At 33.8% G+C, this 72,089-nt stretch overlaps 4 protein-coding genes across 4 annotated transcripts in view; 3 read left to right on the top strand and 1 right to left on the bottom strand.

The window, feature by feature from the left end:
* Positions 1–1,364, top strand: part of LOC114182070 (putative protein S-acyltransferase 7) — a 7,881-nt gene extending 6,517 nt beyond the window's left edge. The window contains exon 6 of the mRNA XM_028068818.2: positions 700–1,364. Within this exon, the coding sequence (XP_027924619.1) occupies positions 700–1,086 (387 nt within the window). The 3' untranslated portion in view covers positions 1,087–1,364. The remainder of the gene's footprint in view (positions 1–699) is intronic.
* Positions 1,365–8,632: 7,268 nt separating this feature from the next.
* Positions 8,633–10,470, bottom strand: LHCA1 (chlorophyll a-b binding protein 6). Its single transcript, XM_028069516.2, has 4 exons — positions 10,194–10,470; positions 9,727–9,829; positions 9,090–9,378; positions 8,633–8,865 (listed from the first exon to the last, which is right to left on the bottom strand). The coding sequence occupies exons 1-4, from the start codon at positions 10,382–10,384 to the stop codon at positions 8,714–8,716; spliced, it is 735 nt and encodes a 244-aa protein (XP_027925317.1). The 5' UTR covers positions 10,385–10,470; the 3' UTR covers positions 8,633–8,713.
* A 35,038-nt stretch (positions 10,471–45,508) lies between these two features.
* On the top strand, positions 45,509–52,569 carry LOC114182391 (rhomboid protein-like protein). The gene is made up of 8 exons (XM_028069264.2): positions 45,509–45,712; positions 45,813–45,937; positions 50,769–50,829; positions 50,915–51,081; positions 51,410–51,515; positions 51,603–51,805; positions 51,914–52,051; positions 52,314–52,569. Exons 1-8 carry the CDS (start codon positions 45,689–45,691, stop codon positions 52,408–52,410), a joined length of 921 nt encoding a protein of 306 aa, XP_027925065.1. The 5' UTR covers positions 45,509–45,688; the 3' UTR covers positions 52,411–52,569.
* Positions 52,570–55,855: 3,286 nt separating this feature from the next.
* Positions 55,856–57,467, top strand: LOC114182414 (ribonuclease 1-like). The gene is made up of 3 exons (XM_028069284.2): positions 55,856–56,167; positions 56,579–56,774; positions 57,043–57,467. Exons 1-3 carry the CDS (start codon positions 55,922–55,924, stop codon positions 57,288–57,290), a joined length of 690 nt encoding a protein of 229 aa, XP_027925085.1. The 5' UTR covers positions 55,856–55,921; the 3' UTR covers positions 57,291–57,467.
* Positions 57,468–72,089: the final 14,622 nt, after the last annotated feature.

Below are 72,089 nucleotides of genomic sequence, written 5' to 3'. Positions count from 1 at the left end.
AGCACGAACACGTCTCATAAATGGTGTATCCCATGTCAGACACATATAGGACACCAACACGCGTACGAGATGCTCGTACGACACACGTATCAGTGAAGTGTCTAATTTGAAAGATATATTTCTGTCTTTGACATGATTTTGACATGGCTCCAACATAATGTTAATAACCACAAATATAATAATTTTCTAAAAAAACCTATCAACTTATAAACTTATTGCACAAGTTTCTATTATAATTATAGAAATAAGGAACAAATCTTATATGATCATTACTTTTTGTAATTTGGATATTAGATTGTTAGATATATCGTTAGATATCTTATCTCTATCTTTAGTTTCTTTGTTATTATTCTTTATGTGTATTTTGGGCCTATATTATAAATACAGTACTCTATGTATATTTTCTATACAAGGGAAATTAATTCCAAACCTATTTTTGTGGTAACTGACAATGTGTTTGGATTATTCTATCTGACTATTTCCTGCTTATAGATTTTTGAGGAAGTAAATATACAATGATCTAATATATAGATCCATGTCCCTGTGTCTTAAATTTTGGAGACTACATATATTGAAGTGTCGGATGTCCATGTCGGTATCCATGCTACATAAGTTATAGGTTTTACGATAACATCATTGCCATGTTACATTGAGGTAATATTGAGTGTGGTTTTGTCTTTATACCTATAATTTGAACAGGTGCCACTGGAACCAGTATTACCTGTTCGATCAGTTGGTGGTGGGTTTATGAGCCCGAGTATGGGAAAAGCCGTGGATGACATAGAGATGGGCAGAAAAACTGTGTGGGCCGACATGGGTACTGCTCTTGATCCTTCTGAAGGACAATTAAACGAGCGTTTGGCTATTAAAGATGGTGAATTCGGTGAGTTGTCCCCAGAAATCAGAACCACAGTAGATGAAACGAGTGATCGTGGTGGAATACATCCCAGGAGATCAAGCTGGGGAAGAAAAAGTGGAAGCTGGGAAATGTCCCCAGAAGTTCTTGCCTTGGCATCAAGGGTTGGTGAATCAAATCGAATGGGTGGAGGTAGCAGCAGTTTGACCAGTGAAAACAGGCATACATAGCCACTCAAATTAATACTCTGGCAAAGGATTTTATTTGTTGTAATTAAATTAAAATATATTACATTTCTGATGCGGTAAATCAACAGCAAAAATTAATTGTATTTGCAATGTGGTGTTGGTTGAGGGCTTTGGAGGGTGTTTGTTAGTGTTGTTTTAGCCATTGTGGCTCTAGGAAGAAGGAATTGTTGTGTTGCTGTGAGTGAAGCTTTTCCTTTGCCTTGGGTTGTATCATACTTACCAATTAACTAGTAGCCTTTGTCTTACCATTTACCAATTAACTCTAGTGTTGAGTCTGGATTCTTTACTCAGTTTTTATACTGTCATTTTCAGCTGAGCATTATAGATATACTGATATTAGTATATTAAAATTCTTTTTTAATATATTTTAAAAGCACTGCAAAACAATATAAAAAAAAATAGAGAATTTAAATTCTAAATGTCATTTAGGTCATAGTCGGTTTGCTCATAGGATTTTTCAATCCTAAGTATTAGTGATTTCTTTACAAAAATAATTAATAAAATGTCATTTTAGTCTATTTTAACATCTGTATTGAAAGTACATTCATGCCATGATTAGAAGTTTGTAACGTGCTTTTACGTCATTAAAAAGATAGTAAAAACATCTTGGTATATTTTAATAATGGTTAATTTAGCTCTCTTTTATGAATTGTCAAGGGTTCTATCCTCGATCCTGGACTCTGTTTTTGTCATTAGAAACTATATTATTCACAATACAAAATATAAGGACTAAAATTAATTTTTTTCATTTGTTTTCGTTTTTACATGTGCTTGCTTGAGGAAGTACTCATCAAATGATGTATCTGATGGGCAATATATTTGCCAAATGGACTTGCTAGAAAAGTCTTCCACACAAGAGCACTAGACGATAGTTTTACCGAAAGAGTCAACTCACGTTGGATGAATAATAATTGTTGTCGATGCTATCAAATAAATGTCACTCTTCTACAGCAATGTTGCACAAAATAGTGAACAAATGAATATAGATAGTGTTAAGCTAACCTCAATCTTTTCCCAATGAATTTGATATGAAGAAATGTGTAGGAGGTATAAACAATAAAAAAAAAAGAGGTTGACAAATAGTAGACAGTATAAAAGATTTAAAACAAATAAGACAAAATAGGTTGATTCTTTAGCTTTCTCATAATCAAATAATTCATTGGTTATGATATGATTATCATTCATTAATTTATAAACAAAGATTTCAAATTATGTTCAACAAACTAATATTAAATTGTTTAGACCCTTAACTGATCAAACAAATGTAATTCAAACTCTATTTAAACTTCACTTGTTCAAATGAATGTAGGTGAGATCCTTCTCTATTCATTTACCTTTATAACTATGTAATGTAGTATAGAATTAACCAAGCTAGCATTTAATTAACTCATGCAGTTTATCACCAGTTCAAATGAATGTCAACAAAAGGCCTATTACAACATGTACGTGCTTTAAAGTATTGCTTATTCACACAAACAAAAGGTTATTAGAAATAAGATTTCAAACTAAAGCTATAAGATTGATAAACATACATAATAATAAGAAATCAGAATTAATAAAGAATAGAGGAAAAGCGTACTTTGTATTGACCAAACTAATGAATAATTCATTGTTTGCACATAACCTATAAATCAACTAAGATTACAAGAGAATCAAACCAAGGCACTTAGCCCTCCACATGAAAGGTACTAAAATAACGAATAAGAAAGTAAAAAAAAAAAAAGTGAAGTGGTGATGGAAAAGATTATTGATGTGGTGAGTGAGATTATGTGGAAGCTTGCTTGCTAATCTCTATTTATAATGGTTATGGTTGGATCTTAACTATTGTTCCAGCTATATGTAGGAGATCAAAAGTGTTGACTTCACTTACAACTTTGGTTCATGTTTTTCACTAGTAGCAACTACTTCTATTATAAAGGTCGAAAATATCAGTACTAGATGCTTGTATCCATGTTAGAAAATTTACCCTAGATTTCTTGCCAAAATTCAAGGGAATAAACACAATTTTTATTTGTTGAATATTCAGTATGAATAACATTTTATTGAATCAAAGAGTCTCACGAATCTCTCTTAAGAAATAACCAAAGCAACAACTTTCACGTGCAGAAATCCTAAGCCCAACGCATCAAATGAAAAGGTGCAGACGAGGTGCTCTAGACTATATAGGCCAAACAATACCTCATCAGACAACACTTCAACAAATGAGTCATTTAAGAGCATTGGGTGACAACTAAGCTCACTGGTCGAACTAAGCAATGTACTGACTAGACAAGTGCCTCAGTCTATACATGCATCAGACGATTCATTGTCTCTAGATGACTTATATTTTGCGCAAATGAATTGATAAAAAGATACACTGTATTTCGTGTAGTTATACGATTTATTGAATGTGGTTAAGTAGAGAATTAACTAAAAACGTAATATAGGTGATATGACCAAAAGTGGGGTGTTACACATAAAAGCAAACTAACCTCGTACTAAAATAAAAATGATTCATTACACAACTAACAAGCCACATCAAAAAGGATCTTTCGAACAAAGAGCTAAATTGTTTTCCTCACCAATTCCTTGAACTAAGCATTGCCAACTTTGTTGGCACTAATAACCTGGATGATTTGGTGCTTGAAGATTTGATGAAGGTACTTTAAGCCATTGCGTTGGAACATGTTGGAACATACTTACATTGATGAAGATATGAAAATTTGATGTTTCACGTGTTGATCAAGCCTTGTATGCGTGCTCTCTATCTGGATTGTTGATGGAGAAAACAAGCATGAAGATTGTAATTCATGTTGTAGATCATTTTGCATTAACTAAATGTATAGGGTCTTAGTTGTGTCTTTTAATTTGTTGAAATGTTTTTCAATATGTTAAATCGTGTCTTTTAATTTGTTGAATGAATTTTTAACATATTAAAAGGGTTGTTGGAGTAGTCTTAACTGGTACTTATTCAATTAGTTGATTTTATTTTGTAATCGACTAATTTCACTTAAGTTAAGTGAAATCAACCAATTGATTTAAGAATGAACCTGTTGAATTTGGTTATATTTTGACCATTAAAGTTGTATTTTTCAAAAGAGAGCTAGAAAGACCATTTTTTAGGCAATTTTTTTTGGAAACTGTTAAATTCTCTCTCTTTTGTGATCATACAGTTTACAGTTGTTGAAGATTGATCTTGGATCATTCTTGGAGCATTTTGCTCTGTGTTTGAAGCTTGGAGAAGGTGGTTTTGATAGGCAAGGATGTGCTACAAGTGAGGTTTGGTCTTTCTCAAGCTTTTAGGTTGTGCTTGGTGGTTTTCCAGGTCTGCAAGAGGTGTCTTGCTCTGCTGGTGTGATTCGTGTGTGATTCAAGAGTCATTATGTGGTGTTCTTGCATATTTTGAAAGTGTAATGTTGTGAACTTTGTAAATCTTTTGAAATAGTGCAAAGTTAGGCTCATGTTGCCTTGACTAACTAGATGTAGCTCAGGTTTGAGTGAACCAGTACAAAAATCTTGTGCATTGCTCTTTTCTCTAACCCTTCTCTCTTGTATTACACTTTAAAGTTTAAACAATTTTGATTTGAATCATCTTATTGACATTCTTGTGTGATCTGGCATTATCTGTACCATTACTCATGTTTTTCTAACTCATTTGAACATATCTTGATTGATCTTTCATATTATTCCTAACTTAAATCACAAATTCGCATTTATGCATTTTTCCCAGTTTTTCAGTTGATTGTTTTTGTGATGTAATCTGTTGATTTTATCATTATTGTATCTATGTAATGAAATCAATCGACTAACTCTATTTTTGATCAATTGAAAGTGTCGAATCCAAGAGTGCTTTCATTCATATTTGGTGGTTGATTTGATTGAATTGAAAACTATTTTAGACTTTTAAAAGTCACCTTAATTTTTAACTAGCCAATACAACTCCCTCCCCCTTCTTGGCATTTCAACCATTTCAATTCTTACAAACTCTAGAAGAATTATATACTTCATATAACACTATAGTTCAAAATGATTCAAGGAAATTAACACTATCCTAAAAGAAGATAAGTACATCATGCTATTGAGATGTTGCATAAATAAGAAATAAGCATTTATTGTTGCATAAAGTTCTTTTAATGCATACATTAATAGACAAAGGGAAGGCTTTAAAAAAAGACAAAGTTGCCCAACAACCAAAACAATTTCATAACGAATACTTTCTTTAAAGCCTATTTAAAGAAACTCAATAAGAAGTAGAAAGAGGTAAACCACATTGTATTGTGCAAAAAGGTTGCATAAATTTTCTAGGCCAACAAAAGTTTAAGGAAAAGCATTTCTAGTGTTTAAATCAACAAACTAGAGGGCAACATCAAATTCTACATACGTCATTAGACAATCAACTTCCCTAATGAGAAAAAGTGTGATCAATGAATACCTTGTTATTAGCCATAAGTGGTTGTTGATAAAAAGAAAAAGTACTCATCTAAGTTAGGAGTGGTTTGTTCAAAGAATACATGAACGAGGTCAACTAGGAGTGGTTGGGAGGCAAAAGAATACTCATGTTGAGTCAATAGTGACTTGGAATAGAATACTTGGTTGAGCCAAGAGTGACTCATTGAAAGAGTGCTCAAGGGGCTATCTAGGAATGACTACGATATACTTATAGGGTTAGCCATGAAGGACTATGAGCCCAAAGAATACTCATATTGTACTTCACGATGTTAGCCTACTTAGTGGAACTCAATTAGTTGATTGAGAAATAGTTATAGTCTATGTGGTCAAACAAACCAATATGAAAACACGGTGTGTAATCTTTCTTTCTGTATCCCTTTAATTTGCATATGTTATTTTTATTAGCATTAACAGAAAAAAATTGTTGTGTGAACATGTATAATTGAAACATTTAAACAAGTAATTAAGCTAAGTGCTAATAAGACAAAAAACTATTAACTAATTACCTGACAAATATAAAATCATTTTATGAATACCATTAATAAGATGCCATTTTCCAAATGTGCCAAAAAGTTTTAAGAACACAATTCAATCTTCTCTTCTCATGTTTTTCCCTATTTTCACACTAATGCTAGAAGTACAAACAAGTATTTTGCGCTAACAACACATCTTAGATAACCAATTGAGTATTGCTTGAGCTTGTAGCTAGTCTTGGTTAATTCCTTGATTATTATTTGGAGCTCGTAGCCGCTCCTAGTTAATCCTTTAACCTCATATGACTATTCTTTTGGATTGCAACCACTTTTGGTTGACCTTGTTCATGTATTCTTTCAACAAGCTACTTTCGACATATCTAATTATTCTTTCAACAAGTCACTTTTGATTGAACCAAATATTCTTTTAACAAGTCGCTTGTGACTTAACAAAATATTCCTTCAACAACCTACTTTAGGCTTAATGAGCCATCTATTCAACAAGTCACTCCGAGCTTAACTAATTATTCTTTCAACAAGTCATTTCTGAATTAAACAAGCATTCTTTGAAGAACAACCACTCTTGGTTGATAACTAAGTCTCTTTTCCAAAAAACAACCCTTGGCTAAAATGTATAGTTGATTTGAATAATTATCAATACAAAAAAAAAATTGCTCACTAGAGTATGCAAGGTTTATGTACTCTCATCTAGTTTGCTAAGTAAACACAAACAAGGTTATTTGTGAAGCTTTATATGGGTGCAAAATTTGAGTAGGGTTTTAGCACTATGCAATGTTATCTCCCTTTTCTTCTTCTTGTTAAGATTTATATAGCTAAAGAATATAGTTGTTGCAAATCTATTTTTGGTCGTTTGAGTAACTTTAACTCTTTTAAAATTCATTCTTACATATATCGAGCTTGATTGTGAAGAATTCATTAAATGCATTCCATATAACATTACGTGCTCTTTTATTCTTTACATAATATCTTAATGGTTGGATGTACTCATTTATTCTTGGATAGTGTGTTTTTACTTAAATTTGACTAAAAAGCAGGCTCATACGAAGCAAATAGTTTTTCCAACGTTGACATTGTTTGTGTCAAAGAGTTGTTGAGGAAAACAGTTTTAACTCATAACCTAAGAGATCTTGATGTAGACTAATCTTGAGTACAAATAAGCTTGAGTGTACCTTATAACACACACACACACACACATAAGGATAGCAAAAATACCCGTGTCCGCAGATATCCGCGGTGGATAGTTAGTACCCACATGTATTTATTACCCGCGGGTAGCGAGTAACGGGTATTTTAATACCCGCTTATAAACGGGTCAGGTGCAGGTATCATATTATCCGTACCCGCGGGTACCCGTTATTTGCAAAAAATTAAAATTAAAATTTAATTTATATTTTATTAAGTTAAATTTAATTAAAATTAATATTAACAATATATTTTATTATGTCAAATTTAATTATAATTATAATTTAATTTAATTTATTTTTATTTATATAATTTTATATTAAAAATTTTATAAAATATATATATTTTTTTAAATATTTGTGGGTATCGGGTATCCACGGGTACCTGTGGTTTTAAAAATATTCGCAGGTATTTTTTAATCGGATACCCGACGGGTAAACGGGCAAGTAGATGGCAGATTTTTTTTAATGGGTCAGGTTGCGGGTAAGCACTATCCGTACCCGACCCGACTCGTTGCCATCCCTACACACACACACACATAAATACATACACAAACACAAAAAAAAAAAAACATAGACACAGACGCACACACGTACACAAACATGAACACACAAACACAAACACACATAGACATAGACACACATAAAGACACATACACAGACATACACACACACACAAATATAGATACAGACACACATACACATACACACGCATAGACACACAAACATGAACACACACACACACATACACACACACGCACACACACACACATAAAACATATAAATGCATTGAAGTAACCCATCATTTGGTTGGAAATTGTTAGAGATTCCACATCGACTAAAGATAAGGTAATTTTATAGTATATAAGTGGGTGCAAACCTCACCTTACAAACCGATTTTTTAAAATTAATTTAATTTTTAAGTCAACTTTTTAACCTGATATCAGAGTCATGATTTTATAATATATAAATGTATACAAATCTAATCTTACAAACTAATCTTATAAAACTAACTTAAACTTAAAAGTTCATTTCTTAACATAAATATCTAAAGTTTTTGACAAATTTTGGAACATTGAAAAGGATATTAAAATTCGATATTGGAAAATTTTGTTAAAAATCAATCTACTTTAGTTTTATTGTTTCAGAATGTGTTTATTTTCTCAGGTATGATATTCGGAAACTAATAGTTATAACTTTTCCATCCTAAATTGGTTTTCTTTATATTCTCAACATGTTTCCACACATGCTATATACACTCCCTCAGCTTAGTTTGAAGCATATTTTATTAATTGTTGGACATAAACGTAATGCAAATTATCAACTTGGCTTGGACGTTCTCTAATCTTTCGTTTTATACTAACTGAGTTGTCAAAGTATGAGTTCCGAAACATACTAATCAGAAGTATAATTACTGCACAGGAATACCAACATAGCCATATCTGATTCATTACAAATTGTTACATGGAGTTATACAAGTAGCTATTAGAACAAATATTGGATTTTTCAAGGCAAAATCGATTGTGGAATAATGATGTTTCCGATGTTGTTGTGCCATGGGTCAGCCAAGTGAGTTGCCAAGTTCTCCAAAGGTCCAGTTCCAGGATAAGCTGATTGTTGAACACAGAATCCCACAAAAGCCAACAAAGCAAGACGTCCTAAACATTGGACATGTAACAAATTAGCCAATTTTATATGTAACAATAAAAGATGTTCTTTCAAACCAGTGTATCTCAAGGACTAATTGTTAATTAAGGACAATAAGATTCTTTTAGGAGTTAACTTCAACTTCTAAATGTTTATCAACACACATATCAGATGCTTAAGAAACTTTAGTAACACCAAATAATTGATATGTTATGATACGGCTTAGGGTTCTTACCATTCTTAAGTTCTTTGACTTTGTATTCATGGAATGCTTTAGGGTCCTTGGAGTATCCCAAAGGATCAAAAGCACCACCAGGGTATTTCTTCTTCTCTGGGTCTTTCTCCATGCTCCTTTGGTGCTCCACAAAGGAAATAGCAAGGAATTCAATGACAAGAATCGTGGGTAGTGTGCCCCATGGAACTGGGTTGCCTAGGTAGGTAGCTTGGCCCCCAGGAACTGCAGCCCATTCCTGAGCCTTTACCCAGTTTCCTAAGCCCAATGCCTCTGGAACCAAAATCCCTGGCTGCACCAATATACATACGAAATTTCAGCAAACAAAGTTCTGGACATAATTATGAATATTATTTGAAGAACATTTTTAAGAGTGATATTTTGGTCTTTATTTAGTTGAGTGTACATGTATATATATATCAATGCCCTGGCCTATGAATAAAAGAGACTATAATGTTTTGAAATTAACTGAAAGTATAAGTACATGTATATTTACTCATTTAGTTCTATATATCCTCACTGGAGTGAACCACTTGTAAAACATTTAGGATAGTAAGCAATTATACAAGACTAAATGCATGTTTCTGGTAGTATATTACGACAGAGAAAACAAAACTGTTATTTCAAAAGAGACACTTACAACAGCAAGCATGGCCCATCTGCAGTGAATGAGTTCTGATTCTTTGAACCTCTCAAGATTCTCTGGCACTTCACCAAGACGAAGAGGGTCGAATCCAAAATCACTGAAACAAAAGAAAGAGCATATAACGTGTATTATGCACAGATCAACATCAAAACAAAACCAACAAAGCATTCAAAGTCACTAATATGCTGCTATTGGCACACCAAAGTGAGTTTTTTCACCACAAATCTGCATTTAATTTTCTTACTTTCAACTTTTAAATTTAATAAAATCAATGCACTTGTAAACCTTTTACTTAAAAGTGTAAGACTATTTTTTCTAAACTCTGAGAAACTGAACCATGTTGATCTAAAGTTTCAGAGTAAAAGTATAGTTCTAACAACAAGATAACATCTTTAAGAACATAAAACATGTTTAAAGTTAAGATTATTGGACTAAACAAAAGGAGAGACTCTGAGGCATACCCTGGTGCTGAACCATCAAGATAAGGGGGTCTAGGCTGGCCAGGCATCCAATCAGCAGTCATGGAAAACCTAGAAGAGGCATTGGTGGCAAAGCTGGAAATGGGAACTGCAGAGGCAAACCTTGATTTTGAGGAAGAAAGGAGAGAAGGGAAGGCTGTGATAGCAGAGCTCATCAATGTGTTGGCAGCCATTGTTTGGCTCTGAAGAGTTGTGAGAATTGGTGAAGAGTGTGTGAATTGGGGGAAAGACAATGTTGGAATGAACACAAGAGTGGTGAATATAGGAGAGTGGTGTGGATATAGGCAAATCCAAAAGTGGATTGCCATTGGACGATGATGTTGGGAAAAACATGCGATTGGTCCACGTTGGTGTTTGTCCATCCGTTCTGATTCATGAGGTGGAACCACTTGTGGATATTAGGGAGGGGTGTGTGTGGTGGAGGTTACATGTCAGATACGCAAAAATCAGTGAGATTGGCTATGCTAGAAATGGATTTGTGCAGGATGATTTGAAGTTGAAGAAATAAAACTTGTGGTTAGTTGTGTTGGGTGCGTAAATTTAAGTTAGATGATAACATAATTTAATTTTGAGTTAATTAAATAAAATGTAGATGTGAATATAAATGTATAAATATAAACAGTACAACAATTTATAGTTTAGACCACACTAAAATAGACAACGGCTAAATAACATATAATAAACAACATTTTTATAAATGATATATAAATATCATGAAAGTCCATGATTATGTAATTGTTGCTTTAAACTATGTGGACAAAACTAGTAAAAATGTAGTCTAAAAACATAGGTAAGATATAAAATCAACATGTAAAATTGTTGTTTATTGTGAGAATTTTAAGCAACGGTTTTAAAAATATTGTCATACTAAAAACCGTTGTCTATTACATATAGTTACACTCACCTATACCACGCCTAAAAGATTGTGGTTTTATCTTTAGACCACGGTTTTTATAATTTATATCATAATATTATGTTGTTGTTTAAAGTGGTTTTTGTTGTAGTGAAAATAATATTTTTTATTTTTATTACCATATTTATCAAAAATTATAAAATATACAAGTGATTTTAATTAATATTTGAGTTAAATATCTAAACTGGAGATAACATTGAAGTTCTTCTTTATCAGATTTTGATATATCTTAATTTTTAAACTTTAAAATATATATGAATATAATTATTTTAAACTAACTTATTTAAAAAGAATTCATATAAATACATTTTAAGATAATATTTGAGTTGATTTTACAGTTTTGACATGTTCTAACTCAAAATAAAAAAAATAAAACATTAAAACAAATTAAAAATTTTACTAATTGACACGTAACATTTACCAAATGCCAAATTAAATGGAAGAACCAAATTGATTCTTTTAAACAAATTAGAATACTAAATTGAATAAAAAAAATAATAAAATAATCAAAATAATCAAATCAATAAATTAGAGAACCAAATTACTAATTAAACCTTAAATGATAACATAATTGAATTTTGAGTTACTCAAATAAAATGTAGACGTGAACATAAATATAAAATAAATTTATATATTTTTATTATCATATATATTAAAAATTATAAAATAGACGATTAAAGTTATGTAATTAATATTTTAAAATTTTGAATATTACAAAAGTTGTATAACATCTTTTGCAACGAGCAAATTTATTTTTTGAAAGCATAAAGAAACAGTAAATCGAATATAAACCATAAGGAGAACAAATCCTATAAACATTTCATTTTATAAAATTCAACAATATTATATATTTTTATTTATGTGAAACTCATGTTATTACTCTTTAAATGAAGTGCATTCTATCATGTAATTGTATTATACAACATCCTCTTATTTTATTAAGTAAAAATTAAGAATGTAAATATAAACAATAATTAATAATTGCACAAACACTATAGTGTTATGAAATAAAGCGGATAACAGAGAGAATAATAGATAATAGAGATAATAAAGAAGAAAAGAAACAATAGAGAATAGATAGAGAATAAAGAATGAGAGAATATGGAGCAACTCATTTGTGTATTATTATTGATAGGAAGAGTCATATTTATAGATACAATATGTAATCCATAAAGGAAACAAATCAACTAATTAATCCAAATATTTACATAAAAAGTAATGAATCATATGAGCATCAATCATATGAGTAGATTTATCAAATCAATGGACAATCATTAATTCATAACACTCTCCCTTTGAGTGTCCATTGATAAAAGAATGTGTCTCGTTAAAACCTTACTAGGAAAAATCCATAGTGAAGGAAAAAGAGTACAACATTATGTATTCTTTAATACAATATTGTTCATCACATATTCTATTTCTCCTCCTCATGTAAACTTACATCATTAAGGTGATGGAGTCCGAACTTGTGAATCATTTGCTCAAAAGTTTTTCTTGGCAAAAACTACATAAATAGACCTGTCATATTTTCACATGAATGAATTTTTGGATATCTATATGTTTTACTCCAAACCATTTTCTTCTTGGAAAAAACTTGTAGTACCCTTAAAGTAACGAAATATATGTTTTACTCCAAACCATTTTCGTCTTGTAGTTGAAGAACTATATCTTGCTTAACAAATTTATAGCAAATGCAATATTAGATTGAGTATAATTAGCAAGATACATTATTGTTTTTATGACACTAAGATATGGTGCTTCTGGACCAAGAAGATCTTCATCATTTTCTTGATGTCTAAGAAGATTCTTTATCAACATCTAATGACCTTACAACTATTGGAGTGCATAATGGACATGACTTGTCCATTTAGAACATTTTAAGCACCTTAATTATATAAGCCTCTTGATGTATAAAAACACCTTTATTTAAATACTCAATTTCTAATTTCAAATAAGACTTTTCCCTTCAAAGATCATTCATCTTAAATTATTTTTTGAGTAATCAATTGGCTTTGTAAGCTCATTAGGAGTTCCAACGACGTTTATGTCATCTACATAAACAATAATCATGGAAAATTATTTTTTGGATCTTTTCATATAAATACAAGAACAAATAAGATCATTTCTATATCCTTCTTTTAATAAGTACTCAATAAGACAATTATGCCACATACGTCCTGATTGCTTTAATCAATAAAAGAGCATGTTCAATTTTATTGAATAACCCTTTTTAGAATTTGTCTTGTTAGGCAAATAAAATCCTTCAGGAATTTTCATATAAATATGATTCTCAAAAGAACCGTACAAATAGGTTGTAACATCATCCATTAGATGTAAATGCAAACTTTGTTGTGCAACTAGGATAATCGAATATTGCAATGTTGTTGCATCCAATACTAGTGAATATTTTTTTTTTCACAAATTAATACAAGGTTTTGTGAACAACCTTGAGCAACCAATTATGCTTTGTATCTAACAATTTTATCATTCTTAATTTGATTTTTGTGCAAAAATCCATATTTACCCAACGGGTTTCATAACTTCAGGTGTGCAAACTATATGTCCAAAAACCTTTCGTTTAGCAAACAAATATAATTATGCTTCTTTGCATATTTTCATTTTGGCCAATCTTTTCTTTGTCGACAATCTTCAATGATCATTGCTTATTGATCCTCATTGTCATTCATAACATTCATCGCTATGTTATAAGTAAAAGTTTCGTCAATGTTAACTTCATTTCGGTTCCATATTATATGATTCATGACATAATTTATTGAGATCTCATCATTTTCAACAATTTCAAGTACTTGAGGTTCTTGTAGAACCAAACCATTAATTATGTCAAATGAATCTTTTGGGATTTCAACCTTTTCGATTAGGCCATTTTTTATTTTAGCTCCCTTTCTCATTCAAGAGTTTTTATCTTTGGAACCAATAGGCCTACCACGCTTCAAATGTGTCTTTGGAACTAACAAGCCTACCATGCTTTAGGCGTGTTATGAAATAATATCAAATATACTCGGAGCATTAACAATTGGTATATATAATTTGATAACCCTTTTTGTTAATAAGAATATTTGGTAATTGATAGACTAATTTTGTAAATGAATTATCATTTGAACTTCTAGTCCACATTCTTTTATACGAGGATCAAAGTAAGATAATGATAATTCATTGCAACCAATATTCTTTTCAAATTGTTTTCTTTCTCCCCCTAATGTTGGAACAACTTATTCATCAAAGTGACAATCGAAAAGTCGAACTGTAAATAAGTCTCTTGTTAGTAATTCAAGATATTTTATTATTGAGGTAGGATTATATCCAACATATATTCTCAATCATCTTTAAGGGCCCATCATAGTCCTTTTTGGTGGGGAAATTGAAACATATACACCACACTCAAAAATTCTTACATGACAATATTAGGTCACTGACCAAAAACCAACTGCATAATAGTGTATTTGTGATAACTTATTGGCTTGATGCGAATCAATAATGCAACATGCGAAATTGCATATTTCCAAGTAGACATTGGAAGATTAGCTCTCGTAAGTAATGGTCTTGCAATCAATTTTAGACGTTTTAGTAATGATTTCGCAAGTCTAGTTTAAGTATCAACATGTGCTACTAGATGCTTAACTTCAATTCCAATTTATATACGATACTCATGAAAAACATGAGATGTAATTTCACCAATATTATCAAAACAGATTTTCTAAATCGGATAATCTGGGAAGTAAGCTCTTAACTGTACTAATAACTTTGCAATTACTTGATTGCAAGTTGATAATAAACAAATGTGACCATCTAGTTGATGCATCAATTAAAACCATGAAATATATAAAAGTTCCACATGGTGGGTGTATTGGACCACAAATATCACCATGTATTTGTTCTGAAAATGAGATTGACTCATTTTTAATTTTTCTGGTGATGGTCTAATTATCAACTTCTATGAACATATAGTACATGAGAACTTATTGGTCTGAAGAAGTTTCTTGACTCTTAAGTGGGTGTCAACATGAGTTTTTGAACCCCTTTTTTTGCATCATAATAGATCCGGGATGACCTAACTGATCATACCAAACAAGGAATTCATTTTGATTCATAAATTTATGGTTTACTATGACATGCCTTTTAATTGTACTAATATTTGTGTAGTACAAATCATCCAACTGATCATGTCAAACAAGACATTCATTTTGATTCGTAAACTTCTAGTTTACCATGACATGCATTTCAATTGTACTAATATACGTGTAGTATAAACCATAAGAGAATGTTGATAATTTCTCCAATATACTTTTGTTTTTCAACTCAATCGTAGACATATAAAGATATTTCATATCTTTTTCATTGTTTGTCTTAATATATTATCCATTTAGACAAATATCCTTGAAACTTAATAAGTTTCTATTCAACTTTTTGGTAGAAGTATAATAGCTCTTCTAGAGTCTTCAAATATATTTGTAGTACTATAAATAATATTAACATTGATGTCTCGCATTATCAAACAAGAGAAAAATTTGTTACTCTTGAGAATTGTATAAGTTGTTGCATTATCAATAAGACATATATCCTTTGGTACTAGTGCAAACATTCGTTTTTCATATAAACGTAAATATCAATATGAGATTTTTTTTTAACACTCTCATAATCAATGAGGTAATCAATGTTTTTATTTGCTTTAGCAAAGAAAATGTAATATCAAGATGAGTAGCATCCATATGGCCATAATCAGAATCACTATCTTCATAAGCAAAGTGTTTTTCTACGTTTTTCTCATTATTTGAAAATGCTTTGGTGTATAATAAGTACAACTCAAATGGCCTTTACCACCGTAATGATAATATATACTTTCATCTTTTTGTCAATATTTTCACATTTTCCTTTTCCCTTTTTCACATTATTGTGCCACTTCTGGTGACAAAATCTATCTTTGAAATTTTCTTTATAACCATGTCCATAATCAATATCACGATCACGATCATGAAAATATAAATCAAGTGGTGCTGCATTCACTCTTGAGAATGGAACATAACCAATTTGGACAGGTTTCATGATTTTCTATCAAAAGCTTATTGCTTTGTTCAACCATACAAAGGCATGAAATAAATTCATAATATTTATTGCTGCATTCACTTCTGGGAATGGAGTAGATTAGGTGAATCTCATGATTTTTCATCAAAAGCTTTATTTCTTTGTCCAGCCATACATAGGCATCATAATATTAGTGAAATCTCTTTTCATAATATTTTAGTCGCATGAGCAAATTAGTTGCTTAGATGCTTTATTTCTTTCTTTAATGGTATCCCAATATTCATTGCATCTAAATGTATTTCAACATTTAAATTCCAATATAAGGAATTCTTCCTTGTAATATCAAGGGTCACAAATCCAAATTTTGCAACGTTTCGCGTGTTTAGAACTAGCACATAAAATAATAATATTAATAATAATCATCATCATCAAAATAATAATAATAATCACTGTCATAATAAAAATAAAAATAATAAGACGGAGATGAAAATTGATAAAGTCAAATAATTCTTATCACAAGAGGAGGAAGAATATAAGGTAAATTTATAAATTGAGAAAGGATTAGGAAGAGCTTAGATTGCGACATGCAGAGTCGTTAGAGAGAAAAAGCTTCCACTAGTCCTCATATGTGTATTATTACTGTGTATTATTATTGATATGAAGAGTCTTATTTATAGATACAACATGTAATCCATAAAGGAAACAAATAAACTAATTAATACAAATATTTACACGAAAAGTAATGAATCATATAAACATCAGTCATATGAGTAGATTTATCAAATCAATGGACAATCATTAATTCATAACATACAGTTCATTATGAAATCAAAACAAATAAGTTGGAGAAACTTAAAATAAATTTAATAATAAATTAAAAAAACACTATTTAAATATTTAGTTTATTATTTTTAATACTAGTTATCTTTTTAGTGTCATTATGAAATGACTTTAATTATTATCATCCTTATTCTTTAGAAAAAGGATGGAAAATAAATTTTAATTATAATTAAATAAACTATACACATTTTATAGAATTGATTCTCATCTCACTTTCATAATTTAAAATCATCTCACTCAAACATACATTACCGGAACTTCATCGTGACAAAGGGAATCATGACTCCCAAATTTTTTTAAATTTTACTTTTATATATTTTAAAAATATATTATATCTTATTACATTATTTATATTAAATTTAGGAAAATTTCTCTCTATTTTATTTATATATTTTTATTATTTAAAAAATAAAATAAAAATTAATTTGATGGATGTTGATTAATAAAAAAATAGAGTTTCATCTTTAGTCATAAAGCTATTTGTCAATAAGTCATTAAGAAAAAAGTAAGTTAAAAATATAAATCAGAAAACATAAAGATTGAAGAATACATTATCACACTATTTCTCATGAATCAATATTTTATGTATCTTAGATTTATGATTCTCCTAATAGGATTTTCTTATATTAAGTTTTCTCCAAATTAGTAAGAACCCTAATTATGATTTTATGAATTCTTTTATGAAATTGGCATGATTCTAACTTATATTTTTTCTTAAATTAGTATAACCTTAAATTACGAAATTTAGGGATTTTGTGTTTTACACTACATGTGGTAAAATTTATAAAATTTTATGGATGTATTACGAATTCCGATGCATGTAATGAATTAGTTGAATATCTTTGAATTGGAATATAAATTAGAATAACCTTGCTATGTGAATTCAATGAATTAGAAAGATTAGAAATTAAAAAAAATGCATACGTGAATCATTGTGTGAAAATGGTTTAAACAAAGAAAATGGAGAGTGTTTTTATTTAACTAGAAAAGATAAATTACATATAAAAAATCTAATTTGACACTTGAATCTTTTGCCCAAGTTCCGTCAGTACAAACATGAATTTAGTTTTTTAACCTGTTTAAATAATTTTTCCTGAATATAAATATAAATATGTAAATATAAAATAAATTTATATATATTTTTATCTTATCTGTACTATCTTCTCGGATACATTTTGGTTACTGTTTTATGTAAGATCCAATGTTTAAGGATTGCCCTAATCTGTTGGGCCTAAGGTTGGCCCATAGGGTGTCCAAAACTCCTAAACCAGCCTAACACTCTCATTGCTGCCACTTTTCAGAAATCAACTTCCTCACTCTCTCTTAGAGCTGCAACAACAAACTCTGCTAGGGTTTGGTCCCAATCTTGGTCAAGCTAGTTCAATCCTTTTTTGCTCCACCTCACAAAACTGTTCTTGGAGCTGTGTGCTTTCTGCTTGTGCCTACACCCTTCGTAGTAGCTTCCATTGAGGTAAGGGAAGTTAGGGACTGTCATATTTTTTGTAAATTTGACTATTTTAAGCTCTGTTTCATATTTGTATGGCTTATGTGCTACTGTGAACGTATGGAATGTCTTTATATGCTATTTGGTATGAATGGTCTGTTGATGCGTGCTTGAATAGTGGCGAGATATGATTTTTTTGCCCAAATGAGCTTGTCTTGCCTAGTCGAGAATAGCAGAAGATGGCTCAGGTTCCCGCTCAAGCTCTCGCTCAGGTAGAGAGCTTTCATTTTGAGCGAGGTGTCATCTCACTCAGGCGAGAGGGGCTCGCCTCAGTGAGAACTCGTGAGAGACTATTTGTGTTTTGCTTGGTTATAGCTCTGGCGAGAGACCTTACCTTTGGGCGAAGAGTAGTCTCGCTCAGGCGAGGAGGTCTTGCCCAAGCGAGAGCTCGCGAACACTGCAGTGTTCTCTGTTGGCAGACTCGCCTAAGCAAGGATCTGTAGCTTGAGCGAAAGTTGCTTGAGCGAGGGCCCCTAGCTTGAGTGAGACTGGTGCAAGAATTTGTGTTCTTTTCCATGTTCTTGGTTGTTGGTTGTCTGATTGGTTGGAATACCTTATTTAAAGTATGATGTGTGTGAATATGCATGAAATATCTGACTGTATGGCCTGAAATTGATGAATTGGTATGATCTTTGTATGGAACTTGATTCGATGTTTGGTTATAAATGTTGGCATGGAAATTGGGATGCATGATAACTTTATGCTTAGTTGGTGAGACATGATTTTGGTATGGTTTAGGACGTAATTTCATGAATCTCTAGGTGAGATCTCATAGTGGTGCCTCATGGTCAGGACGTAATTCCATGACCTTTGTTAGTGGGAGCTCATGTTGGTACCTCATGGTCAGGACGTAATTCCACAGAGTTTTGTGGTGGTGCCTCATTATATAATTTAGTAAGGATTCAAGTAAGGATTACATCCTGACACTCTAAATAGTCAGTTAGTCTCACATAGAGTGTACTGTCTCAAGTGGTGAGAGTAGCAAGAGGCCCTAGTCTTTGGTAGGATAATGACCTTAGATGTTTGAAGACTAACCTTGTGCGTGGTAGGGTAAAACCCATTGGCAATGGCTCTGCAGAGCAGTAGAGGCCACCATAAGTGCAAGCATCCAGTGAATCCGACTGATTATATGTATCTAGATAACTGAGTCTTAATGTCTTGCTTGTCGGTCATTACATGCTTGGCTGATTTATGTACTCTTGACTTTTAAATTGTATGTTCAATTGCATGATAAAAACCTTTTTACTTTAGCTTACCCTTTCTATTTGCTTGTATGTTATATGTGTGGTTTTCTTCTTTTGCGATGATCATCAATTTATTGTTGTGAGCAGTTGTGGGAACTCCTCGTGGTCGTCAGGGTGATGAAGATTTTGCTGCATAGTTATTCTTGGGTTGGATTCCCTACTCCGAGTGGTCTTTAAGGCTGAGGCCTATGTACTACTTTGTATTTTAAATAATTTTCAACTTTTATCTTGTTTTGTCAATGGGATCGTGGTGTGCCTTAGACTTTTTCTCAAGCGTGAGGGATATATTGTAAGGAGTGACATTTATACTCCGTAACGTTGCTCCTTATATTACATTGTGTGATGTTATTATTTAAATGGGACGTTACATTTTACATTTTAAATATTTTTGAAATAAAAATAATTCTTTTATCAATTTTTTATTTTCTTAATTTTCAACTTTTTTTAAATTTATCTATTTCGAATTTTTCATATTACATTGTTTTTTTTTTGTAAATTTGTTAAAAACACTTACAGGAAAAAAAATTTATCATTTTTTTAAGAATTTTAATTGGTTTTATAGATAATTATTTTATACAATATTATAAAATTCATAAATATTTTCAATATAATTTTTTTTTTGCGAAAAGTAATTTTCCAAAATACTTTGCAAAACAATTAGTAACAATTTCTTGTAAATTTATTTTCATAACAAAATTTGTAACTATTTTCTAAAAAAAATTCGAAACAAACTTGTCAAAATGATGAGTTTTTTTAGTTGTGTTTTTTAAACTAAAATAACTATTTTTAAAATTTGATCTAAAAAATATAGTTATTTACCATAAAATTGAAAATATTATTTAAAAAATATATTTTTATAATTATAATAATATTTTTTTTGTCATAAAAGAAAAATAAATACACGTAAATCAGTACTGATATTTATTAAAACTTATAAAATAGATGTAATTAATATTTTAAAATTTTGAATATTACAAAAGTCGTATAACACCTTTTGCAACGAGTAAATTCTTTAAATATTTTCTTAAAGCATAAAGGAACAGAAATCGAATATAAACCACAAGGATAACAAATTTTATAAACATTTCATTTATAAAACTCATCTTATTAGTCTTGAAATAAGGTTCATTCTATCATGTAATTGTATTAAACAACGTCCTCTTATTATTAAACAAAAATTAAGAATCCAAATCAACATCCAAATGAAACAATAATTAGTAATTCCACCTATACACCGGTCAACTATAAATGTAGTAATAAAATGTACTAGCGAATTTATCTAACTATCCATAATTAAATTTCTGATACTGATTCTTTTTGTTTTCAATTTTTTTTTAATTGTCCATCCTCTTTTTACAACATTGTGTTTAAAGGCTTGACTTTGTTTGTCATTTTCAATTTTGTTATGGAATTTACTTACGTACTAGCAGTGTTAGGCTCAATTCTGATCGGGTATTGAAGATTTATCCTGATTGGGTCATCAGACTCATTACTTGAGACACACATTAATAGGAAAAAGTATACTAATACCGACTTGAACAAAAGGTAGTGATAATTCGTACCTATTTATTATCAATATGATTGTAGGTTTTGTGGATGAAATAAAGAGGGGGAGTATTGAAGACACTTAAATAAGCAAGGACAATGAGAAGTTGAGTGCTTGGGAAAAGGACTTTATAAGGAGGAGTAAAGATCAAAAATAGGCACTTTGAATATCTTGGCTTATCGGACCTTATCCTTTCAACTAGAACAATATCCCAACTTTAGTTTTGGATATTGCAATATGTAATGGTATTTTAGTATTTGTTGGAAGTTCCAAATCAATTAGAGATAAGACAACTTCGTAATATATATAAGTAAGGTGCAAACCTCACCTCACACGCTAGTTTTGTGGGGTTGAATTAGGCTTAAAACTTACTTCTAACATGGTATTAGAGTCAAGTTAGAGCATATCCTAGCGAGATTTCTTAGACATTCTGTTCCACCCACTATCGGGTTGCTAAAGGAACACCCACTAATTTCTAGTCCCACGCACGAGATGAATATACCTCGGCTTAAGGGGGTGTGTTGGAAGTCCCACATCGACTAGAGATAAGGCTATTTCATAATATATAAGTGGGTGCAATCCTTACCTTACAAGTCGATTTTTTGGGGGTGGAGTTAGGCTTCAAGCCCACTTCTAACATGGTATCAGAGCCATTATTTAAAAAAAAATTAAAGTCTATCCTTGCGAACTTTCTACGACATTCTGTTTCATCCTGCTATTGGACTACCCATTTCTAGTCTCATGCACGAGATGAATATACCTCGGCGTGAGAGGGTGTGTCGGAAGTCCCACATCGACTAGAGATAAGGCAATTTCATAATATATAAGTAGGGTGCAAACCTTACCTTACAAGTTGGTTTTGTGGGGTTAAGTTAGGCTTAAAACCCACTTCTAACGGTATTTGAACTCTATGTATTATGGCGCCACGACTACAGCTAAGAAGTGCTCGTGTAGTGATTTCTACATTGTACATCTCTGTTGCAATTCTAGGTTTTCATGAGAAATTAATTTTTTTAGGGTTTAGGGTTTAGGGTTCTGTTTGATTTTGTTTTATTTGGAATTGCATTAGTGTATGGGTTGTTTGTGGTGTTGTTTGTGGTTGTGGGTTGTGGTGCTCTGGATTGTGGGTTATGAGTTCTATTTGTGGTGTTGCTTGATTTATTGTTTTGAAGTTATATTAGTTAGAGAAAGTTGTGATTCTAATTATTAGAATCAATACCAGAGATATTATGTCAATAATATTATCTTACTATCCCTGATATTATGTCCGTGTATTATTTCTCATGTGTGCAACAATCATTATCAATTATTTACTATATTGTTTATGGTATTCAATGATGAATTTATTATAGAGATTATGATTGTACCATATTGTGTTTATATAAACACAACATCTACAATACGAAAGCACTGCCATATTTTTCCATTTTATCTTTCTTGGTATAAAAGCTCTTAAGGTTGAAGGCTCTCGATCCAATCATGTCTTCTGTAGCCAACACAAATCACAAAAATGACCTATCCATTTTCTTCCAAGATTTTAAAACTTTAATTTTAACAAAAAAAAAGATGAAAAAAGAGAAAAAAAATGAAAAAAATAAGACCTCAATTTATTTTTAATTATCACACTCCTTTTCATGAGCCAAACAACTCAACATATCTTCAACATTTGTTCTGATAGAGAAATTAGTGATATGATTCTAATAATTAAAAGCAATATCTCTTCATATAAATAGAATCAATATTACTAATTGGGATTTATTTTGTTCTATAATTTATTAATTGTTAGAATCAATATTACTGATGTTGTTTGATATTATGCTTTGATTTGGTATGATTTGATTCTCATAATGTGCTACTATCATGACCAATTTCTTCCTTATATTGTTCATTACAATTAAGGTTAGGATTGTATTGATATTGTAATTTGTGAATATAAATAGATAGTCTGTCACATGAAAAAGGATGAAAAGAAAAAAATCGATCGAAACAAAATATTCTCTACTCTTCCTCTCTCCCTCTCATTACCACTCACACAACCACAACTCTTTTTTATCTCTCTTGAAAAAAAAAACCACAAAAATATTAAGAAAGGAGTCAAGAAAAAGAGAAGAGAAAAGGTGAGGAGATATTGAAAATTTTTGAAGGTACGTCATTGCCAGTTTTTTTCTTTTTTCTTTTGATTTATTTTTTCCAATTTTCATTATATTATTTTAAATCATTAAAGAAATTTTTTTTTCACTTCTTTGTGTGTCTGTTCTGCCGTTCGTGTCGTGTGACACCCAATTTAGACTTTTTCTTTTTTTTTCTTCTAAAAATTATATATATATATATATATATATATATATATATATATATATATATATATATATATATATATATATATATATATATATATCTGGAAAAAAAAAACTTTCATTGTTTACTCTTATATTTATCCAATTGCTCACGCTATAGTGACATCCACATCCACTTTCAAATAACATTTAAAAAAATATGAAAAAATTATAAAAGATTAAAAAAATGAAAAAATAAAGATTAAAAAACAAAAGAATTTATTTTCAGTGTTTGTCTGGCCGCTCACGTCGGGTGACACTAATTTTAAAATAATTCAAAATACTAAAATTGAAATAAAAAGGTTTCAAAATTATCAAAAAAATCAAATCTTTTCTCAAATAGTGTTTTCATAAAAAATTATGTAACCTTCATTCTTCATTGTGAATGGATATACGTAGGAGCGAAGGTTAATCCTCGTCGAGCCCAAAAAGCTAAAAAAATATTTTTTTTTTGTAAATTCATTTATTATTATTTTTGGGGAAAATAAATATTTTGAAAAAGACACATAACTTTTGCACATTTAATTAAAGATATCGTCATAAGAGGGTCCTTGTGGGGTACCAATACCTTCTCCATGCGTAACTGATTCTCGGACCCAAAATATGGTTTTTCACAGACCTTGTTTTATCTTTTTTGGTTTTCCCGTAGTTTTCCAAAATAAACTATGGTGGCGACTCCAAACTCTGTTTCTCAAATTTAATTTTTGGTTCGTCGTCCCGTCGCAATTTCGATTGCGATAGATGACGACTCCACTGGGAAGTTAGAGAGTCAAACCATTTATTTGGATGTGTAAAATTGGTGTGGTTTATCTTCATATTTTTTCTTCCCTTTTGTTTAATCTTTATATCTCTTTTTTATATTTAGAATAATTGTATGTGTATGTTCTTCTTTATTTTGGTATTTGGAATAATTGTCAAGTGTGGGTTTGGGTATACATTGTATTCTCCCTTCACACACATACATTTTGTTCATTACATGAGTGGGGCCTTATACCCGGGACGAAGTTGCTTAGAATTAGAGGGGATTGTGTATCAGTGTCACAGTGGATGTACTTCCCAAGTGGTCATTGTGAGAACCCGAGCTAGAGTGTGTTTGCTTCATTGGTACTCTCACTTCTTGTTGTTTACTAATTGTTGGGGGGAAATTCCATGAAGTGGGCCATAGCTCTAATGACCTTGATCTTTAGGTATTAGGGAATTATCCTTGTAGGCACATATACTTTGCCTTAAAACTTTAAGCGTGAAATCTATGTTAAATTAAGGCACTAAAGGGAGACTATTTGCGTCATATACCTTCACATTTCCTTGTATATAATAATAAATTCATCACAATCACACCATTACTAAGAAAAAGTAAAAAATGCCTTCTAAGGCATAAGCATACATTTCATTGGCATATCATGTGAATAAGTGTTCAACGAAGCACAACCATGCATTGCATTCCCAATCTGTGGTCATTCACCGTACCATGTCCATAGTTTCAAACCCATAGCATGAATATGCATAATTTAAAAAAAAATCCAAAGACTTTGCATTGCAATAAATTCAATTTGTTTCCCATTTTTCTTGTCACTAAATTCTTGGACTCTTTCTTATGAAAAATGTGAAAATAATAAAACAGTCCTTGGTCAAATCAGTGGATTGAATAAAGAAATAAAATATTGTTTGTTATCTCAAATCAGTGGATTGAATAAAGAAATAAAATATTAAATATTGTTTGTTATCATTTCTTTTGAAGCATCCATCTAATCTTGCATACATGAAATTGCTCAAATCCATCTCCCTTTCCATCTCTTTTCACTATAAACCTTATTTTCATTTCCATGGAGGATTATGATAAAGGGGACACATACTTTAAAATGATTACAAGAAACTCTCTGAACACAAAAAAAAAATGAAGAATAATTAGCTAGGCTGAAAACTCTGATGGATAGTCTAGGCAAACACAAGACAAAAAAGTGAAAAAAAAAAGAACAAAATAAGGGACATCCTGTCATATGAACTAAATTATTTTCCTTTGAATTAAAGTTTTTGTTGAAAAAAACAACCATGATTTGAAATGATGTGTGACCATGTTTCTTTATCAAAAAAAAAAAAAAAACAAAAGTAATTATCCTTTGCTACCCAATTTGAGCCTTCATAAAAATTTCTTTCAAATTACCCTAAACATGGGTCACCTCACACTAAGGCTTGACATAATGTTTGCATTTGTTTCATTTGAATGGTAGTTCACCAATACCAAAATATAAAAAAAAAAAGCGAAACAAAATAATATGGTCATATCAAGAAAGAAAAAAGAGAAGCAAAAGTTTATAGAATAGGAATAAAAGGTCAAAATATAAAAAAAAAGGTGAACAAAAAGAAGTCAAACAAATATTGAATGAAACATTATTTAAATACCTTTGTTCCAAACAACCCTCACATCACTTTTTTTAGCCTTCACTATCATTTACTTCCATACTCCTAGCCTTGGCCACGATACAAGCCCAATAAAGTCCACACAAATCAAAGATTGGATGTTATCTTTCGAAGGTTTTAATTTAGAGGAAAAATTTTTATTTGCTAATGGGTTTGTTCTAAAAAAATTATAAAAAAAGTATTGAAAAAGTGTGTTCAGAGATTTTCTTTTAAACATTAGGGCAATTTATGTTTGGTTGACATGTTTTCAAAGCTCCAAAATTAGCATGGGCAATCAAGCAATCTGGTTAAATTTGGGTTGTCCCCTTTCATTCATTCTTCATGAAATTCCATTTTTGCCCATACAGTATCCTCTGCTTTAAACCTTGACCAACCTTAACATAGTCCATCTTTATCAATCCCACACCCAAACTAGGGCATTTACTTTGTTTGTAATTCATATATTCCCATCATTCAATCTGAATCGGGGCATTAATTTAAATTAAAGACTATGATCACAATAGGGGCAACTTATGAAGACCTCGTCATTTTTCAATCTTCTTAATTGGGAAAAGCCAAACACGTTTTTAAACCCTAAGACCATCCTAGGCTTTTACACTAGAGGCAAATTTTTTGAAGTCCCTATCATTTCTTTCATACCATCAACAACTAGGGAAAGCCCAAACATATTTTGTGCCCCGAGTCCAATTCAAATTGGGGCAACTCCTTAGTTAATCTTCATCACCTCATCCAAACCTTTTCAAGCCCTTGACAATTTCATGGATGTCATTTAAATAATGTTTCAAAAGAAATGATTAAAAAAATGTGTTCATTAGTAAACTGATTAGACCAAAGAAATTATTCGAAAAAGTAAAAAAAATCAAAGTAGAATGATTCCATGAATTTGAAATAACAATGAAATGGGGATCAATTCGAATTTGTTTTCAAAAAAAAATGCAAAAGAAAAATTCATACATAAGGTATTTGATACATCATACCAAGTCATATATACATGAGTCATTCATATTTGTGAATAAAATATTTTCCACTTTTCCAATCAAAACCTTCTTCACTCATATGAATGGTTATTGAATCCTTTCATTTTAGAAGGAAGAAAATAAAAAATACACAAATTTGTTTTTATGATGTTTCTCAAATTTATGGTCCTTTTAATTCATATGAATGACCAATATAACCTAAGTCCAGTTTCCATTAGCCCCCAAGCCTAATTCTCACACTGGTCCCCAAGCCTAGTTTTCACACTGGCCCCCAAGCCCAGTTCCCACACTGGTCTCCAAGCCTAGTTTTCACACTAGCCCCCAAGCCTAGTTTTCACACTAGGCCTCAAGCCCAGTTTCCACACTGGTCTTCAAGCCCAGTTTCCACATTGGCCCCAAGCCCAGTTTCCATCTTGGCCCCTAAACCCAGTTTTGTCTGGCCTCACATATTTTTTTTTCTAGCCTCTAAGCCTCGTTTTCCTTGCTTTCAAATTAAAATAAAGGAAAAATGAAAAAAAACAAATTTCAATCATGCATCCACGTATCCATGTAAGCATATCATATAGTTTCAAAAAGAAAATCATAACATGTCATGCATCATCACATCATGTCATCCATCATACTCCACAAAATCATTGAAAATCATTTCAAAAAATAAATAAATAAAGAAATTTAAAAAAAAAAGTCAGCAATGAAATTTTTTTGTGTAAGTCTCACAAATGTTAGGCATTCATGCGGTGTTTGTTCATACTTCAAGATCAAATTCAGGTTCTCCTTTTATACATCAAGACCCTCTATGAGACAATGGTCATTGATTTCCTTATGTTTACATCAAGACCCTCTACGAGACAATGGTCATTGATTTCCTTATGTTTACATGAAGACCCTTTGTGAGGCAATGACCATTGATTTCTTTGTCACATCAAGACCCTCTACGAAGCAATAGTCATTGATTTCCTTATGTTTACATCAAGGCCCTCTGCGAGGCAATGGTCACTGATTTCCTTATGTTTACATCAAGACCCTCTACGAGGCAATGGCCATTGATTTCTTTGTCACATTAAGACCCTCTGCGAAGCAATAGTCATTGATTTCCTTATGTTTACATCAAGACCCTCTATGAGGCAATGGTCATTGATTTCCTTATGTTTACATCAAGACCTCTATGATGCAATGATCATTGATTTGTTTGTCACATCGAGACCCTCTGCGAAGCAATGGTAATCGATTCCTTTACATCAAGGCCCTCTATGAGGCAATGATCATTGATTTCTTTGTCATATCGAGGCCCCCTGGGAGGCAACGGTCATCGATTCCTTTACATGAAGACCCTGTGCGAGACAATGGTCATTGATTTCTTTGTTACATCGAGGCCCCCTACGAGGCAATGGTCATCGATTCCTTTACATAAAGACCCTTTGCGAGACAATGGCCATTGATTTCTTTGTCACATCGAGGCCCTCTCCGAAACAATGGTCATTGATTTATTTCCTTTCGATATAGACCCTCTCCTTGGGATTGGTCTAATCTATTTTTTCAAAAAGTCAGAAAAGAAAATAATAAAGCAAATTGATTTGTCAGATCGGGACCCTCTACGTGGTAATGGTCACCGAATCTTTTAGATATAGACCCTCTCCTCGAGATTAGTTTTTCAAATAGACAAATTTACAAAAAGAATATGGTTTTTCAGATTGGGACCCTTTACATGGTAATTGTCGTTGAATCCTCTACATATAAACACTCTCCTCGGGATTGGTCTGTTTTTTTCAAAATGTAAAAAAAATGGTGTGTTGAATTGGGACCCTCTACTTGGTAACGATCACCTAGTTCTTTTCTTTCAGAGACAGACCATCTCACCTGGATTGGTCAAGTTTGTCTTCAAATCTGTATTCTTTTGAAACCCGAATGAAATTAGTGTCTTTATCTTTACTTATCTTTTACTACGACGATAATATGAAAAGGTCAAACTTTCATATATCTAGTAAAATCTAAGTAAAGAGGGACTATTGTCAACACCCAATTTTGTCCGGATGAATAAATTTATTTTCAATAAATAAATAAATAAAATAAAATAAAAAGTTTTTTTAGTTCATGGAAAATAAAAAAGGGTGAAATAAAATTTTCTTCACAAATTTTTAAACTTTAATTTTAGCAAAAAAAGAGATGAAAAGAAAAAGAAAATAAAAAAAGAAAAAACAAGGAAAAAAGGAAGAGCTCAATTTATTTTTAATTATCACACTCATTTTCATGAGTTCAACAACTCAACATATCTTCTACCATTATTCTGATAGAGAAATTAGTGATATGATTATAATAATTAAAAGCAATATCTCTTCATATAATTAGAATCAATATTACTAATTGAGATTGATTTTGTGCTCTGATTTATTAATGGTTAGAATCAATATTACTGATGTTGTTTGATATTGTGCTCTGATTTGCTATGATTTGATTCCCATAATGTGCTACATGACCAATTTCTTCCTTATATTGTTCATTACAATTAAGGCTAGGATTGCATTTATATTGCAATTTGTTAATATAAATAGATAGTCTATCACATGAAAAAGGATGAAAAGCAAAAATATATAGAAACAAAATATTCTCTACTCTTCCTCTCTCCCTCTCATTACCACTCACACAGCCACACCACCTTTTTTTATCTCTCTTAAAAAAGAAAACAAAAATATTGGAAAAGGAGTAAAAAAAAGAGAAGAGAAAAGGTGAAGAGATATTGAAAATTTTTTAGGGTACGTCATTACCAGTTTTTTTCTTTTTTCTTTTGATTTATTTTTCCAATTTTCATTATATTATTTTAAATCATTAAAAAATATTTTTTCCCATTTCTTTGTGTTTGTCCGGCCGCTCGCGTCACGTGACACCCTATTTAGACTTTTTGTTTTTTTTTCTAAAAATTATATAAAGATCTAAAAATAAAAAAAGCTTTCTTTATTTACTCTTTGATATCTATCTGGTTGTTCACGTTGTAGTGACATCCACATCCACTTTCAAATAACTTTTAAAAAAAATATAAAAAAATAATTAAAGATTAAAAAAATGAAAAAATAAAGATTAAAAAACAAAAGAATTTATTTTCAGTGTTTGTCTAACTGCTCGCTTCGCGTGACACCAATTTTAAAATAATTCAAAATACTAAAATTTAAATAAAAAGGTTTAAAAATTATCAAAAAAATCAAATCTTTTCTCAAATAGTTTTTTCATAAAGAACTATGTAACCCTGATTCTTCATTGTGAATGGAGATACGTAGGAGCGAGGATTAGTCCTCGTCGGGCCCAAAAAACTAAAAAAATATTTTTGTTTCTTTTGTAAATTCATTTATTATTATTATTTTCGGGGAAAATAAATATTTTGAAAAAACCACATAACTTTTGCACATTTAATTAAAGGTACCGTCATAGGACGAACGCTCTAGGGTGCTAATACCTTCCCCATGCGTAACCGACTCTCTGACCCAAAATCTGGTTTTTTGCAGACCTTGTTTTATCTTTTTTGGTTTTTCTGTAGTTTTCCAAAATAAACTATGGTGGCGACTCCAAACTCTGTTTTTCTCAAATTTAATTTTTTGTTTGTCGTCTTGTCACGATTTTGGTAACGTCACCATTTAAGGGGCATAATAACATCATAAACTCCAATTGAAGGATATACATATTCTACTAAGCCTTGCACATATACAAATTAAACTAGGCAATTTACAGACTGAAGCAAGCCCCAAGGGCTTGGTATGACAAGTTTAAAGACACTTTATTGAGATGAGGCTTTCAAAACACCAAGAGTGATTTGTCATTCTTTGTTCTTAGAGAAAATGATCATATCATACTCCTTCCCATATATGTTGATGACATAATAATTACAGGAAGCAACAATAAGTCTTTAGAGACTTTCATTACTCAATCAAACATTGCTTTCTCTTTCAAAGACCTTGGCCTTCTACACTACTTCTTGGGAATTGAAGTACACAGAGATGCTGGTGGAATGTACCTTAAACAAACAAAGTACATTAGGGATATAATCAAGAAGTTTAATAGGGAAAAAGCTTCATATTGCCCTACACCAATGGTAACAGGGAAAAAATTCACTACTAAAGGAGAACTTATTGCTAACCCTACACTATACAAACAAGCTATAGGTGCATTACAATATCTGACCAATACTCGACCGGACATAACATTTTTTGTCAACAAACTCAACCAATATATGAGTTCCCCAACCATAGATCACTAGCAAGGAATAAAAAGAATATTGAGATATCTTCATCGTGCAAACCCTCAACTGATCTTGAAATAACTGGATTCTCTGATGCAGATTGGGCCACTAGCATAGATGATAGGAAATCCATAACATGATAGTGTGTTTTCCTTCGAGAGACATTGATCTCATGGGCCTCAAGAAAACAAAAAGTGGTGTCACGGTCAAGTACTGAGTTAGAATACAAAGCTTTAGCTGATCTAGCAGCAAAAGTAACTTGGATCAAATCACTTCTAGATGAGCTGAAATTTCTTATGCCTAGAAAGCCAGTTTTGTGGATTGATAACTTGAGTGCTAAGGTACTAACATCCAATCCAGTGATGCATGCTCGGTCTAAACATATTGAGATAAATGTTCACTACATTCGTGATCAAGTGCTTCAGAATCAAGTCACAATAGCATATGTGCCCACAACAGATCAAATTGCAAATTGTTTAACCAAACCTCTCACACACAAGGGTCAACATTTTGAGAGACAAACTAGGGATGACCGAGTCACCTCAGTTTGAGAGAGGGAGTTAGAGAAAGTTGTGATTCTAATTATTAGAATCAATACCAGAGATATTATGTCAATAATATTATCCCAATATCCCTAGTATTATGCCCGTGTATTATTTTTCATGTGTGTTGTAACATCCCTAAGGAATATTACTTTTAAGTAAATAAAAATGAATAATAAAAATAAAATATAACACGGTAATATCAATATAAGCTCATTTATAATCGCATATTCCCAAAATTCGCGGGAAAATAAAACTTTAATTATAACATAATTAAAGTATTTGCAATTACATTATTACAAATATCCATCAAAGTTCAACATGATTAAAAGTACATCAAAAGCCCAAAAATATGTAAATTCTTACAAAATCCCTAGGTAGCCCCTACATTCCGCCTCTAAGCATCTCCTAGTTCACCTGTTAAATCATCTGCTCCCGAATAACAAATTATCTGATCATCGCCACACACACACAGATAGGGTGAGCTATGCACAGATATATAAATACATAAAACATAAAATAAATATGTTAGCCATCCAAAAGAAGCTAACCTCCCTAAAGTATTTCATTATTTTCAAATTACCTATCCCTAATCTCACAATCCTTCATGAGTCATATGCATCTACTAGGTCTTGGGACTTTACTGTGCTCCCACGAAACTAACCCAATCGTGGTCCAACCCTATGAGCATATCCTGCTCATAGTCCTGCCCTACAGACTCCTCGTCTGTAGTAAAACATCCAAGCCTCCCTCACTCGGACCATGGCACGCACGCAATCACCACACTATGGACTCCTCGCCCAATAGCAGCAGACGGGAACATAATAGTTCCTTGCCCATCGTGCGTCTGACGCATGTAATAAGCATACTAAGGACTCCTCGTCACTTAGCAGCCGACGGGAACTACATAGTTCCATGCCCATCATGCGTCCAACCATCAAGCACATCCCAGACCCCTATTGGACTTAGTCCATGAAGCCCAAACCCCACAAATACAAGCATATAATTCTTATAATTTAGAAACTCACAAACAAACAGTCCATACATCACCCATATACACAAACTCGGAGTACACTCACTTAAGCTAGAGCTCTTCGCCTAGGCTAGCTCGTCAGCCTCGCTTAAGCCGCCCCACCTCGCTTGAGCGAGTGTTCAATAGTGACTTCACCACCACATATCGCTTAGGCGAGCTCTTCTCGCCTGAGCGAGTCCTACTTGCGCCCCAAAACACCCAGCCCTCGCCTGAACGAGAATTAAACTTAGAATTTGCATTATACTACTTCGTGAACTCGCTTAGGCGAGCCACTCTCGCCTAGGCGAGAGTATCCATCGCTCAGGACTCAAAACTTCTTGCATGGGCGAGAAGTCGCGCTCAAAATGGTACAAGCTTCCTTGTGGACTCGCTTAGGCGAGCCACTCTCGCCTGAGCGAGACTACGTTTCGCTCAACTCCAGCCTTGGTCGCCTGAGCAAATTGCGCAATCCTAAACCCTGAATGAACTCCTGCAACTCTCGCCTAGGCGAGTAGGAGTCGCTTGGGCGAAACTTGCAGAGTTTCGTCACTATGTAAGATCTGCAGAATTTAATTAATTAAATAATTAATTAATTAATAAATGCGGTTAGGTAGAGCATTTATGACATTAAATTTTGTTGTGTATGACGTGGAAAAGTACTAGTTCAAGTGGTTGAGAGTACTTTGGTTGTATGAGAGGACTTGGGTTCGAGTCCTATGTGTGTCCATTGTGTGTTATTTAGTTATTATTGTTTTAATAATATGTTGGGCCACACTCCGTATGAGATAATGCTTGAATTGTATGTGTTAGCAAGAAACATGAGTTGGCCTGATGGTTTAGAATTGATTTGACTTTGGCATGGTGTGGGTTCGAACCTAGGTGGACTCAAATTTAACTTTCTTTCTTTGGTCATGTTGTTATAATGTGGTCTGAATGAATTGGTACGATTTGATGTGTTTTTGGGACAGATGGCTGCTGTTAAGAGCGTATCGTAGTGCCCAAGGTCTGCACTTCTCGCTCAATCGAGCCAGACTCGCCTAGGCGAGAATTGCAGAGATGCAACATCAGGTTCTTCTCGAGCATCTCGCTTAGGCAGGGTGTCAGGTTCTTCTCGAGCATCTCGCTTAGGCAGGGTGTTTTGATTTTTGGGAGACTGGCCATCTCGCTTAGGCGAGTGCGTCTTGCCTAAGCGAGAACCCGTGTGTGTTTAAGTGTTTTGGATGCACCTCTCGCGCATGCGAGGTTTTATATTTTGGGCGAAAATGCGTCTCGCTCAAGCGAGAGCCTCTCGCCTGAGCGAGGATTTGAAGCATGTTCTGACGTTGGCTTAACTCGCAGCCCAAGCGAGAGATCTGACTCTTGGGCGAAATGTTCGAAACTGTGTTTGAACGTGGGGCTCGCTTAGGCGAGGTAACCTAGCCTAAGCGAGATGAACTGGAGTGCTTAGGCGAGAACTGGGAGATTAAGCCTAGGTTGGATGGATGTGGCATAAGGGCAACCAAATTTTGGTGGTATTGGATTGACGGAGTTGAATGGTGATGTTGGTCTATAAGGCTCCTAAGATATCTCAATGGTGGGCTTGCTGGTATTCCATGGGTTGTGGCCCGGAACGTATCCTTGAGTTATGGCTCAGGATAGGGGTTAAGCATGTGGCATTCTATGGGTTATGGCCCGGAATGACTTCCTTTGAGTGGTGGCTTGGGATAGCGGATGAACACGAGGAACCTTGAGTTGTGGCTAGGGTTGGCGAGTGTGCTAGTATGAGTGTGCTGGTTGTGGCCAGTACAGATGGGTCCAGAAGGATTGCCCTCCTCAGTGAGTCACTGACGAGTTTGGTAGTCCTGGGATGTTGCGGACTATGTTCGTATTTGGGAACTCCACCTGCCGTTACGGTGTGATCCGTAGCATGGTTTTTGCACGTGCTCTATTGGTTGTGGCTGATAGGTGTGGCAGCAAGGCGCTTTGAGATACTTAATAGGAGATGTAGAAGACTGCTAACATGGTTGTGGCCATGTGAAAGGACTGGAACGAGGTTCCCTGATATACTTTACTATACATGGTGGTGGCCATGTGGTGGGAAGGTAACGAGTCTTCCACGAGGTGTATCGATGTACATGGTACTGGCCATGTGATGGGAATGAAGCAAGCATTGGGGGTAATGAAAGGATATTACATATGGTTGTGGCTATGCAGTATAAAGGAAGAGTTGTACTATTGACATAATGTTTTATCTATTATACATGTGTATATGTGTTTGGTACACTTTTATATGTTTCTTTTGTTAGCTCACCCTATCTGCTTGTGTTTGGCGATGATCGTGTACGCGGTACACGTGAGCAGGTGATGATGCAGGTGGAGCTGGTGAGGCTTAGCTACGGAGAGGGGATGATCATGGGATTTTATTACTATGTTTTCTTGACTTTGGATTTTTAAATAATATGTAAACGTTTGAGAGATTCTGGAACATTATTTCACGTTGTAAGCTATGAGACAATGTTTATTATACGATGTTAAAAGTTTTAAATTTCCCTGTGTTTTGGGAAATGAGGTATTATTAATTATTGTGTAATTAATTCTTTATTTTATTTTATTAAATTCGTAATATCCTGACGGGATGTTACACACTGTGTATGCACCACTAACACCAAACAGATACCAATTCACAATGCAATCATGTTCATTATCTCCGATTCATCAATCAAACCATAAAAACACAATTTAAACACATTTGTGTCCTCAAAACACAGAAGTTGACCATAAATCAAAATATCAGTACCCAAAACCCTCCTCAAATTCTTGTTTCATACCCAAAAGACTTTACACTCCACATTCCATTCCCAAATTCCCAATTACAGTGTACATTATACCAAAAAATCACACCACATAAAAATCCAATTTAAGAACAAAACGCAGACACACAAACCATATGGAAATACACATAATTTCAGCACCCCTAACTTGTAATTCTGCAATGAAATTGGGAAGAAGAAGGTTCCTATTCCCCACACTTTGCTTCAGCCCTTTGCACACCCAAACTCTGCTCTCCCTCTCTCAATTCGTGCTCCTCTCCAAAAGCCAAATCAACAACTCCAGAAACCCTTCTTCTCTCCTAAAATTTGGCTTTTATAGGTGCCTTAATAATGGGTTTAAAAAATGAAACGAAAATGGGCTTAATTATGGTTTTAAATTCCTATTCAATGTTAACTATGGTTTATTCAAATTTTGTGATAACCATTATAATCTTATGACTATAATATCACTCAATAGTCACAATTATATTACCCAAAACAAAACAAGAATAATTCAAACAACACATCAACAGCATACATAGGACTCGAACTCAAGTCCTCTCACACAATTAAATACTCTCAACCACTTGAGCTAGTACTTTTCCACGTCACACAAGTAACATTTAATGCTATAAAGACTCTTTCTACCCGCATTAATTAATTAATTATTTATTTATTTAATTAATTAATTTTCACGGGTCTTACATTTCCCCCACCTTTAAAAGTTTTTGTCCTCGAATTAGGACTTACCAGCAAATAAGTGAGGATAAGACTTCCTCATGAGATCCTCCATCTCCCAAGTCATCTCTTGGGTTGCCTCGTCCTAGAGAACCTTCACAGTCCAAATCTCCTTCCCTCTAAGTTGTTTGACTTGAGAATCTAGAATTCTCACCGGTCCAACTCCCAGAGTCAGATTCTCACGCACTTGGATATCATCCTACTCCAACACATGAGTGGGATCTGCCATGTACTTCCTTAGCTGCGATACATGGAAGACATTGTGCAGGTTTGCTAAGTGAGGTGGCAATGCAATCTCGTACGCCACTAGTCCGATTCGCCTTGTAATCTGATAAGGACCGATGAATCGAGGAGTCAACTTCCTCGACTTAAATGCTCTCCCAATACCTATTGTAGGTGTAACCCTGAGGAACACGTGGTCACCAACCTCAAACTCAAGTTGCCTCCTCCTCTTATCTGCGTGGGATTTCTGCCGACTCTGAGTTGCACGCATCCGATCCTATATTACCCTTTTTTTCTCAATAGTCTGTTGTAAGAATTCTGGCCCAAGTACCCTAGACTCTTCATCCTGCTGCCAACACAAAGGTGTTTGACATCTCCTGCCATACAAGGCCTTGTAAGGTGCCATCCCAATACTTGAATGGTAGTTGTTATTATAAGTGAACTCCATCAGCGGTAGCACATCACTCCATGTCCCGAGGTGATCCAAGACACATGTTCTCAATAAATCCTCCAGAGACTGTATGGTTCTCTTAGACTGACCATCAATCTGAGGATGATATGCCAAGCTCATTCTCAGTTGAGTGCCCAAGGTGTTCTGTAGTGACTGCCAGAATCTCGATGCGAACCTCGGATCTCTATCTGAGATAATACTAGTAGGTACACCATGTAACCTGACTATCTCTTTAACATACAACTATGCTAGTTTATCCAGAGACATCTTCTGATTGATTGGCAGGAAGTAAGCGCACTTTGTCAATCTATCCACTATTACCCAAATAGAATCATGCCCCCTCATTGACCTTGGCAGGTGTGTAACAAAGTCCATGGAAATGCTGTCCCATTTCCACTGAGGAATGTCAAGAGGCTCCAACGTACCACCTGGCCTCTGATGCTCAATCTTCGCTTTTTGGCACAATAAGCAAGATGCTACATAATCTGACACATTAGTTTTCATACCAGTCCACCAGAAAGTCGCCTTCAAGTCCTTGTACATCTTAGTCATACCTGGATGTATGCTAAGACGACTCTTATGCCTTTCATCCAAGAGCATTTTCCTCAAAACTCGACTGCTGGGTACACACACCCTCTCTCTGAAACGCAGGATACCATCTCTGCCCATCTTGAAGTCCTTTCTCTTCTCTGTGCCCAACTCGCTAATAATCTACTACAGTTCCTGATCCTTACCCTGTTCCACCCGAACCTCATCCAGAAACTCATTAGTGATCCTCAACATGTTGCACCGTATATGACCTGCCTCCATATCCAGTCCCAAATTCATATCTCGCAGCTTCTCGATCAGCTCCAACTCCTTAATCATCATGGCCGACACATGAGCTCTCTTCCTGCTCAGGGCGTCTGCTACAACATTAGCCTTACCAGGGTGGTATAACAGCTCAAAGTCGTAATCCTTCAGGTATTCCATCCAGCGCCTCTGCCTCATATTCAGCTCCTTCTGATCAAACAAGTATTTTAAACTCTTGTGATCGTTGAATACCTGAAACTGTGCCCTATACAAATAATACCTCCATGTTTTGAGGCCAAAAACTAATGCAGCTAACTCCAAATCGTGCATCGGATAATTCTTCTCATGCACCTTTAACTGGCGAGACACATAAGCAACATGACATTTCTCCTGCATCAGCACGCATCCCAAGCCTTGATATAAGGTGTTCTTATGGGACCAAGTTGTACTTCACAAGTCTCGCGTACTATCTCGATGGTGGGATGCCAAGTGGGTCTTCTGTCTTCAGGGGGCCACGGTCACGGTGTAGGTGTGCCTGGAAAAGACACTCCGATGCCAAAGTCAGTGCTGAGTGATGTCAGTAGTTACAAAGAATATTTAATGCGTAATCAATGCATGGGATAATGTGCTATATATACCTTTTTTACCTGTGGGTCCTACCTTGGGTGGGCTTTTAGCCCAATATTCCCTTCTTGGCTATTCTTAGATCCAGTGTTGAGGAGGAAATTACCAAGAGATCCCTCAGGGGTAGGTGGTATTCGGCACTCGGTCATGAGAATGTTTATGGATGGTTGATCTCATCTTATTGATCGAAATGGTTACGTCATGGATTTGGATTGTCCTAAGTAGGGATACTCGTAGTGCAGGGTAGGCGGCTTAGGGAATTTGTTGCCATGAAAACCTCTTGTCCGTGATGGGGATGTCTGGAAAAGGATGTGGCTTCAGAGGTTCGCTGGTGGCTGCCTGGGGGAGGAGGGGCATTCTTTAGTACAAGGTATGTAGTCCGTAGTGTGTTTAGTGGTCGCGTACTATGGGAGGGGATGTCTAGCGAGAAGTGTGCGGCCCGGGTGTTTGTTGAGGGTCGCATGTTGAAGAAGAGGTAGCCGACATAGGGTGTGTGGCGGTTGGGTTCACTGAGGTTGCATGCTTAGGGGTGTGGAGGCCGTGTACCTTTGGTACGGTTGGGACATCAGCCTTCCAGTCTTGAGGAGGGAAATGACGCGTAGACTTTAGAGGCCGAGGTCGTGTACTTTGGGTACGGTTGGGACATAAGGCATCACAATACACCTCAAATATCTTGGTTGTGTCAAGAATAGCTAGTATCGGTGCAGTGGTCAATCTCCTCTTCATGTCCTCAAAACAGACTTCACACTCGTTTGTCCAAGAGAAAGGCTAGTCCTTTCTAGTGAGTTGAGTCAAGGGACTCACCATCTTGGAGAACCCTTCCACAAATCGCCTGTAATAACCCGCCAGACCCAAGAAGCTTCTCACCTCAGTAACTGTCTGTGGTCTCTCCCACTTCACCACTTTTCAATCTTCACTAGGTCCACTGCTATTCCCTGGGCTGAAATTACATGGCCCAAGAACTGTACCTCATCCAGCCAAAACTCACACTTTGACAGCTTCCCAAACAGTTTATGTTCTCTGAGAATTCCCAGCACCACTCTTAGATGCTCTGCGTGTTCATTCTAACTCTCAGAATATATCAGTATGTCATCAATAAACACGACAACAAACTGATCCAGGTACGGTCGGAATATCTTGTTCGTGTAGTCCATGAAAATAGCAAGAGCATTTGTCACCCCGAACGACATCACTACATACTCATAATGCTCGTAGCGTGACTTGAAAGCCGTCTTATGCAAATCCTCCAGTTTGACTAAGATCTGATGATATCCAGACCTCAAGTCAATCTTAGAGAACACTACGGCTCCCCTCAGTTGATCTAGCAAATCGTCTATCCTCGGTAGTGGATACTTATTCTTTATAGTCAGCTTATTCAACTGACGGTAATCAACACACAACCTCGAACTGCCATCCTTTTTCTTTACCAAGAGTACAGGTGCTCCCTAAGGTGATGTGCTCGGTCGAATGAACTTCTTCTCAAGCAAGTCTTCTATTTGCTTCTTCAACTCAGCCAACTCTGCTGGTGCCATCATATAGGGTGCCATGGATACTAGGCCAGCTCCAAGGATAAGATCAATGATGAAATCTACATCCCTACTCGGTGGCAATTCTGGTATTTCATCTGGAAACACATTTGTATACTCCTCCACTATTGGTATCATACCTCTTTGCGGTGCTATTCTTCTCTGTATGAGCTACTATCATAAAATAGGTGGCTCTAGCTTCCACTTCATTTATCGCTCTCTGAGCTGAGATTAACTCCAACCCTTCATGTTTTGGGAACACCAAACTGCGCCATCCACAATCAATTATAATCTGATTATTAGACAACCAGTCCATCCCCAAGATCACATCCAATCCCTCCAAAGGCAAGCACACCAAGTTCACCTTGAATTTGCGACGTGCCACCTCCATTGAACACCCAATGCAGACTAAACTGATAGCTACCTGACCCGAGGTGGGAGTTGAAACAAGCAACTCACACCCCAAATCACGTTTCACCAAATTCAATCTGCCCACACACGCATTAGAAATGAAAGAATGTGTTGCTCCAGAATCGAACAACACTAATACTAACTGACCCAACAATAAACACGGCTCGAGGATAAGGTTACCTGATTGAGTAGCCTCTGTGGAGGTTAAGGCAAAGACCCTACCGGCTGCTCTAGCCCTTTCTGTGGGTGATGCTGCTGGTTTCTTCACGCTCAGACTCTTCTTTTCTGGACAATTATTTGCAAAATGTCCTAGTTTGTCACATATGAAATACTTGCGACGGTCACCTGACCCTCCTTCTCCACCTGTCAGCTGAGGGCAATTCCTTTGCAGATGGGGTCCGCCACACTGATAACAAGTGGGACCCTGAGATGTCTGTGGTCGGCTGTAAGGCTTTTTTATCTATCTAGCCTCTGCGACATTTTTTTGATGTCTACTCACGGGACTTGGACCCTTCTCAAGATGCTCAGCACTCTTCGCCTGCTCCACCAAAACTGGAAACCTCCTCTCCCGCAATGGTGTCACCACCTTCTTAAGCTCATGTTTGAGTCCTCATTCAAACTTCAAACATCTCCATTCTTCTGTAATATTCTGTGAGTAGTACCTTGCGAGATGTTCAAATTTATTCACGTACTCCTGCACTGTCATATCTCTCTACTACAGCGCGAGGAACTCTGCCTCCCTGTCCTGCCTGGCTGTATCAGGAAAATATTTCTCCAGGAACCGCGTCCTGAAGCTAGTCTTCATCGGGAGAGGCTTTGCTAGTGAACTCCGCTGGCTTGTGGCGTAGGAAGTCCTCCACAGTTGGCACCCTAATTGGTGCAGTCGTCGTTCTAGGCTGTGCTGCTACAGGTGTCTGCATCGCATCCACCATCCGGTGAATAGCCTTCGCGATGTCATCAGCACCACTACTCCTTCTCCTCTTGTTATCAGCCATAGCCTGGATACGTCACATTACAACTGTTAAAACCAATTCACTTAGTTAAACAAAGCCACTCATCTCTTACCAACATGCAAATAAATCACACACACAATCAAACGATAAGCTCACTCCCCAAAAGCCCTATATATTTTTAAAATATTTTCAAAACTCTTGCTCTGATACCAATTGTAATATCCCTAAGGAATATTACTTTTAAGTAAATAAAAATGAATAATAAAAATAAAATATAACACGATAATATCAATATAAGCTCATTTATAATCGCATATTCCCAAAATTCACGGGAAAATAAAACTTTAATTATAACATAATTAATTAAAGTATTTGCAATTAATTATTACAAAAATCCATCAATGTTCAACATGATTAAAAGTACATCAAAAGCCCAAAAATATGTAAATTCTTTCAAAATCCCCAAGTAGCCCTACACTCCGCCTTTAAGCATCTCCTGGCTCACCTGTCAAATCATCTGCTCCCGGATAACAAATTATCCAATCATCGCCACACGCACAGATAAGGTGAGCTATGCACATATATATAAATACATAAAACATAAAATAAATATGTCAGCCATCCCAAAGAAGCTAACCTCCCTAAAGTATTTCATTATTTTCAAATTACCCATCCCTAATCTCATAGTCCTTTATGAGTCCTATGCATGTACTAGGTCTTGGGACTTTCCTATGCTCCCACGAAACTAACCCATTCACAGTCCAACCCTATGAGCCTATCATTCTCATAGTCCTGCCCTACAGACTCCTTGTCTATAGTAAAACATCCAAGCCTCCCTCGCTCGGACCATGGCACGCACACAATCACCTTACTATGGACTCTTCGCCCAATAGAAGCTGACGGGAACATGACAGTTCCTTGCCCATCGTGCGTCCGACGCATGTAATCACTATATTAAAGACTCCTCGCCACTTAGCAGCCGACGGGAACTACATAGTTCCATGCCCATCATGCGTCCAACTACCAAGCACATCCCAGACCCCTATTGGACTTAGTCCATCAAGCCCAAACCCCACAAATACAAGCATATAATTCTAATACTTTAGAAACTCACAAACAAACAGTCCATACATCACCCACAAACACAAACTGGTAGTACACTCGCTTAAGCTAGAGCTCTTCGCCCAGGCTAGCTCGTTAGCCTCGCTTAAGCCGCCCCACCTCGCCTGAGCGAGTGTTCAACAGTGACTTCACCACCACATCTCGCTTAGACGAGCTCTTCTCGCCTGAGCGAGTCCTACTTGCGCCCAAAAACACCCAGCCCTCGCTTAAACGAGAATTAAACTTAGAATTTGCATCAAACTACTTCGTGAACTTGCTTAGGCGAGAGTATCCATCGCTAAGGACTCAAAACTTCTCGCCTGGGCGAGAAGTCGCGCTCAAAATGGTACAAGCTTCCTCGCGGACTCGCTTAGGCGAGCCACTCTTGCTTGAGCGAGACTACGTTTCGCTCAACTCCAGCCTTGGTCGCTTGAGCGAATTGCGCAATCCTAAACCCTGAATGAACTCCTGCAACTCTCGCCTAGGGGAGAAGGAGTTGCTTGGGCGAAACTTGTAGAGTTTCGCCACTGCGCATGCACCACCAACACCAAACAAATACCAATTCACAATGCAATCATGTTCATTATCTCTGATTCATCAATCAAACCATAAAAACACAATTTAAACACATTTGTGTCCTCAAAACACAGAAGTTGACCATAAATAAAAATATTAGTACCCAAAACCCTCCTCAAATTCTTGTTTCATACCCAAAAGACTTTACACTCCATATTCCATTCCCAAATTCCCAATTACAGTGTACATTATACCAAAAATCACACCACATACAAATCCAATTTGAGAACAAAACGTAGACACACAAACCATATGCCCAAACTCTGCTCTCCCTCTCTCAATTCGTACTCCTCTCCAAAAGCCAAATCAACAACTCCAGAAACCCTTCTTCTCTCTTAAAATTTGGCTTTCATAGGTGCCTTAATAATGGGTTTAAAAAAATGAAACGAAAATGGGCTTAATTATGGTTTTAAATTCCTATTCAATGTTAACTATGGTTTTTTAGCCCCTTCTGCTAGAGTTTCCGCTGCCCTTTCACATTCAAGTTAACCTTAGTTTTAACAAAACTAAAGTCAACTTTATGTCCCTCAAGGTTTGGACCTAGGACCCTTCACCCATAAGGCCAAAGCACAACCACTATGTCAATTCAAATTTTGTGATAACCATTATAATCTTTATGGCTATAATATCACTCAATAACAATTATATTACCCAAAACAAAACAAGAATAATTCAAACAACACACCAACAACATACATAAGACTCGAACCCAAGTCCTCTCACACAATTAAGTACTCTCAACCACTTGAGTTAGTACTTTTTTCACGTCACACAATTAACATTTAATGCCATAAAGGGCCTTTCTACCCGCATTTATTAATTAATTAATTATTTAATTAATTAATTTTCACGGGTCTTACATGTGCAACCATCATTACAAATTATTTCCTATATTGTTTATTGTATTTAATGATGACTTTACTATAGAGATTATGATTGTACTGTATTGTGTTTATATAAATACAACATCTAAGCATTGCAATATTTCTCTCCATTTCATCTTTCTATATTCTATCGTGTTGTGTATTTATACTCATGGAAATCTTGAGTATACTTGTGGTTGTGGTTTTGATTGACAAATTCATTGAATATAAAATGTTGCTTCTTTGAGAAGGGGGGGTGGTTCTCATAGGTTTCAAAGTATTTAAAATTTGTGTTAATTTTTATATTTCGTATTCTTATGAACAATAATTTTGTTTTCTCATTAATAACTTATATTTCAATTCCCATGTAAAACAATGTAAATTAATGAAGACTATATATGTATAACTCTTACTATGAATCTTCATTGATAGGTTTTTTTCATTTGCAAATTCAGGAGCTTAAAAAAAGAAAACAAGTTTTTGTTCATTTTCATTTGTTTATTAATAATCTTTGTGTCCCCATTTAGATAGTAGATGAGTTGTTGAAAAGGCGGGAGAAAACAAAATGGTAAGTTTTATTAATATTATGCATTTGTTTGGTGATTTCTTTTATAGTTTTTATTGTTTATATCACAGTTCAATTGGTGGCTTATGTTTTCATTTGGGTTGGATCATAAGTTTTTATAATTTTTGTGTTTTTGGTTTTGGATATTAAGTTCTTGGTTTCAGCCGGTGTTGGGTTTATATATTTTTCACATATAAGGTTGTAGTCATTGAGAGAATGTGATTTTATGTATATGATATAAGTTTTACACACATTTAATACCATTTTTAAACAAAAAGACCTTAAGACAATGAAGTTGTGTCTTTACTTTTATATAATATTTAACTTTGTGGTTTCTATTTAGGAGACTTTAACTGACACTTGAATTATTTCTAACACTGGTTGGCATTGAAGCACAATGGGAGAGTGGAGGTGGAAAGAAAATACCTATAAAAACATACTCATACTATCACGTTAGTGAAGATCCAATTAATGGGTTAATACGTCATTAGACGTTAAAAAAGGCTGCCATTTTGCCTTTATCTCTTCCTTTTTTTATAGTTTTTATTATATAGGATTATCAATGACCTATCTCACTTTAATTTTGTTTTATCTTGTTTAGCTTACGTTAATTTTTACCTTGATTAATCGTCAATCCGATACCCAATCATATACTACGTGTTCGTTATCCGTCGTGCTAAATATGGGACCAACACGGTGGTGAAGTCTTTTTGCCGACACCCTGTAAGGTCCGATACGGTTCATTGGGTTTTAGAAAATAAAGAATTAAATCAAAGTTTTCATAATGAGGAAAACATAATCAACAAGTGAAATTAAGAAAAAAAAGTAATAAACAATTTTTTTTTTTATTAACATCTTTGTGATTTTCTTAAGTAACGTTTATATCTCGTATATTTTCACAATTTTTTCGTTGTTACAATATTTATAGTGCGTTATAATAATATGATAATAATGTTTTAAAAAAAAAGAAAAAAATTGTATAGAACCTTAGAAAATTAAGGTTTGAAAGTAAATCGAGAAAATAGGATAGAACAGCAAGCAACGAGTCTAATTTACTAAAAAATTAAATTAATAAAATGTTATTTGCATAAGTGTTTGGGCAAAGCGAGTATGCAAGTATCTCAAAGACTAGATCTCTAGACTAGATCAGATCCTCATCTTCCATCCCTTTTTACGCCATCAAAACGACTTGGCTTTTCCGTACCTATCAATTTCCAACAAACTTATCAGATCAGATCGGATCATCTTCCGATTGGGATCACCGCCGAGTCCATGAGCACGCCAGCGATTTCAGGGGTAACTCTCCGCTGTCTCTTCGATCAGATTCTAGAAACTTCTCGATGTTTCGAACCTTCCCCATTTCAATTTCCATTTTTTGATTAATTTTTGGTGGCAGGGCACGGGCTTCTTCACCGGGTTCACTCGGTTATGCAAGGGCCTTGCGGTGGTGCTGGTTTGCGGTCACATTGCGGTTCAGTTTTTCCCTTCAACTGTTACCTACTTCGCTCTTATTCCCGCCAGGTACCGCATATTGTGTAATTATTTCAAATGTGGGTGTGATTTGTTTACTTTGCACAATGTTGGTTTTGGTTGTTGAAATTCTAAATCAGGGTTGTGTGGAGGAGGCAGACACTACTGTGTGATTGTAATGATGGTTGTGTGATCCTACTTAAATTCCAGAATTTTGTTGGAGAGCGTATTTATGTGCACGAACGACAGTTATTAGGAAAATAATATTTAAATGGAAAGTGACATATGGTTAATGGCTTATTTGGATGAACTTCTCTATAATCGCTTCCAGGGGAGAAAGATAAGAAAGAAAATAATGGAATGATCTTCTCTTTAAACTAAATACAAATTAAAAATAAAAGTTTAGAGAAACTAAGTGGAGGAACTTCTACATATAAGCTTATGTATACGCTAAATTTAAATCAGAGGAAACTAATTTAAATTTTTCTTCTTATTTTTATCTCTTAAGAGTACTAATGGAGTACCTGTCCAAACAGGTCCTAAACATCATTCGGGGAACACTAAAAGATGGTTGCATAAAATTGGGTGATCATAACTTAGGCTCAAGTTACAAGTTAATGGCTCATAATGCAAATGGCGTAAGTGTAAGACGACAGATTAAACTGAAAGATTAATAGAAGGCAGTGGCTGCACACTAGCAGCAATTCCACATGAAGAACTTTTAACAATAGCAAAAAAGCAAAACTGATGTTTCAAAGTGTGAGACACTTAAAACTGTATTATTGTCATGATGATTGTGAGATCTTAGCAGAGGTAAACTGTGTTATTATAGTGTTAATTGTGCTCTTAAAAGGAGCACTGGCAGAGGTAATCTGATGTGAACGTAGAGCAGGGTAGTGTTTGCAATCCTTGTTGGTAGTAGTTAGAAAAAGGAGTTATCTGAGTAGTTATTCCAATGTCATATATAATTATCTGTATAGTAGTTACTCAATCAAACAAAGTCCTGTAGTTGCTTGGTCTCTTTGTAATTGTTTTGGCCCAAGTGTATTGGGCTGTGTTGTTATCAGATAAACAAATCTAAAACTAGATGAAACAAGTAAGGACTCAAGGTTGACCCTTGATGTAAACTTATTCAAAGTTTTGCTTTCGTAAGTTTTCACACTAGTAGTTACCCCATCGTACTTGTCTTGTATACCTATATATTAGTTATGCAAATACATTTTTTCCAAATCCTTGCATGGCATTTCCTTTGCCACTTGATTATATGCTTCTCCAAGTCAATAAAAACTATATGTAAGTTTCTTTGTGTCAATACCTTTCTATCAACCCCTCTGAAATATAAATAACTTCTGCTGACTTTTTGTAATAACTTCAAATTGATTTCTATAATCCTGGTCTCCTTTTTATTTATGTTCAATTACCTTATAAGTTGTATTTGCTGGTAGCTTATGCAGTTTTGACTGATCATTCAGAACCTTATTTATGAGAATCTTTTATTCTTGTGGAAAGCCTTAAACCAACCTCTTGAAATCTTCTCAAATGGCCTGCTGTGGGCCAACCCTAATTGATACATCTTGAACCCCAAACCATGTGGATTATATGGAGTCCCTTGCTATTAATTTACACTCAAGATTTTTTACTGGATTTTCGAGTATTGTTTTTGTCAGAATAAATAATCTTTAATAGGATTTATTGTAAGGAGCTATGTGCTTTATGCTGGACCTAATTCCTAGAATTCTAGTTTAGAACTCTCTTCTTTTTTTTTTCTCATTCATTGTATCTAATATATTCCAAGCTACTATAATAAATATGAAATCCTAAGAGAGGGGAAGACATACTATCAAAGTCATTCTAATTCCTCTATATTTTTCCCAAGTTGGTATCAAAGCGAGTCAATCCCGCTCTACTGGTTTAGTCTATCAATGGAATTGTCATTCGGTCACTATCCTTAAAGTTCATTGTCAGAGTTTTGTCATTTGACACCTCGGTTCGAGGTGCCTCGAGAAGCGCTACCCAACCCAGGTGGTTGTGCAACCCAACCCCGATGTCTTGCAACCAGATTCCATCTCATGCGCTATCACACATTGTCTGTAGTCGCTGCCCAAGGCATGTGTGTCTTACATGCCACCTTCCATTGGTCAAAATGTTTTTGGACCACCATTGTTTGGTTTGCTGGAGCTTGCTGAACTTTTTTCCATTCTCTGATCCTCGTTCTAGGACCAATTACTAGGCCTTCTAGGCTTCTCCCTTCTGAAACCCTAGGTTTCTCTCTCCTGAAACCCAACTTGCATTTTGTACTTATCTTTTTCTCAATAACTGTGTCTTGGCCTTTGTCTTGCTCAGCATGTCTTCAAGAGCTTTATCATCTCTTCCTGGGACTCCTTCCATAACTTATGAAAAATTAGATGGAAAAAATTGCCAGTCTTGGTCTGCCTCAGTGGAACTTTGGTTCCTTGGCCAAGGCTTCATTGATCATTTAAAAGAAGATGGGAGTTCGCTGTCATTGGACCAAATTTAACCGTGGAAGAAAATTGATTTTCAGCTTTGTGCCAATATTCTAAGTACTCTCAAGTCTTTCAAAACATGTAATTCCTTTTGGAAAAGGGCTCAAAATATATTTGCAAATGATATCTAACACCTTTACGATTCGACTAATTGATTGACTTGTCTAAAGCGGCCTGACCATGACATGACATTTATTGCTGAAACTCAATTAGCTATTGAGGATTTAAAGATGTTCTTGCAAATTGACTCATTAGAAGAAATAAAAAGGAAGTTGGATAAGTTTTATGTGGTTTTGAGCAATGAATCTAGAATATGATCGGGTTAGAGATCAAATTTTAATTGGTCAAAAGGTCCCTTCTATTGAAAACTTTGATAACATGCCTCTTTCATGTTCCAACCCTCAATAATAAAAAAATTCAGGAGATTATTGAGTCTTCTGCCATGGTTTCTTCTTGTGGAAAAGGAAGTTGTGACATTAGAGGAGGTCGTAGTGGCAGATGTCGTCCTCAATGCATATTTAGGTTCTTGATCAACACAATTAAGATTCACTGAGGTAGACTACCACTGCAAGATACAAGTATTATCCATTTCTGACTAAACAAGTATACATTGGACACAACCACTCCTAATTAAATCTGATTATTCTCTGGACCCAACCTTTGTTGACTAAATCTGAGTATTCTTTGCTTGGATTGCAGTCACTCCTAGCTAAACCTGAGTATTCTTTGAGATGCTGTTGCTATTGGCTAAAATCACAAATATGGTTTGGACACAACCGCTTCTGATAAACATAAGTATTCTTTAGACATTTTGATTAAAAAGGTTGTGATCTCAATTATCATGAGTTTCGCTCTCTATAAGAGATAAACTTCCTAAGACATGTGCAGGATGGTAAACACCCTTTTAGGTTACTCTCGAATACAAATAGTTTTCTTCCTCACAAATTCAAGGCTTTAAGGATTTCTTAAGATTACAAGAACTTTAACTTTCTAGTCGTGATTGTTGTTGTCATCCTCTCTTCTTCAAAGAGGACATTTTTATAAATAGCTAAGAAGAAAAGAGTTGTTGGATATTCCTTGGGAGCCACTGTGAGGTTAGCAAGCCTTTCATCCTCATTGACAATCCTCTAATCATGACGTAGATGCATTAAATGCTCATCATGCATCATTAAATGCACGTGACTTCTTTACTCTTCTTCTTTGATACACGACATGACTTATCCGGCCTAGGTAAGTAGCTTCATTTTCCTTTAGTTTAATATGTGGGTCTTGACACCGCTTACTGACTCTGCAACACTGACATTCTGCCTTTTTATTTAGGCTACTTCTGTGAATTATCTTTAAGTACGTTCTTCTAGAAATCTTGATAATGACAAAATGTTGCGAGATCTCATGAGTGAAACAAATTGACGAACATTCCTTGCACAAAGAATAGGTATTTATGAGTCTTCAATGTGTATCGAAAGTGCTCAAGGCTTATTAGAAAAAGTATCCTTGTTGTCTTCTCAAGCAAAAGCTTATCAGATAAAGAATATAAGCAAACTACTTGCGTCTATTAGGTTAAACAAATAACACTTATGTCTGATGAGGCTTGATGTTCATAAATATTTGTTTCACACTTTGTTGTTTAAGGATAAAATTGAAACCAAGCAAATAGTTGTTGAACTTTGATTTAACACATACACTTCAGCTATCCTTTGTTAGAAGTTTTAATCCACCCCATCCTCTGTGCTTGAACTGGGAAAGTTTCAGAGCCCTTTTCAAGCAAGAATGAATAATGTAGAACCTAGCAATTATCAGTTAAACTGTAAACTCAGAGTGACTAGCATAGCATACTACTTATCATGATATCTAAGATCTTTAAACACAATGAATGTGTAACAATGATCAGATTTAAAACTACTCAACAGTCAACAACAAATACACACATTTTTAACAATTTATAGTGGAAGAGAAATATCTATCTATTCTTAAATGAAACCTTTGTATGAAAATGTCAACACATGTAAATTAGAACTCTAACACTTACAAACAGACAGAGAAGATTTTTCAAACATCTAATAAATGCAGAGTAATAAAAGCTTCTTCCCCTTTTTTGCTATACAAATGCAGATAGAAGGAAACTTTTAAAACTTATAATATCTATCTGCTAACACTATTTCATAGTTTTTAGGAATGGGGTTGATTTTCAGACAAGACACCAAATTCAGGTTTGGTTAGATTATGTTAGTAGTATATATAACTGAATCAATACAAATCTCATTTTGACGATCTGCTTGTTCAGTTCTCCATATAAGTGTAATTATGTAGCTTACCTTTCCATTGATATTTCAAAATTCTTTTTTAGAACTTATTTTCCTGTTCTTTTCATTTTGCAGGACAATCCCATTTGCCTGGAATCTCATTACTTCTGGTTATGTTGAACAATCTATATATGGGGTATGCACATTCTGTTTTCCGAACACTAAGACTTTATTACCTGACTTGGAAATCTTGCTTTTAAGAAAAAATTTCAATTTTATAGGTAGTGATCAGCACATTGGGTCTCCTGTTTATTGGAAAGCTGCTTGAGCCAATATGGGGCTCCAGGGAATTCTTTAAATTCATCTTTGTGGTTAATCTTCTAACTTCAATATGTGTATTCATCACTGCCATTGCCTTATACTACATTACAAGGCTGGAGACTTACCTGTATGTATATAATACAATCCGAGATAATTTTTTTTTTCATCTGCCGTTCCTGATGTTTTTTCTTACTTTTCTTTCAGTCGGTTATATCTCTCTTTCCCACGTCTTGTGGTGCATTGTCTCTCCACTATATAATTAAAAGCTTAATAGAGGCCAATTTGAAGTCTGATTAATTGTGCTCTTGTGGCTTTGACATGTAGAAAACATTGTTTGTTCAGGATATCACAGCTAAAATCAATACTGAATAATAAAATCTTGAACATATATTCGATTTTCTTTTTCCACCATGAGCAAATTGTTTTAATCTTATTGTCCTCTTGGAATGTTCTAGTTACATGCCACTCTCTGGATTTCATGGAGTTATATCTGGTTTCTTGGTTGGGATCAAGCAAATTATACCGGATCAAGAGCTTCCTTTCATCAAGATAAAAACAAAGGTTTGATACACTTATCCACTTGTCACTTATGAACAATAATAGGTTTATGAAAATGTCCTAAATTTGTTGCCTCTTACATCTCTTCAGTGGTTGCCATCTATCACTTTATTGCTTTGCGTTGCTATTAGCTTCTGGACACTAGAGGCTACAACATATCTTCCTACGATTATATCTGGCACATATATTAGCTGGATTTACCTTAGATACTGGCAGAGGAAACCAGAAACAAAACTTAGGGGTGATCCAAATGAGGATTTTGCTTTCTCCACATTTTTCCCCGAATTTTTAAGGTAATCTCGGCTTTTAGTCTGCAGAAAAAAATAAGGATTAATTATTGAATTGGCTTGCTAAAAACGAAGAAACTTTTATTTATCTTTTATGCTTTTACTGTCTTGTAGACCGGTTATAGATCCTATTGCATCAATTTTTCACCGAATGCTCTGTGGAAGATCTAATAGTTCTAATAATGCGCAAGGCTACAATCTGGAAAGTGAGCCTTTACCAGGTTCAGATTCAATTGAAGCATCTAGGAGAAGGTGATTGTTTATTGCTGTTGTTAATTTTGATTGGATCGTTAGTATATATGTCAAGAAGAAATTGCTCCTGTGAAGCATGTCATAAGGAAAAATCAAATAAATAAATAATAGAGGTGCTATTGTCCATATTTTAGCATTATTTTTATTTCCTTGTCTTCATCTTTTAGCATTATTTTCAGTTTTTATAAGCAGTCATTAGAAGCAATCATTGTTCTGCATAAAAATAATTTGGCATGGCAAATGGAACTGTTGATTTTTGCAGAGAAAGAGGTGCTCGAGCACTGGAAGAACGATTGGCTGCTGAGAGATTGGCTGCTGCACGACGTGAGTTGCAAAGAGAAGCTGAGGAAAATGTATAATTCAGCAACATCAGTTATTGATATTTCCAGAGGTCGTACAGTAATTAATTAGAGAATTTTGTTTAGGTCAAGGAAGATTTAATGGGCATTTGTCCTTGGATAATCTTTACAAAACCAAAGGTTTCTCTCTTGTCAGATAAATATAATTTACTTTCTTTCTGCGCTTTCTTTTAGTTTTTTTATATGTTAATTTTGTTTTTTTAGCTTTTACAGTCTAAATTCAGGCATTTAAATAAATTAATATGATATCTATAAGGAGTAAAGTACAGGAGTTTCAAATATCAAGATTATAAAATATATTATATAAAATATTATTTTGTTTATTCTAATATATTTTGTAATATATATATATATATATATTTTTTTTTATTTTTTAATTTTTTCATCTTGATTTTGTAATATAAAATTTTACTATTCTTGTGTTTATAGTTAGGGTTTTATTATAAAGTAATGATATAAGGAAAATATATAATTAGGTCAGAATGCTAATGGTATATACTATAGTGATCTGACATGTTTAATGTCACAATATCAGGTAAATAGAAGTTGGGGATGAAAATTATAAAATTTTATATTAAAACAAATGTAGGATTAAATATATTTTATGTATAAAAATATTAATACTAAATTATGTGAGGTAATTTTTCTATAAACTAGCTGATGATACAAAATCGTTATCAAATATTGAATTATTTAAAAGAAAACTGAAATCATATATTCTTGAAAGTTAGATGACTAAATTCATCTATTTAAAGGTAAAATGACCAAAATCAGTTTTGAAGCTTAAAATATACTTCTTTTCCTTTAATGTAAACCTACCAGTACAAATTAATATTTAACGTCTTAGTTTACTTTTGCAATATTATGTGACATATAACAAAGTGATTCAAAAAATAATTTATAATATTTTATTTAAACCTGACTTTACATCGATTTAGGAAGTTATTGTTAGCTAAAATTAATTGATGTTTTTGATTTTATAAAATAACGAATTATAATTTCTAAATTATCTTAAATCTTTATTAATTCACTTTAACATTTTTAACTAACATGAAAGATATACACTAAAAAATTGTGACTCTTTATTTTGACTAATAACATTCCTAATTAGTGTGAAATTAGATATAATTAACCTTACATCTTTATGCTTTTTTAAGTGTTTTCTTAAATAAATTCGTAATATTTTCAAAATATAATAAATATAATAAATATAATAAATATTATTTTGTAAAAATAATTTAATAGGTAAATGATTCCTATAGTATATTCATTTTATTTTTTTTATCCTTAATATTAAACTTTTAGTATTTTTATTTGCATTGTGTGAGTGTTGTCATTAAGTGATAACTTGTAACGTCCCATTTTAATATATAAATTTATTCAAATAAAATATCGTACATCTTATAATATCAAAGGATACGAGACTTAAAGTATAAAAGATAATATAGTCACCTCAATATACTAGAAGAAAAACGAGGCATTACATGATGTCAGGAACCAAATACAAGAGTATCAACAGACGACCAAAAGCTTGCTCATGAGCAAGAGATTACAATGTAATAATAACTCTTCAATGTGAGCTCGATAACAACCCAACACTAAACCATGTCCCACTAAGTTGCAGCATCCCCGTCGTCACTGCAATCACCAGGATTTCCCACATCTGCTCACATCAATAAATTGATGATCATCGCAAAAGGAGAGAACCACACACGAGACACACAAGCAAACAAAAAGGGTAAGCTAGAGTGAAAAGGTTTTGAATATACAATTGAGCATACAATTTAAAGGTCAAGAATACATAAATCAACCAAGCATGTGATAGCAACAAGTAAGACTCTAAGATTCAAATATCCAGAAACATATAATGAGACACCACCACGAAACCTTACAAAGAAGGTCATGGAATTACGTCCTAAACCAAGAGGCACCACAATGAGCTCCTACCAAAAGGGTCATGGAATTACGTCTTGACCATGAGGCACCATCACGAAACCTTCGTGGAATTACGTTCTAACCATGAGGCACCGCCACGAAACCTTCGTGAAATTACGTCCTGATCATGAGGCACCACCACAAAACCTTCATGGAATTATGTTTTGACCATACCATAACATTGCATCACACACCCCACAAAGAATTATCATGCATACCAATCCCATGCCAATATACTAACTAACCATCCAATCATGTTCCATACAAAAGATCATACTAAACTCATCAAATCCAGTCCATAAACCATCTAATACATGCATAAACACTCCAGTCATGCTTCAACACAATAATTCAATCAAACATGTGACCATCAACCAAGAACAGAGGAGAAAACATCACTTGATCATGTCCTTGCCTAATTCTCGCTTGGGCTGGAAGCCCTCACTCAAGTGAGAGAAGTCTCTCGCTTAGGCGAGCTCCTTCCACCTAGGCGAGAGCTCGAGTAGTGGAACAATGAGGTTTTCGTAGGTTCTCGCTTAGGCGAGACCTCTTCGCCTGAGCGAGAGGTCTTCTCGCTCAAAACGTGAGCTTGTCGCCTAAGCGACAACACAAACTAAAACTTGGGAGGGTTCCAGGTACTCTCGCTTAGGTGAGACCAGCTCGCTTGGGCAAGAATATCGGGTTCCTCCATTGTTTGCAAAGACAGGCCAAGATATCACTAAGAAAATAGTACAAAGCCACAAACAATTCAATCTCATGCAAGTATAAACATCAAGCCAGCATTTTGAATCAGGAAACAGTAGCCAAATATCAACATATTACAAAAATACGAAAACCCTAGCTTTCCTTACCTAGACAAATGTTAGCGGAAAGCACAGGCACTCAACAGAGGGTTACCACAACTCTTGGAACAGAGTTACGAGTTGGAAATGATGGAGTTCTCTAGCTCAACGAGGAACGAGAGTCAAACTCTAGTAGAGCTTTGTTGGAGAATAAGTGGCAGTGAGAAAAGAAACTGTTTTTACAAAGCGTGACAGAATGAGAGGGTTAGAACTGGTTTAGACGTTTTGGGCACCCTATGAATCAACCTTAGGCCCAACAGATTAGGATAAACCCTTAACCATTAAGAAGAAAAATTAAGTGAGTCTTACATAATTGATCATTATCATTATGGACAAAGTTAATTAACTCAAATTGTTTTTCAATAAATTCAATAGAGTTAATCAACTAAATCGACACTTATAAAAATTTGCAGTAAGACGATGGAGTACCCCGTCCAATCATTTATTTTTCCAAGGGAGATTTAGGTCAATTAAATGCTCTTAAGTAGCCATATAATTTCAAATGATAAGTACAAGAACACAATTATTTATAATAAACACCACAATTTCGGCGTAGGTTCCATTAACTTTTGAATTGATAATGTCCCTTTAGTTTTTTCTTTTTTTTTTATCAGCGATATGTCACTTCAGTGGAGAAGGTGAAGATCAAGATTTCTTTATAAGGTTGGTGGAGATTTGGTTAAGTAACCACAACCCTAACCTACTGAAGTTCCCAAAGACAAAAGAGCTTCAACATGATCAAGTTTTTCCTGATTTTCCTATTCTTGGTTCTTAACAATGAAGCCCAAAATTTGAAGACCAACCTATATGACTACTTAGAACTAGCCTTAAGGTGGCCAAACTCTTATTGCGTGACACATGAAGGTGGTTGCAGAGAAACTGTTCCCCAGTTTTTCACCATCAGCCATCTTCGTCCAACCAAAAGGGAGGGTCCAGATATGCAATATTGCCCCACTCCACTTACTCTGCCAAATAGTACGGTTAGTGTCTCTTACATTATCATGGGTTGAGAGTTTCTCTACAAATTTTTGGTGTTTTTTTTTCGGTTGAACAATAAAAATACACTTATGATAGTATTATAATTTTTTTAACGTGTTTTAAAATATCAAAATCAGTGTATTTCTATCGGTGTATTTTTAATGTTCACATATAATCCAAATTTTACATTGGGATCACATTTATAGCATTTGATGTACAAGTTTCCTTCATGGAACTGTCTTTAATTTTGAAGTTACAACTTCTCATATGAATATCTTCTTTTACCTATATCGTAGTTAAAATTGATCTATATAGCGTAATTCAATTTATTGTTTGTAGTTTTTTTTTTTCATTACCAAAAAGATTATCTCAAGTTTGTATAGATATAATATCTCTCTAATTCATATATGCAGATCGAGACAAATAAAAATGACCTACTCGTATTCTGGCCTGATCTGAGCACTGATAATTTTATAGAGAGCAAGTCCCTGTGGAGGGACCAATGGAAAAAGTTTGGATCGTGCTATAATATGATGCCAGACGACTACTTTATGAATGCGCTAAACAATAGAAAAAGAAATGACCTAAAGAGAATCTTGACAAGTGCAGGTATATATGAAAAATGAATAATTAAGAAAAAAAATAAAGCTTAACTTGGTGTGTTCTTTAAGCTTATTTCTTCTTTCATTCTTCTTTCGTTCTTATAGTTTCACATAACTTATAATTCGACATAAATTATAAGTCGAGATTTACACAGTTTAAATACTTTTTTCTATTACAATCCTTCATAACTCACTTTTGACTTCTAAGTAATATGGGGATATTTGGGTGTATTGGAACACAAAATTTAATTAAAATTTATTGTTGAAATTTTCAGGTATTGTTGCAAGTGGAAATTCATATCCAACGCATAGGATATTAGGAAGTTTCAGAAGAGCTCTAGGTGTGAATGTGAACATAGTGTGTGAACCAGATAGAAGTGGAAACTTTTATCTTGCAGAGGTTCATCAGTGTGTTGATGTGTCTGGAACAATTCCTATAGACTGTGACAATAAAGCAAGAGGGTGTGAAGATGATCCCATCTTTCCCTATGCGGGCTTCCAACCGGATCTAAATCTTAATTAATAATGCAATCACAATCCTCTATATATATGGGCATTTTCTGTGATCACCACATAATATAATATGTAAATTAGATCGTATACAGTGTAATAAACTAGGTGAAACAATGTGGTATTCTATTATATTATATACTGAGTAATAAACTAGATAATACTGTGTTATCTTATTCTATGTTTTACATGAATTAAATGATATACAATAATTGTGACAATAAACTAGATCATTTGTTTATTCTAAAGATAAAAAAAATATGTAGTTTTTTTTTTTTTTTTTCCGGATTGATTGTAAAGGATAACTCAATAAACTCAAATGTACTCTGGAAAGGTTATCTGATTCTGACTTTGTTAGGAACTTCAACTTTAAACCACTATGGGCTACACATTCACAACTGGAAAGTCTATAAATGTTGGAACTACTCTCCAACCCACAATGTCATTGTGAACTAGGTGGAGTATATGATCTTGGTGGAGACGATTAAGGAACGAATAGGGTTGAAAGGTCTAATGCATGATTAAAGGTAATGATTGTTAGAGATGTTAAAATGATACGAGTTCAAAAGGTGTAAATTGAACTCCCTTTACGATTTAGAAAATCTTTGAATTTAGAATAAAAACACTTATAAACCAACCCTTCAGTGGATGATTGTTGAGCAGATTGAGCTGAGTGAGAAATGAAAGAAATATTGCACACGACTTTAATGTTGGTTCAGTTTTCAGAGTTACATCCAGTTTCCTGCCAACATTACCCGGCTTCCACTAAAACAAAATGTTTTCAAATATACAGCAAGAAAAACTTCAAGAACTAGGGTTGGGTAAAAGATTCAGATTCTAAAATTCAATCTACAATAGTAAAAATTCATATTACTTTAAATCAATTTATTTAAATGGAATTTTCTCAGATCCAAATCATTTCCATTTAAATGGATTTGAATTACATTTAGATTGGATATTTTTTGGATTTTGATAATTCAAAATCAAGGGAGTCTAAGTGAACCAAGATGGTTGAGGATAAAATCAAGCAAAGTTGATCATGATACTAAGCCAAGCAAAGTAGGCTCGAGACAAAAGTCAAGTCGAGTCGGGCCAAACTGAAAGATCAAGCTAGAACAACATGAGACAAAGAATAAAGCCAAGTTGGTTAGAGTCGAAGGTTAAACCAAGTTAGCTTGAGTCAAAGAATCAAGACAAATCGTCCCGGTATGAAGGTCATGATGAGTCCACAAAGGCTAAAGAATCAAAAGTCATCTTGACGAAAGCTTCAAGAGAATCAGTTCGGGTAGAAAATCAAGTCGATTCGGCTCAGGCTAAAGTATTTAGCCAAGTTGGCCACGATCAAAGGTCAAGCTGAGTGAGCCCGACCCAAGGTGATCATGCCAATTTGAGTAAGGTTTAAAGGTCAAGCCAAGTTGATTCGGGTAGAAGGTCGAGCCGAGTCAACCTAGTATGAAGAATTGAGATGAGTCAGCTTGATATAAAGGTCAAGATGAATCGACCCAAGTCAAACAATCGAGACAAGTCAACCCACGATGAAGGACAAACTGAGTTGGTATTGCTTGAAGTTTAAATTGTATCTGTCAGTACCAAGGTCAAGACGATTCAACCTAGGTTGAAGGTTGAGATGAGTTGCGCACATCAAAAGTCGGCTGAGTTAGCCCAAGTCGTGGAATCAAGCCGATAAAACACAAGTCAAAGGTCAAATAGAGTCAGTCTAGGTTGAAGGTTGAGACGAGTTTGTCCGAACCAAAGGTTAAGGTAAGGTAAGGTCGAAGGTCGAGCTGACTCTGGCTGAGTAAAGCCCAATGCAAGAACCAAAGATTTTAATAAGTAATAGACTAGAATAATGGAATAATGGGGGGGGGGGGGAGGAAAACATAAACTGAGGTAAAGAAGTAAACGATTGACACTTTTACTTTTAGTAGATGACATGAGAGATTAAATAAATCTATTGGTGGAGATGGCTCTAGAACAGAAGGATTGAATAGAGCCTGGACGCTTTTGCGTGAAACATTTTGAAATAAAAAGTAACCATATCAAGCACAAAAAGCATTTTTATACTAGTTCACCTGTAACTTTTGGGCTACGTAACAAATCCTTATGAAATAATGGTTTTTTTTAAGGGGGCCGGTTTACGGGTCAGGCCTCCCTTCTCAAGCACATTGCTTAAGAAGTTCCCCTAATTAAATCACTTGATTATAACTAGTATCACCTTCTCCACATTATTCGAGTATCAACTTCTCTAGTTTACACGAGTATCAAACCTCTTCAAGTATCTTTTATAAGTTGTTAAAACGTTAGTTAATTAACTTGACCAACATCTTCGTGATTTTTCTTTATAAGGAATAAGTTGATAAATTATTTAATTTGATTCTTCAATATAATTATCCAAGTCTTTGAATTTCTTTCATTATGAATCTTAGATTAAATTAATCATCAGTCCCATAAAATGATTCTTGAGGCTAGGCTCACAAATCAGCGAGACTTTTACAAAATAATAGTTGTTATTGTTGAGAATTAAACTCAAGACCTCCACTGGCGGAGGATGCAAGGGGCAGGCGGGGACCATGGCCCCCCTCCCCCAATTTTTTAATTTTTTTTCATTATTTTATATTTAATTTTTTTTAAATTATTTCAATTTTTAAAATTATTTGTATTTTTTTAAAATTAAATAATATTATATTCAAAATTAATAAAAATTATATTAAGTTTTTTTATTTATTTTATAAACTACAATAATAAATAATAAAATATAAAATTAAATATATAAAGAAACAAAATTATTAAGATATTTTTTATTTTCTCATATCATCTTTTGAGTTTTTCATATGTTGTATTCTTCTTTTATGCTTGTTTATTTTCTTTTGTTACTAAAAAGACATAAAATCAGTATTTCTATCCTCATCTTTTCATATTTTCTCTTCTATATTAAATATAAATAAATAAACAAGGTAACTTTCTCTTGTCTCACCACCTGATAGTGAACTATTTGTTTAACATTTAACATGACCTTTTTGTATATTCATTTTTTATTAATATAGAAAAAGAAACAATGCACTATGTGATTTTTCATAGTCAATTTTTAATTGTAACTGATTATCATAGTTTTTTTTAGTAATTATGTCTCTCAACTTTTGATTAGATTATGATAAATTATTTTTTAGTCTTAAACTTATTTTTTAAATAGGTATATTAATGAAAAACAAAAAATAAATTTATTTTTTAAAATTGATAGAGAAACTATTGATGAAGATGAAAACATGATAATATCACCAGTGCAGGAAGGGCCTTTGGCAGCGGTTGTTTTTAATATTCTGCACCGGTTCGGGAACCGAAGCATATTGGGGCGAGGCCAAAAGGTCATAGCTTTTGGCCTCGGTTAAGAACCGAAGCCATAGAGGGCGCTTCTGCCTCGGTTTTCCAAGCACCCGAGGCCATAGACCCTGCCTTTTGCCTCGGTTTTGGCTGCACCCGAGGCCATATGGGCTCTTTTTAGCCTCGGTTTTTGTTGCACCCGAGGCCATATGGTGTTTTTTTTTTTTTTTAAATTCGATACCCTTTTGGCCTCGGTTTTGGCTGCACCCGAGGCCATATGGGCTCTTTTTGGCCTCGGTTTTTGTTGCACCCGAGGCCATATGGTGTTTTTTTTTTTTTTTAAATTCGATACCCTTTTGGCCTCGGTTTTGGCTGCACCCGAGGCCAAAAGCACACTTTTTGCTTCGTTTGTGGTATGAACCGAGGCCTAATACTCTGTTTTTTTTTAAATGCAGTTTCTGTTTTGGTGTTATTCCCACATTTAAACCTGCAAATTTTGTTCAGCACAGACCAGAATAGACCAGAACAAAATATTTTAAAACACATCCACAATTCAAATTTATTTAAAAGACAATTACAAATCATTTACAATCAAGATACATGTTCTAATCAATAGTATTGTACATTTCAATTATATATTTGGCACATGCTATCCTACCAAACTTGATGGACTTTGCGAGAATTGCTGCAGGACTCTTGAATGTCTACAAAATAATAGATTAAGTTAAGTTAGTATATAAAAAGGAAATATTGCAAAGTATTCATTTTAATTCAAATATATATTACCATTTCCCAATTTGTTGTAATACGAGCACGCACAGTGGTTGTCATCCATTGCATTATATAGTAACCGCACTCATATGAGCCGGTTTGTCTATTACACTACATTATATTAACAACGTTACAATTAATTAATGAAGAAAATCAAGCAAACAATCATGAAGATATGGATAGAAATATCAAACCTGGAGAGAACACCATACAAGACCTTTTGCCTTAGCCGTTGATCTCCCTAACAACATGTTATGTGCAGCAATTGAACTATGATATAGGGAATAAGTTAGGATATTTTTATATAACATGTCATATTCATAAGATTGATATTGAGGTTCTTACCAATCTATCACTTGTCTAAGATGGTTGGGGGGAGGGCGATGCAAAGAGCAAAACCACACAGCAAGGTTCTCCCTTAGGGAAACCACAAGTAACTGCCAATGACGCCTGATAAGAAAATAAATTCATTGTTATGCATTAAAATGACTTATTATATTCATAAGTTAACAAAAATGACTTACCCAGCAAGATAAGGGACAAAATAAATTTCTTTTCCACGAATAGCTACAGGTAACAATTGTTGCATTAAGATGTGGCAATCGTGAGACTTGAGGCCAACAAGCTTCAAGTCTTGCATGGACACTAAACTCTGAATATTTGAAGAGTATCCTTGAGGTACCTTGACACTCTTTAAACATAAGCAAAAACTTATCTTCTCTTGTCTGGACATAGTGTAACATGCAGGGGGCAAATAAGTGCGCCTACCAACCTCCCTTGGTGCCAAGTCTTCTCGGATCTTCATTTCAACCAAATCCAAACGAGCATTTACTCCATCTTTTGTCTTTCCCTGAATGTTGAGTAGTGTACCAATCAAGCTATCACACACATTCTTCTCTACATGCATGACATCTATGCAATGCCTAACTTCTAACTTCGACCAATATGGAAGGTCAAAGAATATTGATTTTTTCTTCCAAGGGCTTGATGCAGATGACTTCTTGGACGTTTTACCAAATACATGATGTACTTTATTAACTTTTTCATGAATTTCAATGCCAGTTAATGGAGTTGGTGCTTTGTCATTCTCTTGATGTCCATTGAATGCTTTCTTTAACCTTCGATAAGGATGATTAGCTTGTAAAAACCTTCGATGGCGCAGATACACGATCTTCCTTCCATTTTTCAATTGATGAGATGCAGTGTTTTCTTCACATATAGGACATGCTTTATGACCCTTGACACTGTACCCTGACAAATTACCATAAGCTGGAAAGTCATTAATGGTGCAAAATAACATTGCATGCATCATGAAAGTTTCAGAAGCAACAACATCAAATACTTCAACACCATCAACCCACAACACCTTCAAGTCTTCAACTAGAGGATTGAGATATACATCTATGTCATTTCCAGGCTGCTTTGGACCAGATATCATCATAGACAACATCATGTATTTTCTCTTCATGCAGAGTCCAGGAGATAAGTTGTAAATGAATAATATAACAGGCCAACAACTGTGATTTGTACTTAAATTACCAAATGGATTCATTCCATCGGTAGCTAAGCCAAAACGAATATTTCTACATTCTTCACCGAACTTGGGAAATTCCTGATCAATATTTTTCCATTGCATTGAATCAGTTGGATGACGAAGGAGTCTGTCACATCTTCTCTCAATTGCATGCCATCTAAGGTTTTTAGCGTCTTTAGGATTTGCAAACAAACGCTTAAGTCTAGGCACGATTGGAAGGTACCAGACTACTTTCAAAGCAGATCCTTCCTTCTCTATTTGACCATTATCTTCACTGTTTCTTTTCTGCTTGTACCGTGATGACCCACACTTTGGACATTTTTTCAAATCTTCAAATTCTTTTCTGTATAATATGCAATCATTAGGACATGCGTGTATCCTTTTATACTCCATACCCATCGGACAAAGAATTTTCTTGGCATCATAGTTTCGAGTGGGTAGAGTATTTCCTTCGGGAAGAATTTTATTCAAGAGCACGAGCAATTCTGTGAAGCTTTTATCTGTCCAACCATTGGTCGCTTTCAAATTCATAAGTCTTAAAACCGCTGATAATCGCGTGAACTTAGTTGAACCAACATACAACGGAGTTTTCGCATCAACAGACATCGTCTCATACACATGCGCTTGTGCAAAAGCTTCTGCGCCAACATCCCGTATCATGTCCTCTATATTGTCTTCTTCTACTCGCTCTTCACATCGCTCTTCACATCGCTCTTCCCGTCGCTCTTCTCGTCGCTCTTTCATGGAGGAATTGGCAAGATATTCAGATCGAGAAATAGTTGGAATGTGTATTAATTCGCCGTGCCATGTCCATATTGTATAACTTTTAAGGAAACCATCACAAATAAGATGTTCCCTAACTTGAGTTGCATTCAATTTTCTTCCTTTCAAACAGTTGACACACGGACATCTGAACTTCACTTCATCATCACTTCTCCCCTCATAACGTTGCGCAAATTTTATAAATTCTTCTACTCCATTCTCATACTCAGCGCTAATACGTGGTAAATTAATCCAATCTCGATCCATACTGAAATTGCGTGAACAATTTCAGTAATCTTTGAATCAATGCTCACGTCGTAATCAAGGTGTGACCCTATCCCATTTAAGAAGATTCACTTTCCTTATTTTATTGGTACATATTACTTTTAAAATACATATCTTAAATTTCACGAAATTTTGCCAGCATTTCGCATTGGCCTTCAGGATACACGAAATGAAAGTGATTATAAACCACAATCAAATATGCACCCGAAGATCAATACAAAACACAATTGACAAATATTCATGAATTTTAAGATATGTATTTTAAATATATATGCACTAATAAATTACTAGAAAGTGATTAATCTTCTTAAACTGTCCAATCGGACAATTCAAGATTCAATACATTTAAATTATTAGTATTGTATCCCCTTATATCTAATTTTTAAAAAATGTAATTTTTTCAAAATGAAAACTGGGGGACAATACATAATTTACGTATTGAATCTCAAACGGGAAACTAAGGCTAACTCACATATAAGAAAAAACAAACAACATGTTTTAACAAATAATTAATAAAATATATAAAGCAAACAACAAATTGGCATAATAGGAAAATATTAGAATTAGGAACCTGGGAGCGCGTAAAAAGAGCAGATGACACTGGAAGATGATGCAATTCAACGCGTTCGAAAGCTACAAGAGATAACAAAAAACACAAGAGAAAGTCATAAGTAATAAATAAAAGCAAAAACAACAATTTCCTTAACATCATATATTACCTATTTAATTATAGTGTTTTTACAATTCTCTTAAATTAAATTCAGACTTAATGCTCTACGTCTGAAGACACAATGCTCTTAAATTGAGACTCAATCCTTTCACAAAATTAATCAAAACACTCCAAACAATTTCTATCTCAATCCAAATTAACACTCACAATAACTAAAATTTAAAATTAACATACACAAAAACAGAAAATCAAACAAAAACGCGTTCGAAATTTACCTTAAAGAAAACCGCGGCGCGACAATTGCAGCAAAAGAACGAAAGTGTTCGCGTGGTGGTAGAGGGACGCCGGAACACTTGCAGAGAGACAGAGAGAGGGACGAGACAGCGGCAGTGGTCTCGCGTGGTGGTGGACGGACGCCAGACGAGACGGCGCAAGAGCTCGCGTGGTGGTCTCGCGTGGTGGTGGCTGGAGGCGCGACGAGACTGCGGTGGCTAGTGGAGGCTCGCGTGGAGGCTCGCGTGGTGGTGGCTGGAGGCGCGACGAGACTACGGTGGCTGGTGGAGGCTCGCGTGGTGGTGGCAGGAGGCTCGCGTGGTGGCAGGAGGCTCGCGTGGTCGCCGGAATTTGCAGAGGAGAAATGGCAGCTGCGCGCGCGAGGAAGAAGGGATTCTGTTTTTGAGCCCTAATCAAACGATATGGCCTCGGTTCCACGCAGAACCGAGGCATATAACCCCTCTTTGGCCTCGGTTTCCTAACACCCGAGGCCTATCACCCCTCTTTGGCACCGGCTTCTCCCTAACCGAAGCCTATAGGTCAATTTCTGGCAACCTTTTGGCTTCGGGCCTCCTTAACCGAGGCCTATAAGCCCTCTTTGGCATCGGTTTCTTAAGACCCGAGGCCTAAAGCGGCATTTGGCACCGGTTTTTGACTGAACCGAGGCCTATAAGTTCCCTTTAATTTCAAAATTGCCACCGCCTCCTTATAGGCTTCGGTTCCGCCATAACCGAGGCCTATAAGGCGAGGTAAAATCCCAAATCTGCACTAGTGTATGGTTATTTAATGCATAATAATAAAATGAAAGTTTGTGAATATTTTTTGAATCAAATGCATGTTAGTAAAATGGAAGATGAATATTTTGCAGATAATATGATTATCTACATAGAGAAAAGTTAACTGAAAAATTTAATTATAATTCAATTATCATGAGTTCAAGAATATGAAAAAACGATAGACATTCCTTTAGATATGTGTAATTTCTTTAATAATTATAAATTTACTAGATTATGTATTTATTTTTATTGAATTAGTCATAATATTAAATATATAAATTTTAAGTATATTATTTTGCCTTCCCAAAAATTTTGGTAAAAATCCGTCATCGGAAACCTCATACTTACCGAATAGATACACTAGCCAGCTACACTAAAGTCTCATTTATTTTTTTTACTATTGGTTATAATTTTTTAGTCTTAGGTCATGTTTAGTTTTCTTACACTTCTCGACAACACAACTAATTGTTGTCCATTTGAAATTGTGTATGGATTAAACTCCATTAGACTTGTTACATGCCTAACATTTCTATTTTAAAACATAAAGATGCAAAGACTAAGACTGAATTTGTGAGAAAACATCATGAGCGTGAGTCAAAGCCCAAAGTAAAATAAAATAGTGAAGCTTATTCCAAATAGACTAACGAAGGAAGACAAAAAGTAATTTAAATTTGAAGATTGGGTCTCTATACAGTTGAAGATTTCAGTGCAAATTATGCATCACAAAGTGACTATTTTTTGTAGGCCTAAACTTCAAACAAGACAGTAATATAATATTGTTCCTTTCTTCCTACATTTACTTTATGTTATAGTTGCCTCTTATATATTCTACTTAGGTTTCATAAATTATAAATCTATTATAAACATTACTAATTACATCTAAAATTATAAAATTTAAACACTAAAGGTTAGAAGTTCAAAAAATATAATAACACTTTTTATCATACTTTTAGTGATTAATTACGTATTTTTATTTAATTTCTTCGTTTTCATTTATATTCATCGTACATAATGTAAAAGAACTTATGGCCTTCTATAAAATGTATTATGACAAATGTGTTCATGATCAAAAGAGCATATTGTTAAGAATATATGATATGGATTTACCCGTAATTTGATTCAAACTTTATTGAAAAACCCTGGCCATAATTAAAATTGTAAATACGTAAAGAATTGAAAAACCATTTCTCCTTAAATATTTAATGCAACAGTGTTGTTAATAAATAACTAATTAGAGTTAATTTGGAAAAATTTGAACAAATAAATAAAATCAGTAATATAAATTCAGGAAACAAAACTTAAATATTTTTTGAGTAATTCTAGAAAAAAAAATCTTGTAAATAGAAAACATTGTTTACATTATTCCCACTATTTCATATTGCAAAAGCCTAACACATGATTATCACACTTCACTAGCAAGATTATATCCATTAAACAAATTGTAAGATATTTTTCACTTTATACTTTTAGAGTTTTTTTTCTTTTGTTTTCTCTCCATTAGCCTCTTTTACGTGTATGCTTGCGAGTCTGCCACTAACAAGATAGGGTAACTCAGGTGGGGTGGGGGAACCTTAATTTATTAGGGCAGTGGTACTCATTGGTTGAATGTTTAATACTTGAGTAAGAGTTCAACAATCAATTCATTGCAATTAAGTGGTGCTTCGTTAGTAATATTTTTTATAATCACGACACAAGAAAGTGAAATTCATAATATTCTAACATTTCTCAAAGCATCGTGCCTCACATTTCACGTACTCGGTGGGTTATCTCCATTTCTTTCTTTCTCCGACAAGACTAGGAAAGAAAGACACTAATTCACATTAAAAATAAAAAAGAAGAAATGTTACACTTGTTTAACATATGTTCTTGGAGGGCTGCTTACAAGATTTGAGATGTTTATTCGATGGCGAAACTTGAACAAAAATTTTAGGAGAATCAAATTATATTTGTTATATATAATTTTTTTTAATTAATTTTTTTTATTTCTTTACATAATTTTTTATGTTAAAAAAAATATATATATATGAAAGAGTAACATAAAATTTATCATCAACAATAATATATTAAAAAAAACAAAAGTTACCTTTGGTCAAAATTCTCCTCTACATTCTTTCAATGACTTAAAATCTTCAATAATTGAATCAGAATTGAAGCTAGTTGCAATATCCTTTCAATGAAAATCAACTCAATTGCCTGTAACAATAAAAACATCTGAGTCAAGTCATCTGCTTGGATTTTTACTAAAAGATAGCACCATAAACAATATGCAACATCTTTTAATGATGAATACTCTAACCATGAAGGAAATAAGCTAAATCATGTGTACTAAAATCTTCTTGGATGATCATTTTTTCCAGACAATAAATAATTTTCTATAAACATTTGATATGGACCCCATTTTAGATAAGTCTTTCGTACCTCATCAATTTGATTTGGTGGGTATTGCCAAATTTGAATATGCTTCCCCATATCACATTTTAAAGCATTTTCAAATTCATTATATATAACTTTAGGAACCTTAGAGAGTTCTTTTTTATTTTCTTCAATTTTTGGATTCTCATGAAGTTTCTCAATTTTAGATGACGTAGATACATTTTTTTCATCTTCATCACAAGCCTTCCTCTTGAAAAAAGAATAAATTCTTTTACTCTTTACCATAATTTTTCTAATATAAATTTGTCACCTCTCACCTATTTATAAAAAGATAAAATTATGAATACCCCAAATTAAATCTCAAAAGCAAGACTCAATATTTTAAGAAAACTAATAACTTCTAAATGATTAGCTTCCCTTACCTTAGAGTAGATTCCTAATCTTGCTCTTCCCTTACACAACTTCAAAGCCTAAAATAGCTCTATCTACACAAATAAGAATTTGATCAATAATTAGAGTATGATTTTATGATCTTTAATAGATAGAGATGTCCTTATAGCGTAGAAAAGCCACATATAAGAGAAAAATATATTACTTCGAAAAAAAGGTTAAAAAATTAACTTACCCAAAAGAATAAATTGTTCAGTCCAAAATGTTCCTTAACTCCTTAATTTTACTATAGTGCAATTTGATTTTGAAAATAATAAGGAATTGATGGTGAAAATTGAGATGGAAATAAGAGGAGAGAAAGAGATGAAGACACGACAAATAGAGAAATCAAATAAAGAAGCATAAAAAATTATAATAAAGAGGGAAAACGTGACTTTTAAATTTTAGAAAAGCTTTCTCAAACTAAATGAATATAAATAAAGTAATATTATATAAATATATATTTTTTAAAATATATAGAAAATAAAATAAAATAAATTGTTGAAATTAATATAAATAAAATAATAATATATAAATATTATTTTTTAAAATATATAAAAAATAAAATAAATAAAAAATCGTTGGGGGAGTTGTGGCTCCCCTGTCGCACTTATGGTCCACCCTTATGTTTACTCCTCTTATAATAGAATGTTGAGGAAAGGGTTTTAAAACACTCCAACGCTCAAGTCAATAGTTTGGTAGACACAATAACTATGGTAATTAATAAGTCACCTTACCTCGAACAACACCTTTTATACCTCTCTCATGGGCCTATGATTAATGGGTTGGATTAGGCTTAGGATAATTTTAGGTTTTGTAATGTGAATATTAACCATCTTAACTTTCTATTACTAATGACGCCCTTAATGATAGCCGAGGTGGTATCTATCTCAAGAGATAACACTATCTCGATCCTATTTCATAAGGCAATCTTTCTACTTAGGGTCGTGGTGATGTCTGCCCCAAAATACGACATCATCTTGATCAAGTCTTGTATCGGATCTTCACTTCTTTAAAATCCTCAAAAAACCCTTTTTACCATATGATAATATTGAAGTAGCAATGAATCATTGACATGAAATTCTCTAGTTAGATGTCCTACCATAAGTTATGAGTCAATTCGGCAGATGATAATTGGTATTATCATGTTTTATTTTTGTTCATTTTATCTTTTAATATTATTTTATTATTATCTTTTTAGATATTTTAGGTTTTATTTAATAAAATTGGAGAAAAATAAATATTTCATTTATATATTTAATATTTTGCAAATAATTGAAAATATCAAAGAAATTAAAAAAATTATTCACAAGATTCAATTATCAGTAAGATGAGAGATATTTAAAAAACTTGGTTACTCTAGTAAAAGATCAAGTACAAAGTTGTAGGTCTAGTCTAATTCGAGCCACTCATCCAACGAAGGTCCTTTCAGCGAAAGAATTATGTATAACTATTCCAGCGAGTGAAGTTGCTCTACGAGTTGTGAGTTTTGAAAAATCTTTAAATAAGGTGCTTGAGAGAGGTCAAAATCAATAACCCTTTTGGGAAATAAACATCCCTTTTGGGGAAACCACCTTTTGGGGGAGAGAGGAAAATAAAATTCTATTTGGGAGAAAAACACTTGACCTAAAAGGAAAGAAGTTAGAAGCACATTCTGGAGATAAATGCGCATTTTGAAGGCTAGGGACTTTCATCTCCATCATTAATCTAGTATTCAAAATGTTAAGGAGTAGATGACTCCCTTATTCGTGGGGTTTGGGTGTAATTATTCTTAGCTTTTTGTGAATTTTCCTATTCAATATAATTCTTCTTTATTACTCTTGTTCTATTCTTGTTTTAACTACATATTCTAGAGTGCATATGTGGGAGTTACGAACAACTAATAGATTAATTGCATTGGGATAGAACAACTATAATAGATTTCACATGTTAGACATAGATGTGGAACATTTATCATTCATAACATCAAACTTGTTACAAAATGAGTGAATGTGAGAGAAAGATTTCGAAGTATATTGTTTAGTGTTTTTTCGTTGAATTGAATTATGAAACTCAATCACAATGAAACCTTTATCATATATTATTGCATATATGTTTGATAAAAGTACAAAAAATTGTTTAATTTTTGTTTTTGTGAAATTTGTTTTCTAATGGAATTCTTAATTACAAGAGTTGTACAACTCTATTGGGAAATGATACAAAATTTACCAAAGTTTACAAAATTGCCACCAATTAAAAATTCACAACATTTTCTATAAAATCTATGTCGTGTTTGTAGCTTTGCACTAGTGTTTTGTGCCTTTCACTTATTACTCCTTGATTGAGTTTATGATCTTTAATTGAACTTCAAATTGAACTCTAATGTGTTTCTTTCTCCTACATTTCCTTACCTTGTGTTATTTGCCTCTTATATCTTCTACGTATATAGGTTTCACAAAGTCTAGATAAGTTCATTATAAACATTACTAATTATACCTAAAATAATACAAATTAAATCCTAAATATTACAAGTTCAAAAAATATAATAATATTTTTTATCATTCATTTAGTGATTTTTCTAATAATGGTGTACTTTTATTTATTTTCTTCTCTTTTATTTATAATTCATCGTATCCTCACTATGCAAAAGAACTTATGGACTTCTACAAAAATTATTATGAGAAATGTTATCATGACCAAAAGAGCATAATGTTATACAGATTTAAGTTTGAGTCAACTTAACCTTAGCATTTATTAAAATTGTTAATAATTTATAGCAACGTTAACAAATAACTAATTAGAGTGAATTTAAAAACATTTGAATAAATAAAACACCTAACTATAAATTGAAGAAAACAATTTTAAACGAATAAATAAAACTGTTTATGAAGTAATTAAAGAAAAACAAATCTTGTTGTAAATAGTATTAGATATAAAGCATTGCAGCCATCATTACCACTAATTGATAACCTAACCCATGATTATCACACTTCACTAGCAAGATTATTATCCATTAAACAAATTGTAAGATATTTTCCACTTTATACTTTTAGAATTCTTTTGTCTTTTGTTTTCTCTCCATTAACCTCGTTTACGTGTATGCTTGCGGGTCTGCCACTAACAAGATAGGGTAAGAAAGAATAAAATTAACAAGTGTTTAACTATGAATGATCTCAGGTGGGGTGGGGGAACCTTAATTTATTAGGACAGTGGTGCTCATTGGTTGAATGTTTAATACTTGAGTAAGAGTTCAACAATCAATTCATTGCAATTAAGTGGTGCTCGGTTAGTAATATTTTTTATAATCACAACACAAAAACGTGAAATTCATAATTTTCTAACATTTTTCAAAGCATCGTGCCTCACTAGGTTGTCTCCATTTCTTTCTTTCTCCGACAAGGCAAGGAAATAATAAAGAGACATTAACTCATTTGATAAGGAGACTAATGTTAGTTACATGTTTATCATAAAATTACTCATTTGATATTTTTTATGTAATCTTTTGTTTAGTTTTTATAAAAAAAAAACTCCATTTAATTCTTACGTCACTATTTTATTTTATTTTAATTCACACCATGTAAATACTTTGCCATCTCTATAATAAGAACTGATTAAAAAGTTTAAATATTTACAGATTAAACA

The sequence above is a fragment of the Vigna unguiculata genome, chromosome 4 (genome assembly GCF_037176805.1).
Source record: "Vigna unguiculata cultivar grain cowpea cultivar isolate G323 ecotype 2 chromosome 4, ASM3717680v1, whole genome shotgun sequence".
In the NCBI taxonomy this organism is placed as follows: domain Eukaryota; kingdom Viridiplantae; phylum Streptophyta; class Magnoliopsida; order Fabales; family Fabaceae; genus Vigna; species Vigna unguiculata.
Note: the sequence above shows the minus strand (reverse complement) of the source record. Positions and strands in the feature narration are given on the sequence as shown.

Bases quoted from the DNA above. Each gene is read 5' to 3' on its own strand.
- LHCA1 (XM_028069516.2), bottom strand. From the start codon at position 10,384: ATGGCTGCCAACACATTGATGAGCTCTGCTATCACAGCCTTCCCTTCT. The intron at 9,830-10,193 runs GTATGCCTCAGA...CTTTTGTTTCAG, and splicing joins CTTGATGGTTCAGCACCAGG to TGATTTTGGATTCGACCCTC. The intron at 8,866-9,089 runs GTAAGAACCCTA...TCCAATGTTTAG, and splicing joins AGTCAAAGAACTTAAGAATG to GACGTCTTGCTTTGTTGGCT.
- LOC114182391 (XM_028069264.2), top strand. From the start codon at position 45,689: ATGAGCACGCCAGCGATTTCAGGG. The intron at 45,938-50,768 runs GTACCGCATATT...TTCATTTTGCAG, and splicing joins TTCGCTCTTATTCCCGCCAG to GACAATCCCATTTGCCTGGA. The intron at 51,516-51,602 runs GTTTGATACACT...ACATCTCTTCAG, and splicing joins TCATCAAGATAAAAACAAAG to TGGTTGCCATCTATCACTTT.
- LOC114182414 (XM_028069284.2), top strand. From the start codon at position 55,922: ATGATCAAGTTTTTCCTGATTTTCCTATTCTTGGTTCTTAACAATGAA. The intron at 56,168-56,578 runs GTTAGTGTCTCT...TCATATATGCAG, and splicing joins TTACTCTGCCAAATAGTACG to ATCGAGACAAATAAAAATGA. The intron at 56,775-57,042 runs GTATATATGAAA...TGAAATTTTCAG, and splicing joins GAGAATCTTGACAAGTGCAG to GTATTGTTGCAAGTGGAAAT.